Source organism: Zingiber officinale, chromosome 7B, assembly GCF_018446385.1.
Source record: "Zingiber officinale cultivar Zhangliang chromosome 7B, Zo_v1.1, whole genome shotgun sequence".
Lineage (NCBI taxonomy): Eukaryota > Viridiplantae > Streptophyta > Magnoliopsida > Zingiberales > Zingiberaceae > Zingiber > Zingiber officinale.
This window is the reverse complement of record NC_055999.1, coordinates 30,032,563-30,104,651: the sequence shown is the minus strand read 5'-3', so window position 1 is coordinate 30,104,651 and position 72,089 is coordinate 30,032,563. Positions and strand designations below refer to the sequence as shown.

General features: G+C 37.2%; 1 protein-coding gene across 7 annotated transcripts; it reads left to right on the top strand.

The window, feature by feature from the left end:
- The first annotated feature begins 24,248 nt into the window (after window positions 1–24,248).
- On the top strand, window positions 24,249–58,936 carry LOC122005631 (light-mediated development protein DET1-like). Of its 7 annotated transcripts, none has more exons than XM_042560745.1 (11): window positions 24,249–24,664; window positions 25,255–25,685; window positions 25,785–26,013; window positions 28,362–28,457; window positions 48,396–48,464; window positions 48,733–48,831; window positions 48,946–49,023; window positions 49,092–49,256; window positions 52,222–52,317; window positions 54,108–54,207; window positions 58,496–58,936. In XM_042560745.1, exons 1-11 carry the CDS (start codon window positions 24,593–24,595, stop codon window positions 58,627–58,629), a joined length of 1,569 nt encoding a protein of 522 aa, XP_042416679.1. In that variant the 5' UTR covers window positions 24,249–24,592; the 3' UTR covers window positions 58,630–58,936. The 7 variants fall into 7 exon arrangements, 5 of the variants coding, with proteins under 5 accessions (XP_042416679.1, XP_042416681.1, XP_042416677.1 ...); XR_006118445.1 differs by having other exon boundaries at window positions 24,250–24,664; window positions 28,287–28,457; window positions 54,124–54,207; window positions 58,496–58,633; XR_006118446.1 differs by having other exon boundaries at window positions 24,250–24,664; window positions 28,287–28,457; window positions 52,412–54,207; window positions 58,496–58,545.
- The last annotated feature ends 13,153 nt before the right edge of the window (window positions 58,937–72,089 follow it).

Sequence of the window (72,089 nt, the reverse complement as noted above, 5' to 3'; positions counted from 1 at the left end):
TTCTTTTCTTCACAGACCAGTGTAGGAGGTTTCTTCGTGATAGCGTTCACCTCCAAGCGAGGGTTCTTCCGAGTGGCCCTTGCTTCAGATTTGACCATCTTGACGTAATATCGTCAAGCGGCCAACTGGTCGTCTTTTACTTCATCTACCTTATTGTCCACCAAAAATTTAATCTTCTGGCAGAAGGTGAACACCACCTCTCAGAACTCATTGAGTGATGGTCAACCCAATATGACGTTGTAGGCCGACGACACGTCCACCATAATAAAGTTTGTGATCCTTATCCTCTTCAACGGCTCCTCCCCAAGCAAGATGGCCAGGCAAGCTTCGTCGATCGACAACACTTTGTTGCTTGTGAATCCGTAGAGTGGGGTCATCATTGGGAGTAACTCGCTCTGGTCGATTTGCAACTGATTGAACACCTTCTTGAATATGATATTCACCGAGCTCCCTGTATCAACAAAGGTTCGGTGAATAACGTAGTTAGCGATTACCGCTCGAATGATTAGCACGTCGTCATGAGGGATCTCCACTCCTTCTAAGTCTTTCGGGCCGAAATTGATCTCGGGTCCTTCGGCCTTCTCCTTGCTACAACCAACAGCGTGGATCTCGAGTCCCCGAGTGTGTGACTTCCTCTCTTGCTTGGAATCACTGTCGGTCGGCCCACCAGGGATCATTCCTATTTCTCCATGAGCAGCGTTGTTTCTATTCTCCTCCTCTCGAGTCAAAGGTTTGCTCCGCTCGGCAGAGGCTCGAGCAAGACTCTGGTTGTTCCTTCTCTGAGATTGATGAGGACATAGTTTGGTCGTCATCCTTTCTTCCTCCCTTCTCCTAGCTGACCAGTGCTTGTTAGTTAGAGCCCTAGAGCCAATCATTTGATGATTGTATGGACTCATGTATATCATATTCTTATATATATATTAAGGCATTTGGTTTTTGGTTATTATGCTTATTTGTATTAGTGCCAGATAAAATAAGTATAGTAGTGTCCTTGAGTAGAAGGTTCATACCTATATCAATCGATTAGTTGAATTGATAGTGAGATGATATAGGGAACACTACTCTAATTTATTCCTAGTCGAGTATTAACATTCAGGGACAATGTTAATACAATAAGACTAGCATGTAGGTCAGCTCGATGACTTGATCTCACAAGTCATGGATATAGAGATATCAAGCTGACACATGGGTATGCATTAGAGAATGTATACTGAATGACCCGCCATGAGAAAGTATCATGGATCGTTATATGAGTGTCATATACTTTCTCATGTGGCTATTAGTATGACTATTAGTCCTTAGACCTGAAGTCACCATGGATCCCTACATAAGGAGTTATGTACTTTGGTTTCGTCAAACGTCACCCGTAACAGGGTGGACTATAAAGGCGATTACTGGGTATGTAACAAATTATGCAGAGGGATGTGAGTGATGTAGATGGGATCTATCCCTCCCATATGACGGGAGCGACATCAATATTCTTGATAGAGTGAGACCACTAAGTGCATGACCATGCCCAAATGAGTCAACATTAGATGTTGAGCTCATTTGATCGAGTGAGTCTACTTGGAGTTCAAGATTTAGATTGATTAGAGGATGACACGGTCTATGCCTCATATTGATCAATCTAGATGTCTAGGATAGAAGGACAATGTCACATATTGTGAGGAGTCACAATTAGTAGTCACAAGGTAATGTTGGATCTCGACATTTCTTGTAACTTGGGTAGCAATGATGTATTGCTAGATGCCGCTCATTGCTTATGTATCTAAAGGAGTTTAGAAACATTGCCAACGTTACAAGAACCTATTGGGTCACACACAAAGAACAAGTGGATGGAGATTAGGTTCATATGATGAACCAATTTGATTAGGTTCATATGATGCACCAAAGATTGGATTCGGATTAGACTTATTGAGTTAGACTCAATTAGATTCAATTGTTGAATGAGTCTAATTTAAATTTGATTCATTGAGTCAATTTATATTAATGAATTGAGATTCATTAAATTGAAATTGACTTGAATCAAAGATTGGATTTAACTCAACAAGGAAGAAATTGGTCAATTTTGACTTGACCAAATGGAAGTTGAAACATCAAGTTTGACTTGATGTATTGCCATTGCCACATCATAAGGATGACTCATCCTTGCCACATCACCTCCACCTCATGAGGTATGCCACCTCGTGGGGGTTACACTCTCCCCTTGGTTTTAATGTGGTCGGCCACATTAATGAAGGGGGTTACATTGTGTGGCCGGCCACACTAATGTTGTGAGGTGTTTTGATTTTGTGTATTGATGTGTGCATTAATTCTATTATCTTCTTCCTTGCTTCTTCCCTCTCTTGGCTGGTTGTTGCCGTGACTTCCTTGGTGAGGAGAAGGTGGTTGAGTGAATCCAAGAGCAAAGGTAGAGTGAAGGTCACAAAGGAAGGATACTACTAGTGAGTGTATAAGATTTCTTTTGTACCTTCTTCTTTTTCTTCCTTTTCAATCCCATTCGAGAGCTCTAGAAAGTGCTAGCACACTTGGGGCTTTCTTCTCCATCCTTTGAGTGTGGGAGACACTCCTTGTTCGTGTGGATATCACTAGAGAAGTATCTACCTTGATACTTTGGAGATCCGACAAGTACCTTGGACGAGCGGGATTTTGCAAGGGCACGCATCGAAGGTAAAATGGTTTTTCCTTTGTAGATCTACTGTAGATCGTAGTATAAAACTCGTATTTGTGTTTTCGAAATTTTTCTTTGCACGGATCTAAGGCTTTGGGTGATTCGGGGTTTCCGCGACGCGAAAAGCGGTTTTCGCGGCCCGAAAAATCCAACAGTGCTTGTGTTGCCGATCAGGAGATGGTGATCGACGGCAATATCCCTGCGGAGTCAACCTACTAGTTATCGGTATCAGGTCGTAGCAGTCTCGTGTGTTGTACATCACCGAATGATGGAAGGAGCAGAAAAGTGGCATCCACACCTTGCCTTTTGCAGTCTTTGGGCAACTAGCTGCCACACGCTGCACGACATACATCCTGGGCTCGTGGTGTGGCTATGCTCCCCCTGATCGAGGCCCCTTGGGAGGTTGATGGTTGCTCGTCGGACGTCGTTCAGGCGCTGTTGCAAGTTCGGTTGGTACCTCCCTTCTTCTGGACGCTTGGGCTTCCTCCACCTTTATGCATTTTGTTGCCTTACTTTGCAAGTGGTCAAAGTCTCTCAGCGACTTCCGAATGAGCGATCGGAAGAACTCCCCCTCGGTGAACCCCTGGGTGAAGGCGTTCATCAATACATCTGAGGAGACTACTGTGATGTCCATGTCCATCTGGTTGAAGTGCTGTATGTAGATCCTCAATGCTTCCCTGGGCCCTTGCTTCAAGGAGAATAAGTTGACGCTTGTCTTCTGGTGGCGGTGGCTATTGCGAAGTGGTGCAAGAACGTCGCTTGGAAGTCCTTAAAACTGTGAATTATCCCGTGCAACAATCTCTTGAACTAATGTTATGTTGATCTGAAGAGGGTGGTAAGAAAGATCCGACACTTCACCTCGTTAGTGTACTGATGCAGTGTGGTCATGCTGTCAAATTTAGCCAAGTGGTCGTCCGAATCGGTTGTTCCGTTGTATCCTTCGATCGCCAATGGGGTGTAGTGTCTCGGTAGAGGGTCGTCCAAAATCTCATGTGAGAATTGTTAATTGATCCGCTCGGGCGAATCGTCGTCCCTGGGTGCCTTCTCTTTCCATGCATCCTGAACAGGCACGTCATCTAAGGAAGATCCCAGGTCCTTGTCCGCTCGGCCCTGTTCCTCTGATAGAGTCCTGAACAATGTTTGGTGGAAGGGGATTGGCGCATTGGACACCTCCCCATATGTGTCAGTCGGCTTATTGTTCTTTCCTCGAGCGGATATTTGATCCGCTCGATCTGCTCAGTCTCTGGGTTCAGCCTGACGACCCGCGGCTGATGCTGCTGGCTCCTGCATTTGGCATTCGACCAACGTCTGTTGTTGTTGTTGCTCTACTATTTTTGCTGCTCGGACTTGTATCAACATGCCAAGCTTCTCTTGCGTCAGCGTCACCATGGTGAATCGTCCAACGTCCTTCATCTTCTCATTCGGATGCAGGCTACGTTCCCACAGATGACACCAAAATGATCATGTTTGAAAGCGAGAAAGTTGAAAGTTGGGGATGTGGCAGCTTCGTTGACCAGCTGTAGACCTCGCTCTGCTCTGCAAAACAAGTAACGTCAGTGCCGAGCCAGGGAAGGGGTCCCCGGCGTTGACCCTCCGACGCTCAAGTCAGTCACCGGAATAGTGGAAGAAAGTGGAGCAATAGTAACCCTAGGGTAAACAGTGAATAACACGTACCTCCGCCAGTGATGGACCCCCCTTTATATAGAGCCCTAGTGGGCGACGTGCACGCTCCTCGAAGCATCAGCACGTTCTTCAATATGCCCTATGAAGGGACCTGTCAGGAAAGTACCTCTGATATCATACCTTAACAGGGCATGCATATCCCTGACAAGACAGTAGAAGCTTCCGCCGTACGATCCGCCTATCAACCATGCCTCGTGTCAGTGGTACTATCTCCCAAAAGGATATCAAGAGATACGACCATAGTCCTGCTGCTTGGCCGAGTGAGGTAGCCACTCGACCGGGACTCCTCCGCTCTGTCGGCCTCAGTTGCTCTTCCCTGCAGTGACTGTGTAGTACCGTGACCTCCCCGTTCGAACAAGCTCTCCGGTCTCCTTGGCATATTGTTGCTCCACATTGAGTGTTCAATTATCTTATCAAATTATCCCGAGCTGGACGGGCGGTCTGCTCGGATATGTCACCCGTCGGTCGGGCACTGACTGTCTCGACCGACTGTTGCGACCGACTGTTGCAATCATCCTCCGTTTGATCCTTTGACACTCTGACGTTAATCATATTGACTTTGACTTCTACCTTGATAGTTGACTCCGTATCAGATGGACCTCCCTATATCACCTCATCATATACTAATCATTTGAATTAAAGTCTATATGCATATGACAAAAAGATTATGTAGTATTTGCAATGCAATGACTTGCACAGTTGATCGTACAATATTTTGAGACATTCCAAATGCTGCTCCGCATATGCAAGAACCTAGAAGTTGCTGGCCCAAACAAGGACTGCATACACAAGAAAACACAGTGCATGATTACTTTGTTGAACAATGTTATATATATATATATATATAAAAGAAGCTAGAAGTTGCTGGCCCAAACCTAGAAGTTGCTGGCCCAAACAAGGACTGCATACACAAGCAACACAGTGCATGATTACTTTGTTGAACAATGTAATATATATATAACATAAAATGCATCTATAATAATGTCTTACAGACTTGTTCCCTTGCATCATTTTGAAACTTCACAATCCTTTCCTGAACAATGTCATATGTATATTAACCATTTCGAATAATTTTCTACATTCACATGACATCAGATGCCTTAGTAAGTATAGAGCAATATTTTAAATACTTGTTCCCTTCCAGCAGATTAAAACTTCACAAAAAACCTTTCATGATGAACCTCGGAGCAAATTAAAGAACCAAGAAGGTGTTGGCCTAAAGGACTGCATTTACAAGAAAACTTTATGCATGAATGCTTTCTCTAACCTTAACATAACTTGTTAGATTGCTAAAAATACCTTACTCAAATAAGATATAGGCTCATCAAAGAAACAATCAACAATACCCCTTGCACATGTGCGCCGGTAACTCCAAATGACTCACTCACAATGGATACACCTACAATTATTCCAATATCACCTTTCTGTAAGTTGACACATCCAACTATAGTGGAGAAATGTATATATGGATATCAAAAACTACAATGCTATTGAAAATACAAAAATTCATTTGATACTTACCACAATGAGGCCTAATGAATACAAGAAAAGAGAGTACCCCTTTCTCATGATAATCTTTGCATCATAAGTTAGAGCTACACATTAGTGAAGTTAAAGTATAGAAAAGCTACAAATTGCATCAGTTATTAGAGAATCAAACCAAAACAACAAATCATAGAATCTACTAAGAACTAATTGATACCTCCCTTCATATCTGTGGGATCGGTACTAGGGAGACCGCTAAGATAACGGATCTACGTTTTTTACTAAGAACTAATTGATGTTCTATGTTTTTATATGTGTGTATGTCAAAGAATTTAGGCATGTCACAAACATGTAAAATTATAAAATCTAGTGAATAGAAGTATAGAATAATGAATGTACAAAATACAATCATCTAATAAATCAAACAATATAAATCTCATTGGATATAACTAAAAATGATACTTGTTACGCAACATACTATTGCCCATTCGCAGCAGGATGAGCGATCAAAGATTCAATTTGCAGAAAAGATAATTAGAACCATGAATCAATCAAGGAAACTTACACAGAGAAATAACTACTTCAATTGCTAAATTGTTTATACGATCCTTTGAAACTATAGGTTACTAGCAAAATCAAAAGTCTAATTAGTGGCTGAATATTGGTCTATTGCTGAAAAACTTGAGTCACTTGTTCACAACTTATTTTATCCAATTCAAAACAAAACATATATGGTGAGAAGAATATAAATGCTATCACAAAATAGAAATTAACTGTTGGAAAAACTTGAATGAAAATGTGACGTGTGGGCTGTAGTCTTACAACGATTGAAAGCAAGACTTTTCGACTGATTCAGAACAAAGGGGGTTGGAAATCCAGGACCCGGAGGACATCAACCCATTGCTCGTAAAAATCAGTCAGGACACGGTATGTCTGCGTAAGACAACTTATTGATCAGTATGCAAGCCAAAACCAAGATCGCCAGCTTGCTTGCACGCCACGTTGCTGGCCACGTGGCAAGTGTGCAAGAGCTTGCAAACCACTTGGCAAGCATGCAAGCCACAACGTGACTTGCTGTGCTTGCAAGTCTTGCAAGCCTTGCACAGGCAAGGTATATAAAGAGACCTTAAGTGGAATGAAGAGAGCATAGCACAAGTGAAGAGAGCAAAGCAGAATAAATAGCTCAGTGAGCTTTGTGAGAGAAGTTCAAGTGAATTTTGTGTGCTCTTTCATTCCTTCTGAAATCCCCATGTTTCTTTCCCTTCTGTTGTGCACTTCTTTTGCTCAACAGAAATAGTGATAGTTTTCGGATCTAGTTCAGATCGTCACGACAACCAGTGCTCGGTTGTGCTCGTGATCCTGCCGTTTTATCCTGGGAAACAGACGTCCACTTAATCCTCTGAGCACCGCGGAGGGGCCGAATCTGTTTTAAGGAGACAGCGCTCTGCTGGACTCGGCATCCACTCTGAGTTCGTGTTGCAGCTCTCGACATCCTGTCAGCAACTCTTAGCACAACGTGGCGCCGCTCGACAACTCACGGTGTCCACGACTCATCTACTCGGCGCGTGGCTCGGCTCGCTAGAGTCGACAGTTTGAGATTATCTGCTCAAACCTACTTGATTGTAAGTTCTTGTGACTCTGGTACGCACTCAGAAGCGTGGAAAAGAGCTTCTGAGACGATCACACAGATTGTAACAGGTTTACACCCAACAAAACTTAAAACAGATTCGTTCTGTTACCATGGCGGCAGAAAATGTTGAGATGCAACAGGCTCAACATGTGCCGGTCTCCTCCACCCCGATTGGGAATGTGCCAATCAATCAAGGGGAAAAACCAGAAAAATTCACAGGAGTGAATTTCAAGCGGTGGCAGCAGAAGATGTTCTTCTACTTAACCACGCTAAGTCTGACACGTATCTTGACCGAGGAAATTCCCAAGGTTGTTAAGGGTGTAGATGAGGTGAAAACCCTCCTTCTGCTCGACAAATGGAACGAGTCTGAGTTCCTCTGTCGAAACTACATCCTTAACAATCTTGCCAACTCACTCTATCTTGTGTATTGTGAGATAAAAACGGCAAAGGAACTGTGGGAATCTCTGGACAAGAAATATAAATCGGAGGATGCTAGGGCCAAAAAGTTTATTATTGGTCGTTTCCTGGACTATAAGATGAGTGATTCGAAGTCTGTAATCAGTCAAGTCCAGGAGCTTCAAGTACTCTTATAAGAAATTCACTCAGAAGGTATGACTCTGAGCGAAACCTTCCAAGTGGCAGCTATCATCGAAAAGCTACCAACTGGCTGGAAGGACTTTAAGAATTATCTGAAGCACAAGCGGAAGGAAATGAACCTGGAGGAACTTGTTGTTCGCCTTCGTATAGAAGAAGACAACAAGAATTCAGAGAGAAAACTGTTCTCTCAGGCTACTGTAAAAGCCAATGTTGTTGAGCACGGACAAAGCTCAAAACGGAAGCATCCAAAATCTTCCACGACGCAACCCAAAGGACAAAACATGAAAAAGAAGTTCTTAGGGAAATGCTACAATTGTGATTGTATGGGTCACAAGGCTTCAAACTATAAAAGGCCAAAGAAGAAAAAGCCTGAGGCCAACCTGGCAGGAGAACAGGATATGGATCTCTGCGCCGTGATCTCTGAGGTGAACCTAATAGGTTCCAATCCTCGGCAATGGTGGATCGATACTGGAGCCACCAAACATGTGTGCTGCAACAAGGAGCTGCTCCACAACTTCGAAGAAGTCACTGGAGACAAACTGTTCATGGGGAACTCAGCAACCTCGGACGTCATAGGCCAAGGAAAAGTGGTGCTGAAAATGACCTCGGGCAAGGATCTCACCCTAAACAATGTGTTGTATGTTCCGGAGATTCGAAAGAATCTAGTATCCGGCTCACTGTTGAGCAAGCATGGCTTTCGCATTGTTTTTGAGTCGGACAGAGTTGTATTGTCCAAAAATGGAGTGTTTATAGGAAGAGGCTATGTATCTGATGGGCTGTTTAAGCTCAATGTAATGGTCATTAGGCCCAAGATAAATAAAAATGAAAGCTCTTCCACTTATATGCTTGAGTCTTCGTGTTTGTGGCATGGTAGACTAGGACATGTTAACTACGATATATTGCATAGATTAATAAACATGCAAAGCATACCTACATTCCACCTTGACCCAAAGCACAAGTGTGAGATTTGTGTTGAAGCAAAAATGACAAGGTCATTTCAACATATTGAAAGAAGTAATGAACCACTTGACCTAATCTACACTGATGTGTGCGACCTAAAAGGTACGACAACACGTGGTGGTAATAAATATTTCATCACTTTTGTAGATGATAACACAAAATACTGTTATGTGTATCTTCTCAAAAGTAAGGATGAAGCTATAGAGAAATTCGCTCTCTATAAAATTGAGGTTGAAAACCAGCGTAATAAAAAGATTAAGGTGGTTCGAAGTGACCGAGGCGGTGAATATGTGTCACTGTTTGCTGAGTTGTGTGCTGAACATGGGATCAGACACGAAACAACAGCTCCATATACTCCTCAGCAAAACGGAGTTGCTGAGCGAAAGAATCGAACGCTTAAGGAGATGATGAATGCTCTTCTCTTAAGCTCTAGATTGCCAGAGTCCATGTGGGGGGAAGCTGTGTTAACAGCTAATTACCTTTTAAATAAGGTGCCCCGGAAGAAAATAGATAAGAGCCCTTATGAGTTGTGGAATGGAAGACAATCGTCCTACAAATATTTACGAATGTGGGGGTGTCTTGCCAAAGTGTTGGTACCTGATCCGAAACGGATTAAGATAGGACCAAAGACTGTTGATTGCATATTTATTGGATATGCACAAAACAGCGCTGCGTATAAATTTTGTGTGGTTGAGTCACACATACCGGAGATACACAAGAACTCGATAATCGAATCGAGAAATGTCTCGTTCTTCGAGCATGTGTTTCCATATAAGACCCGGGAGGATGCTAGCTCCTCAAAACGGGCAATCGAAAAACCAGGCGAAGAAGAAGATGATGATGACGAGGAAATCGTGGAGGTTGAGCCTAGACGGAGTAAAAGAGTTCGGGTAGAAAAATCCTATGGATCGGATTTTATCACATTCATGTTGGAAAGTGAGCCCTGAAGTTACTCAGAAGCTGTAGGCTCTTTTGATGGCCCTCACTGGAAAGAGGCAATTGCATCTGAGATAGAATCTATCTTGCAAAATCACACTTGGGAACTCGTGGATCTTCCTCCGGGAAGTAAACCATTAGGTTGCAAGTGGATCTTCAAGAAGAAAATGAAATCAGATGGCACAATCGATAAATACAAGGCCAGATTGGTAATCAAAGGATATCAACAACGAGAAGGCCTTGATTACTTCGATACATACTCTCCGGTATCGAGAATAACTTCCATTAGAGTATTGTTAGCTATCGCCGCTCTATGGAATCTCAAAATACATCAAATGGATGTAAAGACATCATTTCTAAACGGGAATTTAGAAGAGGAAATCTATATGGACCAACCTGAAGGATTTTCTGTACCAAGACAGAAAAACAAGGTCTGTAGATTAGTGAAGTCATTATATGGCTTGAAACAAGCACCAAAGCAGTGGCATGAAAAATTTGATAATGCCATGAAGGAATGTGAATTCAAGATCAATGAATGTGATAAATGTGTCTACATGAGAGCCACAGAGAATGCCTATGTCATCTTGTGCCTCTATGTAGATGACATACTTATCATTGGGAGTAATGATAAGATAATCAAATCCACTAAAGACATGTTGAACTCAAGATTTGACATGAAAGACATGGGCCTAGCTGTTGTGATTCTAGGAATCAAAATTCTTAGAACGACAGAAGGACTTGTTCTTAATCAGTCCCATTACATGGACAAGATTCTTGAGAAATTCACCAAGGGTGATACTGCGTTGGCACGAACGCCGATAGATACGAGTCAACATCTATCGAAAAATCGAGGTGAAAGTATCTCGCAGATAGAATACTCTCGAGTGATTGGAAGTCTGATGTACTTGATGAGTTGTACACGACCAGACTTAGCCTACGCAATAAGCAGACTGAGCAGATACACGAGCAATCCCAGTATTGAGCACTGGAAAGGGATAACAAGAGTACTGAGGTACTTAAGGTACACTCGTGAATATGGACTGTACTATACAAGATATCCTGCTGTGATCGAAGGATACAACGATGCAAGTTGGATATCTGATATACAAGACTCTAAGTCTACGAGTTGATATGTCTTCACTCTAGCTGGTGCAGCCATTTCCTGGAAATCTTCTAAGCAAACCGTAATAACTAGATCCACAATGGAATCTGAGTTTGTAGCTCTTGACAAATGTGGTGAAGAGACTGAATGGCTACGATAATTCTTAGAAGATATTTCACGTTAGCTAAAACCTGTGCCGGCGATTTGCATACATTGCGATAGTCAATCAACAATTGGTCGGGCACAGAGCCATCTGTATAATGGTAAGTCGAGACATATACGTCGTAGACATAATACCATTAGACAACTACTCTCAACTGGAGTTATCACTGTTGACTATGTGAAGTCAAAAGATAACCTAGCAGATCCGCTAACCAAGGGGTTAAATCGAGAGTTAGTTGCAAGCTCATCACAGGGAATGGGCTTGATGTCATTGTCAGCGATCAGTGCAGAGGACACCCAACCTATGCTGACTGGAGATCCCAAGAACTAGGTTCAAAGGGACAACTAATCTGCACTGACTAGACACACTGTAGGGGAAGTCCCATGAAACAGTGACTAGACCAGGATAAGCCGATGGACTTTTAATGATCAAAAAAAGAGTAGATGGTAACTCTTGAGAGATCACCTATGTGAGAAAGAAGTGGGGCCGCTTCGAAGAGAATTGGAGGCACAATTCTGAGAGCTTCTCACAGAACCAGGCGTGTTCATGGCCAAGAACGAACACACTCATAAGACCTGAGCTATATCAGGGAGAGTCTTGGGTAAGATCTGTCCTGCTTACATCAACGGCCAAACAGTTCAAAGATATCACGTCTACTAATCAGCTAGTGAGCAAACAGAGTTTACAAGGGAAGGTTCAAAGGGTAACATCTACCTATCCTATACTCGGCTCAATTGTCAAAGACTATCACACATCCTTGTTTCCATTCATGTGGGGGATTGTTGGAAAAACTTGAATGGAAATGCGACGTGTGGGTAGTCCCACAACGATTGAAAGCAAGGCTTTCCGACTGATTCAGAACAAAGGGGGTTGGAAATCCAGGGCCCGGAGGACATCAACCCATTGCTCGTAAAAATCAGTCAGAACACGGTATGTCTGCGTAAGACAACTTATTGGTCAGTATGCAAGCCAAAACCAAGATCGCCAGCTTGCTTGCACGCCACGTGGCAGGCCACGTGGCAGGCCACGTGGCAAGTGTGCAAGAGCTTGCAAACCACTTGGCAAGCATGCAAGCCACAACGTGGCTTGCTGTGCTTGTAAGTCTTGCAAGCCTTGCACAGGCAAGGTCTATAAAGAGACCTTAAGTGGAATGAAGAGAGCAGAGCACAAGTGAAGAGAGCAGAGCAGAATAAATAGCTCAGTGAGCTTTGTGAGAGAAGTTCAAGTGAATTTTGTGTGTTCTTTCATTCCTTCTGAAATCCCCATGTTTCTTTCCCTTCTATTGTGCACTTCTTTTGCTCAACAGAAATAGTAATAGTTTTCGGATTTAGTTCAGATCGTCACGACAACCAGTGCTCGGTTGTGCTCGTGATCCTGCCGTTTTATCTTGGGAAACAGACGTCCACTTAATCCTCTGAGCATCGCGGAGGGGCCGAATCTGTTTTAAGGAGACAGCGCTCTGCTGGACTCGGCATCCACTCTGAGTTCGTGTTGCAGCTCTCGACATCCTGTCAGCAACTCTTAGCACAACGTGGCGCCACTCGACAACTCACGGTGTCCACGACTCATCTACTCGGCGCGTGGCTCAGCTCGCTAGAGTCGACAGTTTGAGATTATCTGCTCAAACCTACTTGATTGTAAGTTCTTGTGACTCTGGTACGCACTCAGAAGTGTGGAAAAGAGCTTCTGAGACGATCACACAGATTGTAACAGGTTTACACCCAACATTAACACCCTTTATTTGCCCACTCCTCATGATTGTATAAATGTTGGGGATATTCTTCATTGTATATTCTCAGTTGTCCACGAATATTAGTCATAAAACTTTTAAGGCACCATACTTGAATTATTATCATGGATGCTTAAAGCAATTGGAATTAAGATGTATTGTACCTTTATAGAAATTACTAAAGAATAGTGAATCTTCATATGATGAAACAACACACCCATACTCTTTGCGTAGACCTGAAATGGGAAAAAAAAGAGAAAATAAGAGTATAGAACCGGCAACCAAAACAATGTAAATACTTGGATCCTTTCTAGGGATGATTGTTACATCAGCCATCCACATAAAATTTTTGCAGAAACTACCATAAGAAAAGTAGGTCAGAATAATAGATAATCTGAACAATCTACAAAAGAGAACAAAACAAATAGAAAAAATCACAAAAGTCAAAGATTACAACAAATAATGGTAGGTGAAGAACCATAAACATGAAAACTATGAGTGCATCGACAATTGAACGAAGAAGCTAAGATAGACAATATGAGGCATGAAATCTTGTTGCAAAAGTAGGGAAGGTGAGAAGCCAACGAAATTCACTATTTGAGATAGGAACAATATATACAAAAGATAATCATAAAAGCATTACCACAGTAGCAGGCAAAGGGAACAAGGAGCAATAGAAATGTGCAACAAAGGTAAAACATATAATGCACAAAGGCAACCAACATAGAGAGAAGCCATAAAAACAAGATCTATGCAATAATGATGACTCCATCTGCATGTGAATCACAACTATATCCATAGCAAACTAACCATAGTAGAGATACTACTAAGAATAACCTAAAAAAAACAAAAAACACACACTAAATTATATGCACAGAAACTAAGGAATGAACTCAAAAGGGGAAAAAAAAGGCATACAAAAGAAATTATATTGTGCCATCAACCCACATAGACATGCAAAAAATGAGCTAAAGGCAATTGCAGAAAGCCAGTGGGGAAGCACAAGGGAGGGCATTTGTAAGATAGGTATCTAAAACAATCATGAACACCAAATAATAATACAAGCCATTGGATACCCTAGCTTCGATCCCATAATTGAGACTGTGTTAAGCAAGGGATACGCTAGTTTGTTCTAAAGGATAAAGTGTTTCTGCCCACATTGTCTGAAAGAGAGTTGACTTTGATTTCCCTTTCATGCATAAATGAATATCTACTGTTTTATTTGTTAGTCCCCCGAGTCCAGGTTTGCAAAATCCTTATTCCATTAACATTTATATAGACTTATTCAAATAGTGGAAATATAATATACCAAACTTTCTAAAATAAGAAGAAAAAAAAAATTAGTCAACCAATCTTGACAAGTCATAAAATATTAATTAAAAATTTACAGGGAGTGAAGGTCCCCCACGACGACGTTTTAATCATCTAAGTAGTAATCGCTAACTATCATATTCATCATACTTTTATAGATACAAGTAGTTTGGTAAATATCATCTTCAAAAATACATTCGATCAATTGCAAATCGACCGAAGCGAGTTGCAGCCAATGAAGAATCCCTTATATGAGTTCACTAGCAATGAAGTATTGTCGATCAGGCATGCTCGGCTGACCATATCTTTCGGAGAAAAGCCGCTCAAGAGGACAAGGATGACGAATTTCATTGTGCTGGATGCTCCGTCCGCCTATAATGTCATACTGGGTCTGCTGGCATTGAATGAATTTCAGACGGTCGTCTCTACCTTTCGCTAGAAGATCAAGTTCCCCTTTAAAAACTCGGTCGGTGAAGTGAAGGGTGATTAGTTGGCCTCTCGGCGATGCTACGTCGAGATGGTCAAGACTCGGTTGAAAGCCGCTTGGAAGGCCCAGTGACTTGAGGTAAATGCAATCATGGAGAAACCTCCCGCACCGGTGTATAATGAGAAGGAAGAAGTCCAAATTCATCCTGCCCGACTGGAGGCTACCCCTTTCATAGCCACTGACCTAACTGCCGAAAAGAAGAAGGAGCCAGTCGCCTGTCTAAGGCAAAATCATGATGTGTTCACATGGACAACACATGAGCTCTCAAGCATCTCACCGACCATTGCACAACATGAGTTACACGTCCGACTGAATGTCAGGCCAGTTAAATAAAAGAAAAGAGACTTCTGCTCGAAGCAAAATCAGATCATTCGAGCAAAAGTAGACAAACTACTGGAGGCTAGTCACATATGCGAGGTGCAATTCCCAAGCTGACTAGCTAATGTGGTGCTAGTCTTCAAGCCGAGAAATAAGTGACGGGTCTACATCGACTTTCAAAATTTAAACAAGGTCTGTCTAAAGGATTACTACCCACTGTCGTACATTGATTAGATGGTAGACTCGATGGTGGGTTGTGAGCTGATCTGCATGCTGGATGCATACTAGGGATACCACCAAGTGTCACTCGCCCAAGAAAATCAAGAGAAGGTCAGCTTTATAACGACCAACGGAACCTTCTACCATAATGTGATGTTGTTCGGACTGAAAAAAAGTAGAGCCACTTATCAGAGACTGATGAACAAGGTGTTCTGATGGTAGATCGACAGAAACATGGAGTATATGTCGATGATATTTTGATAAAATCCCCCAGAGCCATTGATCTCTGTGCAGATATTGAGAAGACTTGTTGAACACTTAAGAAGGTATATAATCAAAGCTCAATCCAAACAAGTACTTGCTCGGAATAAGAAGTGGGTGTTTCCTCGGTTATATAGTGACCGAGCGGGGGATCGAAGAAAATCCTAATAAAGTAAAAGCACTTCAAGACATGCCGCCACCACGCAACCTGAAAGAAGCTCAATGGCTGATCGGGCGGATCACGACGTTATCCAGGTTCATCTCCAGATCCTCTGACTGAAGCCATCAATTCTTCAAGGTTCTACGCTGGGCTACAAAATTTTAATGGGACATTGAATGCGACAAAACGTTGAAGGAGATCAAGACTTATATGTCTTCTTTACCCGTATTGGTGAAGCCCATCACTTGCGAGCCGCTCTGGATAAACTTGTCATCAACAGAGCAAGCGGTTGGCTCAGAGATGGTGCAGCAAAAATGCACTGAACAACACTCGATGTATTTTTTAAGTCATATATTGAAAAATGTTGAATGTCACTACACCTGTCTTGCGAAACTGGCATACGGGTTGGTCCTAGCCGCTCGGAGGTTACACCCCTACTTTTTGTCACATCCGATCATCGTGTTGACTAACAACACTCTAGGGCGAGTCCTCCTCAACCCGGAAGCATCCGTGCGACTGATTAAGTGGACTATATAATTGAGCGAATTTTGTTGGGGATCTTGTATGGCCGAGTAGAAGGGGGTTGAATAGTCAGTGCCTTCAAATCAATAGCTTCCTACACTTGTTAGTTTGCGCAGCAGAAATACAAACTAATATAAATACAAAAAAAGCTAAAGACAAAGAAAAACAAGCAAACCGTTAACACAACGATTTACGTGGTTCAGAGATAAGGCTCCTACACCACAGCTGTCCTTGAGATAGATTATCCCTATCTGTCGGTGAATTAGTCCCCAGAAACTCCAGCTAGCATAATCCTCTTTGTCGGTGGAGAAAGCTCGCCACAACTCAATCAAGATCACATGGATTGCTAGGGCACTAGTTGACTACTAATTAGGGTTAACCACCACTAATTTCGTCAACTTTAACCAAGCTTCCAAGCTTTAGTTATATAGGCCATGGGTTGAAAAACCCCGCATACCAGTCGATTGGTGAAAGTGTTAGTCGACTGCCCTCTATGGAGATTTGACTATTACAACCCAACGACTCGATACTGGTCGACTGGTGAAAGTACCAGTCGACTGCTCCACACTGGCCTAGCGAACAGAAACATTCTGTTCGCTCCAGTTAACTGATGAAACCACTAGTCGACTGGTACTCGAGTACAATCTCTCAGTGCTCGGACCCTCACCCTTACGACTCACTTGACTTTTCATTGCATCCTTGACCTCTTGCCTTCAAGTCTACTTCCTTTGACTCTCATCCCACGGCTTGTCCCCAATGTCATCCTTCACGTATGCCTCGAAGTCGTTTCCCTCGACCCTTAGTCTTGCTGCCTTGTCTACAGTCCCTCGGATGCTCCATCCTTCACCGGGCCTGAAACCATCAAGTTAAGTCATATGTGTATCCTACAAACCTGAACACTCACATACACATATCTAATACAAGGGTGAACCTAACTTAAACTCTTTGCCCAAACACCAAAACACATGGTCGCACGAACCATTGAGATTGCTCCAATAATGTTTCCCTTTTTGATGTTTGACAATACGTTTAAGTTAGGGTAAAACATATTAGCAAATACACATGCTAAAACAAATGAACTTCTGTTGTCAAAGCTACACACTTGGACTTACACCGCCGCATGGACTTACGTTGCTAAGGCTACACACTTGGACTTACACCGCCGCATGGACTTACGTTGCCAACGCTACACACTTGGACTTACACCACCGAATTGACTTATATTGCCAAGGATACACACTTGGACATACACTGCCGAATGGACTTACGTAGCCAAGGCTACATGTTTAGACTTACATCGCTGAATGGACTTACATTGCCAAGGCTACACACTTAGACTTACACCGCCGAATAGACTTACGTTGCCAAGGTTACACATTTGGACTTACATCGCCGAATCAAAAATATAAACATGCATTGGAACCTATCACAAGGCTCCCCCTACACCTATGCTCCCCATTAAGCTAGGAATTTTATTATAAGGCTATTTAAGAACCTATCACAAGGCCCCCCTACACCTATGCTCCCCATTGAGTTAGGAATTTCATGCAAGACTGGTATCAGTCGACTGCCAAAATCACCAGTCGACTACACTATTGATTTCAACACACAGAACCATTCTGTGGTCGAAAAATATTGTTACCGATCTACTTGTAACTGCACTAGTCGGCTGGTACTCTTTTCTAACTCATTTCAGCATTCTAAACCCAGTTTTAGAAATGCACAAAAAGACATCCAAAAATCTCCAAATTTTATGGAGAGGTCTATATTACCCATGTCTATTTGGAAAAAATACATTAAAAAATGTATCTAGCACCAATCCCAAGATTGATACAAAACCCAAAATTAGCTAAATGGTTCAATTGAACTTTGATCAAAAGTCCTAATTTTGGCTTTCTCTTGATGTATTTGCTCATACTAAACTACAATGTATCCCTAACATTGGTTTATATGACATCTATACATCTAAAATCAATTATCATGCAATATGACCCAATGTCATATTTCTTTGCATGAAACATAACCTAATTGTGCTAATTCCCTAAGGTTGAGACTTAAATCCGTCTCCAACCCTTTTGACACATTTCATAACCCAATCTAGACTCCCAAGTAAAACATGTTGGATCGTAGAGTTCGCTAGAGGGGGGGGGGGGGGGGGGAAAATAGCGATTGTCGAGAATTCAAAAATCAAATCGAGTACGCAGCGGAAATAACAAGCACAACGCTACAAGACCAATTTTACTTGGTTCGGAGCCTTCGTCGACTCCTACTCCAAGGCTCGCACATGAGAGTGCTTTCGTTGGGCAATCACTAGTAGTTCACAAGAGGATTATATATTAAGTACAAGAACTTGTAAAATGAAATTACCGACAACAAGAAAATAAGGACTGAATCGTTGGTTGTCGGAGAAGCTTCGCAGAGTAGCAAGTGCATCTTGGAAGCAATGCGCACAAGAGCAATCGCAGAGAGAAGGTGTACTTTGAAGCTCTGGTGGAAGGCTCCTTTTATAGGAGTGCTCTGGGTGCTTGGATCCCTTCCGGGCGCTTGGATCATGATGTCGGCCAACCAATCAGCGCACTCCAAGTTGTCGATATAGAATTTACCTTCCGCGCACCCTGGACCACTTCCGGGCACCCGAACCTTCTTTTCCAATAGGTTGCTTTCCTACAAGATAAAGTTAGTCCAAGACAAATAAAACTTATACTACCCTGCAAAACAAAGTGTTAGCATAATTATAGTTAATTAGAGTAGTAATTAGATTACGTGTCATCGAGATCAGAATCTAGTCACGATCTCAACTTAAATTCTCGAAATAGTTCTAAGTTGGATCGACGCCTACTGTTCCCTCGAACGGGGAATGCGCCCTCACTAAGTCACTCCCCTTATCTTAACTTACCTGCCAGATATCTGGTCAACCTTTCGACCTGTCTGGACTTCGTGCCAGCTATCCGGTCGGCCCGTCGACCTAGCTGGGCTTCGTGCTAGCTATCCGGTCGGCCCGTCGACCTAGATGGGCTTCGTGTTAGATATCTAGTCAGTCCGTCGACCTATCTAGACTTTGCACCAGCTATTTGGTAGACCGTCGACCTAGCTGAATTTCTCTTGCCCACTTAGTCAAAGTACCTCGAAGTCACTTCCCTCGGCCATTGTCCTTACTGTCTTGTCCACGGTGTCTTTGATGCTCCATCCTTCACCGGGCCTGAAGCCATCAAGCTGAGTCATATGTGTATCCTGCAAATATGCACACTCACATACACATATCAAATACAAGGATGAACCTAACTTAAACCCTTTGGCCAAACACCAAAATACATGGTCTCACGGACCATTGGGATTGCTCCAACAAATTCAACATCCAGTTAGCCCCGAATGACGATCAAGGCGCAAATGTTGGCCGATTTCATGACAGAAGTGTAGAACACCAAATCGGAAGCCACTTTGAGGATCTATGTGGGCGAGTGGTGGATCTATGTGGGCGGGTCGTCCACTCGGCAAGGTAGTGGCGTGGGAATACTTTTGATATCATCACATGAAGATCGAATGTAATTGTTCGTTAAACAACGAGGCAAAATATGAAGTGTTGATAGCCAATCTGTAAGCAACAAGGTATGTGGGAGCTACGCGAGTGCTGCTCTACTCCGACTCTCAATTGGTAGTGCAACGACTCTCAAGGACTTTTGAAATAAATAATACCAAGCTAAAGCTATATGTGAAAGTATTTGAGAAATTGAAGATTGGATTTCAAAGGAACTCCTTACAACTTATAAATTCAGACTAATTGTTTATTTTTTAAAATTATAGTATTAAATATTACGATTGAGAATTTCTGTAAAAGAACTTCTGACAATGTTTGCTTAGTCTCTTTCTCTTGTTCTTCTCTAATATGTTTGATTTTTTTTCTTTTAATTTATCGGTCTTTTTCATCCTTTATTTTAATTATTTTTGTGTTTTTTTTATAATTTTCTTTTTATATATTTTTTATCTTTTACCTTTTTTAATGTTTTACCTAGTCCTCTATTTTTTACTTGTTTAGGTTTATTTTTAATTTCATTCTTATTTACTTTATCGTTTTTCTATCATTTGTCTTATTCTAATGTTTCTTTATTGGTATTTGTAATTTTTCTTCTCATGTTCCACTCATGTGCAGTGTACAACTTAAGTTTTGTTTTTAGTTAAAACATGAGCTGTGCATTCCATCTACTTCTCATCTTTTTCCACAACGCCCTTTTATCTTCCAGTTTGTTGCTATATTGCTCTCTTCTCATCAATTGAAACTGTATTATTGTATGTCTGTTGCACACTTTTAAGTTTTTGCTTCTTCTAGTGTATTTTCAGATTCCAAATACCAAATGCATGCTGAAAATAAAGCTCACATTACCATCAGTATGTTGCATCCATCTTACTTTCCACTATGCTTGAATGTGATTCATTGATTCCTTATCTCTTAATTAGCCTATTGGCTTTTATTAGAGTTTTATTTATTTGCTCACTATATTGTTTAAGCTAGCAGTATATGTTGGTTGCTACTCGGAAAACCTAGAGGTTCCACTGTATAAAAATTTTGTACAAAGATTTGAACATTTTCCTAGCTACCATGTGTTATTTTAAATTAAATTTTGGATCGCCTGCGGAACTTAACACGTTTGATCCAAAACTTAATTTATTTGTTCTTTTAGGTTTTGACTTGGATCTCCTGCGGAACTTAACACGTTCGACCCAAATCACCTTAAGTTATTAAATCCATTAAATATTAATTTCCATAATTGGTTCCCAGTACTGACGTGGCGAGGCACACGACCTTTTTGGATATGGGAGCAGCCACCACCGACTATACAAAACTTTTTATAGAAATCTAATATTTAATTTCCTAAAATAACTTTAGGTTAACCGAAAAGAACAATCAAATCACAAGGAAAAATAAAACAAAAAAACACAACTTCGAAAATCATATTCGAAATACTAGAACGTAAGCCTATTGTATTTGGTATTATTTCCATAAATAACTAGTATGATGCGGAAAAGGAAAAACTACTAGTTATACCTTCTAGAAAGACCTCTTGATCTTCTACCGTATTCCTCTTCTAACCTCGGACGTTGTGTGGGCAACGATCTTCCAAGATGAGAAACCACCAACCACCTTCTTCTCCTCCTAGCTAGGTTCGGCCACAAAGAAGCTTTACTAAGGATGAAGAACGAAACACCAACCAAGCTCCAAGAGATGCAAGCTTTCTCTCCTTCTTCTTCTTCTTCTCCAAGTAGTATCCGGCCACCGCAAGAGCTCCAAGGGGAGAGAGAGGTTCGGCCACAACAAGAGGAAGAGAGGGAGAGGATGATGATGGCCGACCACACCAAGGAACAAAAGAGGGAGAGAAATAATAGAGGTTGTATCTCATGAAGGCACCCTCACCCCTTCTTTTATATTCCTTGGCCTAGGCAAATTAGGAAATTTAATTACAATAAAATTTCCTTAATTTTCTTGACATGATTTAATTGAGAAAAATAAAATAAAATTTCCCCAATTAAATTCTAATGGCCGGCCACATCATGAAATCAAATTAGACAAGTTTCAATCAACAATTAAAACTTCCTAATTTGTTTCCGAAAATTTTAAAATTAAAATTTCTCTTCAAAATCTCTTCATGGTTGATAAAATGAAATTTCCATAATTTTAATTTTACAATATGTGAATAATTTTTAAAGAGAAAATAAAATATCTCACCAATCTACAAATAAGGAAAGAGATCTAATCTCTTTTTCTTTTAATCTTTTGTAGATCTTTTACAAGAAAGATAATTTAATTTTAATTCTCTTTAATAAATTATATCTTCCACATAATAAAAATTAAAATTAAAATTCTTTTTTAATTTAATTTGGCCGACCCCTCTAGCTTGGGTTCAAGCTAGGGCCGGCTACCCCAATTTATACCTAGGCCAGCCCTAGCTTGGTTCCAAGCTAGCTTGGTCGGCCCCCTTTAGGTGGGTATAGAAGGTGGGTATAGGTGGATATAGTACTCTATAAATAAGAGGCTACGATAGGGACCGAGAGGAGGAATTGGTTTTGGTCTCCCGATAAAATTAAGCATCCCGTGTTCGCCCCGAACACACAACTTAATTTTATCAATAATAATTCATTCCACTAGAGAACTATTATTGAACTACCGCACCAATCCCAAATTACATTTTTGGGCTCCTTCTTATTATGAGTGTGTTAGTCTCCCTGTGTTTAAGATATCGAATGTCCACTAATTAAGTGAGTTACTGACAACTCATTTAATTAATATCTAAGTCCAAGAGTAGTACCACTCAACCTTATTGTCATGTCGGACTAAGTCCACCTGCATGGTTTAACATGACAATCCTTATGAGCTCCTCTTGGGGACATTATCAACCTAGTATCTCTAGGACACAGTTTCCTTCTATAATCAACAACACACACTATAAGTGATATTATTTCCCAACTTATCGGGTTTATTGATTCATCGAACTAAATCTCACCCATTGATAAATTAAAGAAATAAATATAAAATATATGTGCTTGTTATTATATTAGGATTAAGAGCACACACTTCCATAATAACCGAGGTCTTTGTTCCTTTATAAAGTCAGTATAAAAGAAACGACCTCAATACACTCTAAGTGTACTAGTGTAATTATATAGTCAAGATAAACTAATACCTAATTACACTACGACCTTCTAATGGTTTGTTCCTTTCCATTTTGGTCGTGAGCTACTGTTTATAATTTATAAGGTACTGATAACATCATCTTCTACATGTGACACCACATACTATGTTATCTACAATATAAATTAATTGAACAACTACAAACAAATGTAGATAATTTGACCAAATGTGATTCTTTATTCATAATGAATGTTTACAAAGCTTAGGCTTTCAGTATACACTCCAACAGTATATATACATGATCACATTAAATTGTTTTCCACATTACCTATTTTGCACTAAATTTGGTAATTGGGTCTTGATTCAACTTTATCTCGTGTTATAAAATTTGGATGGTTTGATGATGATAAATTCAGGGAGGCAAATGCAATTATGTATAATCATAAAAGTTTAAATAACAATCCACCGGTGAGAGTTTGTTATTTAGGCGGACAAGCTGGACAAGCTTTACATGGTCGTTCACATCCCTAGTGTTTTTCTTTCTTGCTCTTTTACTTTCCCTCCTATGACTTCACATTGTTGGCGGTATATCATGATCTTCTTAGTATAATGTCATAGTTAAATATACAAAATAAAAAATATATATATTATAGTTTTTTACAATTTTTTCCCAAACCAACTAAAGATAAATAAAATATTATATTTATAAATTTTTTAATATCTGTCATCTGCCCTTTTCAGATGATAAAAACTGTTTATTTTTTGAGGTGATAGTTTTTGATCCATGAATACTTCTCATCTGACTATTAAGATAAATTTAAAAATATAAATAGTTTGTCATTTCACATTCAACCTTCCAAGATTATGAGAAAATTAATTTGCATTGCGCTGTAATTAGAAATCAACTCGTAAATACCTAATTAATTATGAAAGCGTACCGTTGCATCTTAATTAGTTGGATTTTTTTTTTATTGAACTTTACCAACACTTATTATTTGGTCGATTGTTGGAAAAATTAGATCAGAAGGAATTTTCATAATGATATTTTTAATGAATTGTAACTTCGTCTTTTGCTCAATAATTTTAGTGGTGAAATGTGACTCATAAATTTGTGGTAAAGAAACAAAAAAAAAACCAATTTTGAATCAAATAACAGTGCACTCGCTTTATATTATTTTTTTTTAAAATTTAAAAATATTAGACACCTTTACAATATAAAATAATGTGCATATTATAATGAAAGCTTTATGTTTATGGTATAGAATCATATATTAATATATTTATTATTTCAAAACGAAGACCTATTTAGACTTTTTGGAAAATAAAGAGCGTTTTGGCTTTTATCGAGAAACCTACTTCCTTCATTTTCCCGACTCATTTCGCCTATAAATTGTCCAGCACTGACCGCCCTCCATCTAAAAAGCTCGATCCTATTCGAGTAAACCCTCGTCAGTCCAATCAACTCTCTTTCTCGATTTTTCACCGTGTAACGCCGCCGTCCTCACAATCATTCCCTGGCGAGCAGACATCCAAGCTAGCCACGGTACCGCGTCGCCCACCGCAGTGTTAAGGGCTCTCAGTCGCCCTCTACTTCGGTCCTTCGTTGGCGTCAAGTTCCAATCGATCTAGCGAGCGCGATTTCGTGGAGGAATGCGCGTTTGCTACAGCCGGGCCTTCCCTCTCTCGAATCAGGCGACGTCATCTTCCAATCTTCCTCATCCTCCCACCTAGTTCTGATGTTTAAGAGCCCCAACGTCGCAGCTAGGGTCTTCAAACGCCAAATCCTCGCTCCTCGTCCTGGTGCCAGTGTATGCTTTCATGCCATTCTATACATAACGTTTGAGGATGATTAGTACCTTTGTGCGCCATTGTCGGAAGTTGACACTTTCATTTTTTTTTTTGAAAATTTTTTGGCATCAAAAGTGGAGCTTTAATCGCCTCATAGAATTGCCATTTAATGCTAAACGGACTTTTGTTCTTTGATGGTCTCTGTCACCTTTAGCAATTTTATTTTGCTTTGTTTTGGATTTCCCATTTTAGTATTTTAAGCATCAAGCATAATTTCTGGTAACTGCTGATTTTGTAGCTTTGTCATTGAGATCTTTTTTATTGAATTTGTCTTCATGATGGATATTCTTTGCGGTCTGTTTTTCCAAGTTAAATTCAGATTGTAGAAGTTATTTCCTTTTCATAATCACACTTACATATGTTATGCTATGCTGATTACCAACGAAGGGACAAAATGAACATTTGTTATTTTGAGAGAAATAAATAAAATCTTGGCTAGCTTTTTTCTGTCAGTATTGCTCATATGAACTACTAGATTCAACAGACTTATATGCTGGTTTGATGTTTTTAGATTAACAAAGTTTCTGTACAAATTTCACACTTTTTGCAGATTAATTTTGTTAGACAATTTTACGAGAATCTTGTTCCTGGCTGTACTATATGTGATATTGATTGTCCAGATCATTCATTTCGGAAGTTCACAGATGATGGGCAGTACCTTGTCAGTTTCAGCATGAACATGCAGGATATCATAGTTTTCAGACCCAAATGGCTTTCATATTCATTCAAGGGAGAAAATTGTGATCACCAAACTTTGGCCCAAAAAGCGAAGAAGTTTGACAGCTTCTTTACCCATCTATACAGTATATCACTAGGATCCAGTAATGAATCCATTTGCAAGGATTTTTTTCTTTATTTGGAGAACCATCAGTTTGGCTTGTTTGCAACAACCACTCAAACTCAAATTCATGAGCTTGCTTCTATTGATGGGACAGTTCTTGGATTTCCTTCAATAGAGAAAATAACTTTTCACCTTGTAAGGTTAGCTACTCAGGGAATACTTTCTCTTTGCAATGCTCATCTCTTAGTTTCTCAAGCGGCTCAATATCTGATCTTTTAGTTTGATAATATTCTTGACAGACTGAATGATGGGGTGGTAATGGATGAGAAGTCTTTTCGTAATGACTATGTCAGCTTAATTCACAACATGGGGGTTTTCTTGCATGACAATTTGTTGTGTGTATTCTCCCTGAGATACCAGACAATTCATATCCTCCAAGTTCGAGAATCAGGAAATCTAGTTGATGTACGAAGTATTGGCCCATTCTGCCTAGAGGATGATGAGCTATTTCTTAAATCTCATTCTCAGGTGTGTTGTCTTTTTTTTTTCTACATCTTTAAAATCAGTGTGCTTGGCTTTGCAAGAGTTTGGCATCTCGTGTTCATTAAAATGAACATGGTTATATTCTTTGTAGATTCTTTTAAAATATTTACTTTGAAGTTATATAATCTAGGAATAATTGCATTAGTTAGGACTATATCATGTTTGTATCTGCTTTTAAGAATACCCAAATGGCGTTCATTCTTTTTTTAGTTAATTAATCACTTAGTTTTTTATTAGATTAGGTCTTGCCTTATAGTGACCCGTATAGGCATATATTCTTATATCATTTTATACTGAAATTAGTATGTGGATGTCTTGATCTACCCATTGCTTAATTGTAGACTTCAGTGATTATTGCCTGTTTATCCTTTTCATAACCTCGAAGACACATTTTTTAATGTTAAAATTGCTTTGTACATTGTTAAGCCTAGCTAACCCCAAATAGTTGGAACAAACATGGCTTGATGACGGTTACAACATTTTAAAGCTGGCCTATCATTTTATTAAAGAAAGGAAGCGAAAAATGAATATACACACCTAAGCCAGTGTAGTGAATCTAACCACAAAGAACAATGCAACAAGCAAACATTTGGCTTTCAAGTTAACCTTGCACATACTACATACACCTGTCAACTAGCCAATGCTCTTAGAGTGATGCCTTCAAAGTAAACACCCACGTACTTTGAAGAATGTGAATTCTGCAGATTTCTAGGAAGAGGAACAGAAGTCAATACCGTTGGCTATAGTTGTTGTGCTTGAAGAAGATCTGCAGATTAGATTCCATGCTCACCGTGCTCAGGTCTAAGTCTATCTGCATTATCATTGTGTTGGACATGGCTCTGTGCTGGGAATCATTGAGGCAGAAGCTCACTAGTGTAGGATGTAGCATCGGCAGGAAAAACAAAAACAGAAGAATAAAAATTTATAAAGGCAATAACTTAGGAACAGTCAATGAAGGGAGAGGAGGTCTTGAAATTGGCAGCTCTGATAGCATGACATTTCAGAAAAATTATTAGGGCTATTTGTCATTTGAACATACACCTTTGCAATTTGTATGTTAAAACCTATACCTCACTCCTATCTATCTACATTTTGGTCCTTAACAATTATATTTCCGATTTGGTGCAATATCGTTTTAGACCCAATGCATAATGATTTGGGTCTGATGCAAAACTGATTTTTAAAGATAAATAATAAGGGAGCCTCATCGGTACAACTTCTCACCAATTTTTAATAATTTGGAAGTGTGACAATTTTAGTATATAGACATCTGGGCAGCCTTACTCTCAGTTCGGTTTGCATCACCGTACAGGCACTTGTTCATTCATAGTACTAACACCCTCATTTTAGCACTATCATTTCTGATTGCTGCAGGCATAGTTGAGATGCAAACAAAGTTTTCACTTGAAATGTTTCTTCATTAATTGAAAAGGAAACCTCAAAGAAGATGATAAAGCTAATGTTTGGTTCCTTGAAGACTATAAAAGAAGACGACAATATAATTATTCTTTACCCATTATAAGGGATGACCAGTAGATGACAACAACTTGCCGTTAGTTTGTGTTCTCAGTGGAGGGAGAATGAAGCCAAAATATAAAGTTAATTTTTCTTGCTATTTTAAAAATATCAGTGTGACAAAATAAATTGGTATATGGTCTGGACTATGAAACTATAATAGTTTTGCTTTTTAGTTCTATTATTTCTAGAAATTTAGTTTCTTTTACACTGAATCTGAGCACCAGGGAATGGCCATCTGATGCAAACTGATTTATCCCTTTTACCAACTATGTGAGATTATTGACGGACACGTGTTCCCTGCTTCTGTTGTAGAGATGTTTCTTGAATATAAAGTTCCTAGAAATAAGAACTATGAAGCATGGTTTCTATTAGGATGGGAAGTTATCACTACGCATTTTCTTCAGACCCTGAAAATCAGGCCTCAAGTTTCATCAATTCCCAATCTATTATTATCCACTAAGGTGGCTTATGTTGTATATATTCGTCCAAGGCTTGCCTGACTACGAGAATGCCAACTCATGTGACTTGCCTATGAGTATGGGGAAGACTCTTTGGAATCATTTACACCTTTAGCATACTTGCAGTCATGGAAACCCATATGTCCTTTTTCATTCCACAGCTGATAACATCATAATAAGTTGGTGATAGACATTAAAAATTTAACTCCAAGTATCATTGGTTTCTTCTATTTTGATGTTATTCTGGCATGTAGTGATGCTAGTGTCATATATTTTCTTCAGTGCAGTGAAGTTGTCAATAAAAGCAGGTCTGAGGAATCTGTTCATCTGTCAACTAATAACATTCATCACCAGCAGGTTACACAAGCAAACTCATTTCTTTCTGGTATCAAGCAACGTCTTCTTTCCTTTATTTTTCGAAAAGCATGGAATGAAGAATCAGATCCATCCTTGGTACAATTGAAACCCCTGTTAAACTTCACTGTCATTTTGTGGGAATCTATCAATTTTGTTTATATTGCAATTGCTTGCTATGATTAGACTTGCTAACATTTACTTGTTCTCACTGATCAAAACCAGCATATTACTTGTAAATTCAAAATAGAATGATGCAAAAGAGATCTTGACTTATCCAAATGATAAAATTGAAGAACGTTCCATGCCATTGTAAGTAGTGATCAACGACCACGCATTAATGCACATGAGCTGCAATTGTTCAATCAGCACTACATTCCAGTCAAATTAAGAGGCAAGCTGCATAATGAATTTAGCTGTCTCAAGCTCATCTCAAATCTATATTGTTTCTTCACTTCAATCCTATTTTAAGTCACTTATGGTCAAGGTTCAAAATCTCGAACCGTGTTGAAGTTTTGGTATTTGACATACTATTGTGGTATCATACCGATGTTTCGATGCATGATGTCGATAATGTATTGAAGTTGAAGAAGGAAAGAGACAACACATAGGAAGGAAACATTGTCCGTGCCAAATATAGTTTTAAATTTTGTATCATGTCCGGAGAAACAATCAAATATATCATTCCGCTAAATTACTAAAATTCAATACCACTCAACATGACAATGTCTCCTTCCTTTGCTTCATCTCCTTTATCTCTCAATCTCTAATCTGTCATCGACACCATGCATCAGAGTGTCAACACGATATTGGAACATTTTCTTTTGAGATTTTGAACCGACACGGTACTAGATTTCAAACCATGCTTATGGTTTAATATTAAATTGGCTCATCAAGGCCAAACCAATTTTACAAGTCTGAGCTAACTTAATATCTGCTGCAATGGAAGACATTTGAGCAAGACAATCTTTTGAATAAGAAGATAAAGCTACAAAAACCAGAAATGTTTAATAAAATAGTATTAATGGGCGAAAATACTAAAGTTAAGAAAGGAAAGGAAAAAAGGGAAAAAAGAATGCTTGTCCCATATACAACATATGTCACAACTCACGAAGCACGACTCAATACCCTACCTATAAAGACAATAAATAACTCAACATAAACAAGAAGTGTTTAACAAAAATATACATTTTTTCCTTTTGTTAAAATAAAGTTAAAGACATATATAGTAGCAAAATGTTAAATGAGAGGAACAAAAGGGAAATAATGTAAACAAAACTTGGTTTTCACTGTGTTGGAAAATCTTTGAGCAACTTTGTACACTAGTTGAAACCGACTAAGTCTTCAAAATCAGCCCTTGCTCACAAAACTTGAGGTCAAGAAAAATAGCGTAACGAAGTACTAATTGCTCCTTGGGCAAACAAAAATGATATGCATGATTTTTAATCTTAATAGTTTTAAGAATTCAAATGAGTCATAATTCTTATCACAACATTGGAGTTTCAAGTATGTGGTTTATTTTAACATAATAGATTGCATTGATCGAGCGCCCTCTTTCCTTCAAATATGATCATTGGTCTACTTGCTCAAACAACCATTCTCTACTGGTATTTGTCTCATCCAACTTGTTGGCTTGACTGCTGCATTTTTGACATTGTTGTATGTCTTGAGTGTGAATAGTGTTTAAACGACAATCCCTTTCTTGTGCATTCTAGGAAAGGGATTTTTTTTCATATATCTTCCACATGCAAAATAAACACACACTATGGGTGACCCATGTCTCCATGGGTGATCAAATTCTCTTATGAAAAGTTAGCTTGGTACTTTTCACTTTTTAGCATTGTCACCATTTATAATAAATGTTCTTTCCTTTTGGGACTTCACGCAATAATTATTTCTCTTTGGTTTTACAAATCATTAGTTGTATCATTCTCAAGTTATAGTAATTTTGAGGATCTCACGTTTAATAAATATTGAGCTAATTTACACTCTTCTCTATTTCAACCATACCTCTTACGTTAAGACATTTCTCTCAATCCCTCAATCGTTTTGCAAAAATGATCTTAAGTACTTAAAACTGCTATAGACAACTCGTCATCTTCTATCTTAATAATTGCCTCATCACGTCTAATATCACTAAACTTAAATTTCATATATCCTATCCAGTGTTCGAAATCTTGCCCGCCTAGGTGTTGTGCGGCGGCAGGCCGCGCCGGAAACCAGCGAGGCAGAAGACCTAGGCGGCTGGGCCACCTAGGTGTTCCTCGGCGGGCTTCGGCGGGCTAGGTATTTTAGGCATATTAAAACCGGTTTTTAGGTATTTGCCGAGGGTCCAAGGCGCTTCGTTTCTTTCATCGCCGACTCTTCGCCGACTCTTCGTCTTCTCTGATCGCGGCTTCCGATAAGTTTTTTTTTTTGTTTCTGTTAATTTATGTTTTTTGTTTCTCGATTCTTCGTCGCGGCAACGCCGGACGCATCGTAGGGCGTCAGACGCCGCTTGAAGCGTCGTCGGACGCACCGTACGCGCCCGGCGTTACTTCGAGCAACGGCGGTAGAGTCGCGATGCCTCTGGCTGCGCCAAAAGCTTTCCGCGACGCTACCACCGCCGCTGGAAGCAACGTCGGACTTCGTCGGACGCACCGGACTCGTCCGACGAAGCTTCCGGCGGCGCCGGTGGCGTCCGCGCCGTCGCGACAGAGAGACGGAGTTTTTTTAAATTTTTTTTAGATTTAATAAATTAAAACAATTTCTAAGGGGGATAATTTCAATGATAGGGTTGATTCATAAAGCCTAATAAAATTACAATCCCAATTAAATATATTTAAAATTTATTTTTTTTATAATAAATATTATTAATTTATATAAAACAAATTTAAATATATAAAATTATATATAGAATTTTAATAACCATTATTAATTTTCTAATTTATATAATTAGATTTAAATGTATAAATAATATATTTAATTTTTTTAAATAAATAATATTAAATATTAATTTATATATTAACAGATTTAAAAAATTATAATAAATATTATCATTTATCAGATTTAAAAATATAAAAAATATTTAAAATTTTAAAAAATATAATACATATTATTAATTTATATAAATCATATTTATAAATTTTATATATTATTAATTTATATTAATCGGATTTATAAATAGTAAAATTATATTAAAATTTTAAAAATTCTAATAAATATTATTAATTTATATAAATCAGTTTTAAAAATATGAAAAATTAAATTAAAATTTTAAAAATTTCAATAAATATTATTAATTTATATATAAAAGTATAAAACAGATTTTAAAAATATAAAAAATATATTTAAAAATTAATTTATTTAACCAAATATCTAATAAATTTTATTAATTAGTTTAAGATATATAAAAAATATTTTCAGACTTGTTAATGACTTAATGTTATATTTCATTATTTTGTATTGTATGCCTGTATGGTATAATTAAATTTTATTATCATGTTATGTCTTGTTATATATAATTTTTTCAGATTATCTGTTATCAATGGCAAGCAATCCATCTTCGACAGCATCTGTCACTCAACCCGAATCCGGGATTCTTAGAAGAAAGTTAAATGACATCAGATGGGAGTTTGGGATATTGATTGATCCTAAGAACCTCGACAAAATTAAATGTAAGTTATGTAGAAAAGCAATGTCAGGGGGAGTGTATAGGATAAAGGAGCACATTGGAAATATACCCGGAAATATATCTGGTTGTCGAAAAACATCTCAAGAAGACAAAAATAAGTGCAAACATGTTATTTTAGAAGGGAGGAACAGAAAGAACAAAATAATGGAAGAACAAAATTGTAGAGCAGAGGTGGCTATTTCTCTAGACGAAGGTCTTGAAATTGAAGGGATGGATGGAATTAAAAAACCTCTTCCACTTAACCCCATAGATAGATATGTATCGGCAATTGCTCCAGAAAATGTAGGCTCCAGTGGAAGTAAAGTGCTTCGCCAAAAAAATATAAATGAGGCTCTTTTCAAAGAGAGAACTCAACAAGTTCAACAATATGTTGGGAGATGGGTTTATGAAAATGGAATCTCATTCAATGCTGTTGATAATGATGGCTTCAAGCAACTAATGGAGGCAGTGGGTCAATTTGGACCAGGATTCAAGCCTCCAACTCAATATCAACTTAGGGAGCCACTATTGGAAGCCGAAGTTGAAAGAACAAAACAATTGCTGAAGAAACATGAAGAAGAATGGGCAATGAATGGATGCTCGATCATGACAGATGCATGTAGTGATAAAAAAAGAAGAAACATCTTAAATTTGTGTGTTAATTGCAAGGAGGGTACTACATTTTTAGAGTCTAAGGAGTCTTCAGATGAGGCGCATATAGCTAAACTTATTTTTGAGTATGTTGACAAGCGTGTTGAACAAGTAGGAGCTCAGAATATTGTTCAGATTGTAACAGACAATGCCACCAACAATATGGCTGCAGCTAAATTGATGAGAGAAAAGCGACCTGGGATTTTTTAGAGTTCATGTGCAACTCACACGGTTAATCTCATGCTTGAAAATATTGGCAAACTTCCACGATATAAAAAGGTTATTGAGCAATCCAAGTCTTTTACCATTTTCATCTATGCTCACCATAAGACTTTGTTATTGATGAGAAGTTTCACAAAGAAAAGAGACATATTCCGACCAGGAGTTACCAGATTTGCATCAAATTTCCTCACATTGCAAAGTTTGATTGAAAAAAAAACTAGTTTAAGAGCCATGTTTACAAGTGATATGTGGGAGAAATGTAAATGGTCAAAAACAAACAAAGGAAAATTGGCTTACTCTACGGTGATGAGCATGAGTTTTTGGAATGGTGTGATACTTTGTTTGAAAATATTTGCTCCTTTGGTAAGAGTTCTTCGATTGATAGATGGAGATAGAAAGCCATCGATGGGGTTTCTATATGGGGAGCTTCTTCAAGCTAAAGAAGATATCAAGGTGGCTCTGAACAACGTGGAATCAAATTATCAACCTATCATAGCCATTATTGAGTGAAAAATGAAGGATAGACTTGATACATCATTGCATACTACTGTTTTTTTTGTTGAATCCTTATGTTTACTATAAAGATAGTTCTATTGCTCTTTATGAGGAGGTCGCGACGGGGATTTTTGAATGCATGGAAACTTTGCATGCCAATGAGTTAGATCTACAAGATACAATTATTAACAAAGAATTTCCAAAATATAGAGATAAGATAAGGTTATTTGGAAAAACATTGGCAGCAAAAACATGTGAAAAAAATGATGATACACTTGATCCATGTGCATGGTGGAGTACATACGGTGCTCACACACTTAACTTGCTAAGGGTGGCATTGAGGATACTTTCATTAACTACAAGTTCATCTGGGTGTGAAAGAAATTGGAGTACATTTGAAGGGGTAAGTTTTAAACTTTCAGTCTTTAATTAAATTAGCTATAATTTTTAACGTCTATATTCTATATTCAAGTACTAACTATAATATTTACTTTATCTGTTTTTTTAGATTCATACGAAGAAAAGAAATATATTGGACGCCAACAGGTTGAACAATCTAGTATTTGTCCAATTTAATGCTAGATTGTTGAACAAACAAAAAAGAGAAAAAGAAAGGAATGTCGATGTCCTTCTTGCAAAAGATGCTTCAAATGCACAAGGTTGGATTGTGGATGGTGGGGAAGATGATGAAGTTGAACTAGGTTTCGGGCTCACTTGGCAAATGGTTGATGAAGCAAGTGGAGCAGATGAAAATCTACAACCCCGAAGAAGCTCTAGAGTGAGAGAACTTCATAAAGATGATTTTGAATCCGAAGAAGAAGACGAGGATCACAATAATGATATTGAGTTTGTGTCTGATGAAGAACAAGTTATTGAAAATTATGGAGAAGAAGAAGGAGAATAAATATGAGTTTATGAGATATTATTAGTTGTGTAATTTTGAACTCATTTTGTTAAGACATGATTTATGTTATTCAACAATTATATTTTGCTTAGTGGTTACTGGTTCACAATGCAATGTAATCTTGAATTGAACTATTGCTACTATTTTCTAATGTTTTCCACCACTAAAGTTGTTTTAGCTTATAGCAAGGTTTTAAAATTCGAGTTGGATATATGTTCTACTACATGATTATGATAACATACTCCATGTTCTACAGTTCAACTATTTTTTTTTACTCATATTGACTGAGTCTAGTATATTTCCTTTGCACAAAACTATTAGTTTTCTTTTATAGTTGTTCATTTTTTGGTATTGGAAAGTATGCAGTTATTTCAGCATACATAGTTAGATCTCCATTGCTATGAAATTGTTTAAGACAACATTTAGATTTGCATATGACATTGTCCAGTTCACATGAAATAAGGGATACTGAGGAATCCGCCTAGCGGCGCCTAATCCCCGCCTAGTCGGCTTAGGCGCTAGGCGCTGGTCTGCTGCTCGACTAGCGCCTAGCGAATTTTAGAACCTTGATCCTATCTTACTTTACTATTTAAAACCTTTCACTTCTAGCATTTCCCGTCGAGATTCAAATTTAGCATTTATTTTTTTACGTGTCTCATCTACCAAAACAATATTATCTAAAAAAAAAGATCAATCAAGTCAGGTAACGTCGATCCTGGGTATCTACAAATAACATGGAATGTGGTATTGTATCTTTGATGTGTCCAATGAGTTCATCTATAATTAGTGCAAAAGATAGGGACTTAGAGTTGATCTTTGATGTAACCCTATCTTTATGAGAAACGCTTCGGTTAATCAGCTTAAAGTCTTCACTCTTGTCATTACGTCCTACATATCTTTAATTAGTTCAATATACGCTATGCAGACACTTCTCTTTTCTAAAATTCTTCATATAATTTCTTTTAAGACTTTATTTTTCTAGGTTGATGAATACCATGTGTAAGTCTTCTACTCTCGATATTTTTCAATTAATTGCCTCATAAGATGTATAACTTCTATTGTCGACTTTCTTGGCATAAATCTAAATTGATTTTCAGTAACTGTGGTTTCCTTCCTTAGTCTTTTTTTTTATTACTCTTTTCAAAGTTTCAAGGTATGACTCATTAGCATAATACTTCTATAGTTTGCACAATTTTATATGTTTCTTTATTCTTATATAAGGAATTAGAGTACTTATCCTCTTATCCGTCTTTTTTTTAGTTTTCAATATCAAGTTGAATAACTTTGTAAGTCATTAAATAACTTGTTTCCTAAGATACATCCATACCTTTATCTAAATATCATCTGGTCCAACTGCTTTTTCATTTTGCATCCTATTTAAAACTTGAAGTTTGAATTCTACGATAAAAATTTAACTTTCTATACTCATTTGACCTACTTAAATTACGTAAGTTAAATTGATCATTTAAACCTTTATTAAAAAGTTGATGAAAATACTTCTTCCATCGCTCTTTGATTTCCTCATTGTTTACTAGTACTCTATTATATTCATCTTAAATACATTTTATTTGGATAAGATCTTTTGTCTTCTTCTATCTCGCTTTAGTTATTCTATAAATGTCTCTTTCCTTTTCTTTTGTATCCAATTTTTGATATAAGTGTTCAAAAGTTTCATTCATAGTTTCATTCACTGCTTTCTTAGTCTCTTTCTTGGTTACTGTATATTTTTTAAAGTTTTTCTTGTTCTTACAAATATATAATTACTTACAGGCTGTTCGTTTTTTTCTTTCATTTTTTCATGTACTTTCTCATTCCATCACTAAGATTTTTTACTTAGTGATGCACGTCTTTTTGACTCACCGAATATACCCTTGGCTATGATTTTCAATTTTGATACCATCTTATCCCATATCGTATTTGAGTCATCGTATATTTCTCCTAATACTTGTACTCTTATTCTCTCCTTAAATATGTTTTGCTTCCCATCTTTTAACTTCCACCACTTAATTCTAGAAGTCGTGCATATTTTTTTTATTGATACTATGCTTGAGGCCTAATCCAACACTTAGGGATGACAATTGGTCGGATTTGGGTTAGATTTCATATCCTCCGTTTTCATCCCTATCCCCATCGGGTATTCAACTTTCTTCTATCCACATACTCATCGGAGGATTAGATATCCATCGGAGTATCAGATATCCTTTATTTGGGGTAAATTTCAGTTAAACCGAATTAATCGACTGAATTTAAAAATTGGATTCAGTTATTTTGGATAATTCAGTTCAATTTCGGTTTTAAAATTCTTAATTCGGTTAAATCGAAATTTAACCACCATAGTGGTGTCGCACCACTATAGTGTTAATTTTTAAAAATCAGCCATATATATATAGCTGACACACACACATAATTTAATAGGGTATTCAAGTCGGGTATTGGTAGGATTCTACTAGACCTGCCTCCATACCTGGATACCTGTTCAAAGCAAAACCTAAAATCTCGTGTCTTGAGAACCACGAGTTAGGCCTTTATATAGAAAAGAAGATATACACCAAAAGACAAAAATACCCCTTTACTTATTCTAACACTCCCCCTCAAGCTTGAGAATATAGATCATACACACCAAGCTTGTTACATATGTAGTCAATCCGGGGACCTCTAAGTGATTTAGTGAATATATCTGCTAGCTGATCATTTGAGTTGACAAAACTAGTAGATATTTCTCCAGATATGACTTTCTCTCTGACAAAGTGACAGTCAACTTCAATATGCTTTGTTCTCTCATGGAAGACTGGATTTGAGGCAATATGCATAGCGGCCTGGTTGTCACATATGAGTGACATTTGTGTAACCTCTCCAAACCTTAGTTCCTGAAGCAACTGTTTTAACCATATAAGTTCTTGACTAGCAATAGCCATAGCTCGATATTCTGCCTCTGCACTGGATCTTGCCACAACATTCTGTTTTTTACTTTTCCAAGAAATAAGGTTACCTCCGACAAATATACAAAATCCAGAAGTGGATCTTCTATCAGAGGGAGATCCTGCCCAATCTGCATCAGAATATCCTACGACTTGAGTATGTCCTTTGTCTTCATATAAAAGACCCTTTCCTGGTGCACCCCTGATATATCGAACAATGCGAGTCACTGCATCCCAATGTTCTTTGCATGGAGAGCTAAGAAACTGACTTACTACACTTAATGCAAATGAGATATCCGGACGAGTGACAGTAAGGTAGCTTAGTTTCCCTACCAATCGCCTGTACCGTTCAGGATCTGAAAGAGGCTCCCCCTGATTTGGTAGGAGCTTAACATTAGGATCCATGGGATTGTCGACTGTCTTCGAGCTTAACATTCCTGTTTCTTCCAGAATATCCATTGCATACTTCCTTTGGGATATAATGATTCCATCTTTAGACTGTGCCTCTTCTATCCCTAGAAAATATTTGAGTTTGCCGAGATCTTTTATCTGGAAATGTTTGAAGAGATGTTGTTTTACTTGTGAAATCCCAAGATGATCATTACCTGTGATGACAATATCATCAACATAAACCACTACATAGATGCAACCAGTAGATGAGTGACGATAAAAAACAGAATGATCAGTTTCGCTTCGAGTCATGCCAAACTGTTGAATTACGGTACTAAATCTACTGAACCATGCTCTGGGTAACTGCTTGAGACCATATAAAGATTTCCGCAAGCAACATACAAGACCAGAAGACTCCCCCTGAGCAACAAAACACAGAGGTTGCTCCATGTAGACTTCCTCGAGCAGGTCACCATGTAAGAATGCATTTTTGATGTCCAACTGATGAAGGGGCCAATGACGAATTGCAACAATAGACAGAAAAAGACGCACAGAAGACATTTTGGCAACAGGAGAAAATGTGTCTCCATAATCCAATCCAAATACCTGAGTATAGCCTTTAGCGACAAGACGAGCCTTAAGCCGATCAACCGTGCCGTCTACACTAACTTTCACCGTAAACACCCATCGACAACCAACCACCGACTTTCCAGGAGGTAGAGGAACGAGGTCCCAAGTCCTACTGCTCTGTAAGACACTCATTTCATCAAGCATAGCCTGTTTCCATCCTGGATGGGCAAAGACATCACCTGCAGTCTTTGGAAGAGAAACAGACGACAAGGAAGACAGACAATAATAATAGGATGGGGAAAGACGATGATAGCTTAAAGAAACATAGTGAGGAGAAGGATTACGAGTGGAACGCATACCCTTTCGAAGTGCAATAGGAACATCAGAGTCAGGAGATGGGACCGGAGGAAACGGCGAAGGACTCGGTCCAAAGATGTGCCCACAACAGTGTCAGTGTTGGTCGGCGGCAAAGCAGAACGAGGACGACGCTGATAAACCTGCAAAGGAGGAGACGAGGCTGGAGATGATAGAGGCACCTCCGGAGGATAAAAGATAGTCACTGGTGCAGGTGGAGAGGGAGAAACCTCGGCCTGTGGAGCGGAAGGACCAAAAAAAGAAACCGACTCAAAGAATGTGGCATCAGCAGAGATGAAGTACCGACGAAGAGTAGGGGAATAACACTTGTACCCTTTCTGAGACCGTGGGTACCCAAGGAAGACACACTTATGAGACTGGGGAGAGAGTTTATCAATACCGGGATCAAGAGCATGAGCAAAACATATAGAACCAAAGACCCAAGGTGGTAGAGGATGAAGGGACTGTTGTGGATAAAGTACCTGATGAGGTATTTTACCCTGGAGAGTGGAAAAAGACATGCGATTAATGAGATAACACGCAGTAAGTACGACATCACCCCAAAACTGATGAGGGACATGAGAATGGAGAAGAAGAGTCCGAGTGGTTTCAAGGAGATGACGATTCTTGCGTTCTGCAACCCCATTCTGTTGAGGGGTATGAGGGCAAGATGTGTGATGCAATACACCATGAGATGTTAAGAAGGTACGAAACTGAGTAGACAAATACTCGCGTGCATTATCACTTTGTAAAGTTCGAAGGGAAGTACCAAATTGAGTTTTTATTTCAAGGAAAAAGGATTCAAAAATAGAAAATAATTCTGAACGATCCTTCATCAGATATAACCATGTACAACGGGAAAAATCATCTATAAAAGTAACAAAATATCTTGACCTCATTGTAGAAGAAACACGACTCGGACCCCAAACATCAGAATGAACCAAAGCAAAAGGAGACATAGCCCGACTCTCAATACGAGGAGAAAAAGAACAACGAACATGCTTACCTAATTGACACGACTCACAAGATAAGGACTCTAAGTGAGAAACACTAGGATGTAATTGTTTCAACTTATTAAGACCTGGATGTCCCAACTGAGCATGAATAAGAAGTGGAGATGCCATCGCCGAACTAATAAAAGAGGGTTGTTGAAGCCGATATAGGCCATGAGATTCACATCCGAAGCCAATCATCCTCCCCGTACTTCAGTCCTATAAGGAAACAGACGTGTTAGTAAAAGAAATAACACAATTAAGAGATCGAGTAAGTTGACTTATTGACAACAAATTAAAGGGAGCTCCGGGAACATAAAGAACATTATGAATTGAAAGAGATGAAGAAGGGTGAACAATACCAATACCCTGGGATTGAGTTTGGGAACCATTGGCCATGGTGACCATTGGCAAATTACCAGAAGTAGTGAGAGAGGAAAAAAGGGATTTATTACCAGTGATATGATCGGTGGCCCCAGAATCAAGAACCCAAGGACCCGAAGAACGAGATATGCCAACAAAGGAAGTACCAGCGTCTGCAATGGTAGCAGTGGAACCCGAAGCCTGTCGATCCTCAAACCATTTCAGAAAGTCAGTATAGGAAGGTGTTGAAGTCGAATCAGGTGTTAACTGTGAAGTGGAAGCTGAAGGAGCAACAGAACTCTGAACAATCTGAGCAGCACGAGGAGGACGACCATGTAGACTCCAGCACTTATCAATCGAGTGTCCCGGTCGGTGGCAATGATCACACCAAGGACGTCCTTTGCCACCCTTGCGAGGTGGAGGTCCTTCGTGTCGAGAGACCAAAGCTGACGAGTCGACAGGAACAAAAGAAGGCATCGTCAAAACTTTGGCCGGGACACGAAGAAGAGTCACCCAGGTATTGTCCATGGTAGCTTCTGTGGGACTGCCCAGGATCTGATCACGGACATGAGAATATTCTGTGGGCAGACCATATAAAGCCAAAGACATAAAAAATTTCTTCCGATTTTCAAGCTCTTCAACAGGATTGGCCGCAGGTGGGAGCAGTTCATTAAAGTCACAAAGAAGGCTAGAGACTGAACCCAGATAAGTTGACATTGAATCTTTAATCTGATGGGTGCTGAGGATGGTCATGAGATCTTCACAAACTTGATAGAGGCGCCGAGAGGTGTTTGTAAAGAGTTGTTGAGCCTGTGTCCAAACAGCTTTGCAGGTTTTGTAAGTACGGAAGACATTTCTAAGAGATGGATGGATGGTGGCTCGGATAATACAACACAACTGAGCATCAACTTTCTTCCACAGAGGAAGATTGGCGACTTGAATATCTTCTTCAGTTTGAGTGAGATGTGTCTCATAACCCTGTCCAACAAGCCAAAGTTCAATGTGAGATGCCCAGGAAATATAATTTTTACCGTCCAACTGCTTAGAGGAAAGAGGTGCAGTAATATGGTTGGTAAAGATTGAGGTATTTGGTTTTGGTGCGCTGGACGTAGCCATGAATAGAGCTTGTGGGCTACTGGTGACAGGGCAGAAGAAAAACAACGACTGCTTGGAGAAAGGAAGCTCGGCGTCGCCAGAGGGAAGAGAGGCAACTGCTGATATGTGGAATAACAACCCTACTCTCCTGTGTAAGAGAAAGAAGGATGCGATGACGCCGGCTGCATCTAGGGCAGGGAAAGGTGGCGCGAGAGGAGAAGTCTTAGCTCATGGGCTTCTGTTGTCGAAGAGGGTGGCGCGACGTGCTTCACAGGCGAGAGAGGGAGCGCGACCTCTACTATGGCTCGGCGGCTAGCTTCTGTTGTTGAAGAGGGTGGCGCGACGTGCTTCACAGGCGAGTGAGGGAGCGCGACCTCTGCCATAGCTCGCGGCGCCTTCTGCTAGGGCTCGCGGCAGGAGATGGCGAGGAGAGGAGAGATTTCCGAACCAGTGAGAAGAAAGCAGAGCCGACACACACCGACGCTAGGAGATTGCAGCAGGAGATCGCGATGAGAGGGATGGCGTCGCGGCGGTCCTGTGGAGACGGACGTCGCATGGGGAGAAAAGGGAAAAGCTAGGAAAAGAAATTAGGGTTTTGGCTCTGATATCATGTTCAAAGCAAAACCTAAAATCTCGTGTCTTGAGAACCACGAGTTAGGCCTTTATATAGAAAAGAAGATATACACCAAAAGACAAAAATACCCCTTTACTTATTCTAACAATACCCATACTCGATTATCCAATTATTTAATTGGGTCCAAAAATCCCTCTATACACTTCTCCATTAGGGTTGGATATCGGATACTCCATCGGGTTAGGAAGAAATTGCTATTCCTACTAACACTCAGGGATTGAAATATCGTTTTGTGTTGGACGGCGTAGACGGTTTTTATCGTTCCGACTTCGGAGCGAAATTGGCACCGACAGATGAACGATTTTGCGTGCCCCACACGCGGGTGTTACGCGCCAGAAGACAGGTCGTTGGCATCCTGGAGGCATCGTAGGACGTCTCTAGCGCCACCGAAGGCGTTGCAAGATACCTTCGACGCTGTCGGAGGCATCGCGATATGCCTTCGGGGCCACCCGCAACGTCCCGCGATAAGTGATGCCGTCGGAGGGCGTCTCGCGAGCGCGATGCTTCTGGTTGTTGAAGAAAATTAAAATTAGATTTAATTAAATAAAACAATTCTCAACTTAAGTGTGATATTTTGAAGGGGCTTCCATAAACCCTAATTAAATTATCCCAATAAAATATATAAAAATATATTTATTTTTTAAAAAATAAATTTTATTAATTAATAATCTGATTGTTTTAAATTTTATTTAAAAATTCTAAAAAAATTTATTAAATCAAATTTATATTTTGATAATTTGTTAAATTTATTTTTTATTATTTAATTGATATTTTGATATTTTTTTACCATTTTAAATATATTATTTAAATTAATAATTAATTAAATGAATAAATAGTTAATTTATATAATTATTATTTATAAAATAGTATGTATATAATTTTTATTATTTATTATGGAAAACCAATGTTTCTATTAGATTCACACCATCTCGTTTGGTATAGTAAGATAATATATTATGTCGTGTCAATTTTATTTTGAGTTATTGATAGATTGATTTTCTTTAAAGAAAACTATATTTAATTATTTTTTTAACAATATTAAGTTATTCAATAATGGAGAATTTATATAAAATAAATATATAACTTATTTTTAAATTATACACCGGAAACATATTTATCTAATAATTAAATATATAAATAAAAAAATACCGAAATCGTATTGGCACGACATGATACTTAAACCATATTGTTCCGGTCTAGGATCGATACCTCGGCACGGGTCGAGATTTTAAATCTTGCCAACACTACTAACCTATGTTGGATAGTTAAATTTTCTAACCTTGCAATCTTTACAAATCTTTCTATCATTTTCATAATCATTAGAAAGTCTATTTGCGATTTTATATTCCCACTTTTGAACGTAACCAAATGTTTTTCTCTTTTCTTAAAAAACGTTTAGCTAATATAAGGTCATATGTTATTACAAAATTCATATAGTTTTCTCTTCTTCATTTCTTGTTCCTAACCCATAACCCCATGCACCCTATCATATTTCTCATTTTTCACTCCTACATGTCCACTTAAATCTTCTCCTATTCAAATTATTTTAGTTGGCTGAATGCTTTGTAATACCTTATCTAGGCCGCCCCAAATTCTAGATTTGGTGTGTTCATCTAATCCTATTTGAGGTGCATATATGCTAATTATATTAATAGTTTCTTTCGCCACCACTATCTTAAGAGATATAATCCTATCCTCCTTTCTAACTATTACTACTTCATCCTTTAGCAAACTATCGACAACAATACCCATTCTATTTCTTGTTTTACTCATTTCTGTGTACTATAATTTAAAACTCGATTTCTCTATCACCTTTGCCATATGCTCTACCTATTTTGTCTCTTGTACACACAAAATATTAATTTTTCTTCTAATCATCGTATCTACTACCTCCATTGTTTTACTAGTCAATATTCCTAGATTCTATATTCCAAATCTTAGACAATTAGTTTTCTTGAAGGGGAGTCTTGACGCAACGGTAAAGTTGTTGCTTTGTGACCAAAAGGTCATGGGTTCGAATCTTGGAAGCAGACCCTTGCAAAAAGCAGGGTAAGACTGCGTACAATGGATCCTTCTCGGTACCCTGCAGGGCGGGAGTTTCGTGCACCGGGCTGCCGACAATTAATTTTCTTATAATATTTGTTCTTACCCAACCTATGATGTGATAACTCTTGCATATTTAATACTATATCCAAGTTTTCATAGAGGTGCAGTAGTTCTTGCCATAGTGTTATAGTCGAACCCTGCAACGCGAATTCTTGCATATTTAACTCTACACCTGAATTCTTATGGAGTGATGGAATGTAGTGGTCCTTATTGTGCAACGTGTTCCTTAGAACATCCTAGCATTAACACATTAGTTTCATGGATCCATTTATTGAACATTTACTTTAAGTCCATGCTTGCTAACAACCTAACATGCAACTCTTGCCGTTTTTCAACCGGGCTTGGGACCGGCTTTAGCAGGTTTACTAAAATAATTTAAAGATAAGCATCAAATATGGAGTAACAAGAGTATCATTATTATATTTGAAAACAACCCTATATTAATTATACAAGATCACCCACATGCCCACATGGTAATATGGCAAGAAAATAATATTATTTATTTAACCCCCAAATCTATTTTTTTTAGAATTTATTTTGCTAGTTCAATGTCATTATATTCATAGTTATTAAAGACGCTCGTCTCGTTGTGCCTAGGCGCAAGGCGCAGCCAAGTCACCCTCTTGTGCATAGTTGCCTTAAGTGTGCGCTTTGTGATAGACAACAAGCCTATCTTGAGTCGCTTGGTCTTGAGGAAAGATTCAGCTATACAAATCTGAAACATGTGGTGATGATGATAATGATATGAGTGAGGAGAATGATGAAAATTTTGATGATTTAGATATTTGATTTTTTTTATTTAAATTATGTGTATAACGTATTTATTTACTAGTGAATTTTATATTTATATTATTGTTAATATTTTACTATCTATTGTTTTGTTAGTGAAATATTTCAGTAGAAATTTTCTATATATGTTTAAATTATAAAAATTTATACCTAGAGCATTTTACTTTGGAAAGGTTTGCGCCTCACCTTGTGCATTGTGCTTCAAACCCTATAACATCTATGCGCTTTTAGGCGCCTTACGCCTTAAATAACTATGATTTTATTCCACATTTCAAAACAAGCATGACAACATACACACACACTTAATTCATGCCAATGAATTGTATAAGTGAGTTTAAGAATACATTTACCCACCTCAAATATATAACAAGGGAAGAACCAAAAGCCCTATAAGATTAATGAGTATCTACAAATACAGATATATGAACAACTTAAAAAGACTTAAGAAAAATTAAATACCGGGAGCTAGGGGGTTGCGACAAGGAGATCCATTGTCACTATATCTATTTGGAATATGTTTAGAAATCTTTAAGAGACAAATCCAACAGTGCACAGTTGGTTCGGCCTTCAGATTTCACCCTGAGTGTGCGTCTCTGGGACTAACTCACCTAGCTTATGGTGATGATCTCTTTCTATTCAATAAAGGTGATGAGAATTCGGTTGTTGCATTAGGTGCCTATTTGCATGAATTTGGAGAAATAGCTAGTCTTTGGATTAACAGACTAAAATCTTGCATCTATTTGGCTGGAGTTGAGGATAGGGTCTGCATGAGGTTGCTGCCCATCGTAGACTTTTAGGAGGGAGCTATACTGTTTAGATATCTTGGACTATAGCCATCTCCTTGACTCCTTAGCCCGGTGTGTTAATGAATGGCTGAGGCACACTCATCTTATGTGGGCAAGGCACAGCTTATTTTCTCGGTAATTCAAGGTGTGGAATGTTTTTGGATGTCCATCTTCCTTAGGCCTCTGGGAGTCATAGATTGTATCTATAGAATTTGTAGTCTTTCATGTGGACATCTAAGCATCCTCCGATTTCTTGGGCTGATATGTGTAAACCGAAGGAGGAAGGAGGCTTGTGATTCCGAGAGTTAAAGAGTTGGAACTTAGCACTACTAGCTAAGGTATTTTAGTGGATTGAGGTGTGCAAATGTGTGGTCCCAAGAAGTAGCCTCTACAAACTCTCGCTTAATTAAAACGTTATTGCTAATATGGGACAGAATTCTTTCGGATGCGGGCTCGCCGACTGTTACTGGACAAAGACCGGCAGCTTGGTTCGCACAGGACGGCGGAGTGGCTTGGGCATATAACTTCTTTAGACATCCCGTTCAAAAAAGGTATGAACACGAATGGTGTGATTTTAGCCTAGTCATACTACCACTTGCTGCCTTGGGGTATCTTCACACTAAAGACATGTAGGAGTACTCGGAGGATAGCACTGTGCATTTTGGTGTTATTTTTTGGGTGCCCCCTATTGCGGAAGTTATGGAGGAGGGTCAGAAACTAGCTTTATATGTGGCGAGAGATGTCGACTTTCAGACGGGCTTTAAGGGTGTTTTGGGAGATATTACTGTGGGAATATTGTATTAATGAATGTTCGACACTTGACTTTGTCTTCGTTAATACAGTGTATGTAGAACTAAAATTAAATATATTTTTAAGAATGAGCAATTGAATGGAGCGGATATTCAGGAGTGTGAGTAGAGTATACGTATATACAGGTCTTTAGGGGTGTACTCTAATTTAATGTTGTATCAGACATAAGTATCCACTATAGATCATTTTCTATACTCTTGATCTATGATATGATATTTTTTTCTTATCCAAAGAAAAAAAAAGAAAAATTAAATGCTGTAATAATACATAAACTAAAATTAATTGAAACTCAAAAATCAATAGATCCAATTACGACAATTCAACCCAAATTAAAAAACTCAGCTTTCATTACTAACAAACAATCATTAATATCCCTTCCTAAACAAGATACACCAACATAAATATTAAAACATATCCAAATGAGAAATATAATAAGACCAAGTTCTTACCTCATAACTCCCTCAATCATGGACAAAGAATGGAACCTAGAGTACTCCAAACTAACCACAACCAAAAGAAGGTACAAAATCTAAATTTTAATGACCAAATAAGATCATAAACAAGGAAGAACAAAACCCTTTACCAATGCTTGATTCGTTCTAGTTGACCACTGATCATGAAATTCAAAGGAATAGACCATTAATGTGCCCAACAACTCAAGATGATTCAAAAGAGAGATATAATTGGAATTAAAAGTGACAAATAAACTAAAAGAGCTTATCGAAGGTTGATTGATGTCGACTATCCTCGCCCAACACAACCATCAATTTTAGAGAAGCAGATGCACAAAGGAGTGGGAGAGAGCTAGAGAGGATGGTAGCACCACTGTTTGTCAAAGAAAACTGGCCACATGGGGCCAATAGAAGCCAACCAATCTGCCTATGTAGGCACAGCTAAAGTGAAGGAAATGGAAGAGGAAGAAGAAGAATCATGAACGGGAAACACCTAGGCTAGGGTTTCACCTTATCAAAGGAGAATGAGGTCACCACTCGTTAGTATAGTAGCTCTGCACACAAATTTGAGCGGCAACGCAACATCAGGTGGCATGTGAGGGAGAGATAGGAGAGTTTCTGCAACCCGAATTGAGTTTCAGGAACCAAAGAGGTTGCAAATTCTGGATGCCCTCCCCTTTTTCACTGCTCATTGTAGCATGTGTAGCTACAGGTTTTCTGCTTGCATGCAGTGCCGCACGTGTGCAGCCTTGCATGCAGAATTTTTGTGATGCAACATGGTTCTCTCATGCAGCAGATTGGTGGCGGATAAAAATGTCATCAGTTTTGGGCCTACAAAACCTAGTGGTTTGCATCTTCCATATTATAGGAACATTGGTGCAATCAGTAACTAATGCCAGAAAAGCATCAGCTTGAAATCTTTTCTTGAGGTAGCTGAATAGGAACATTAGTTTAGAAGTGCCCATAATATATTTAATTGATTGTTTGGTGCAGGATCTTTTACTGCAGTGCAGTTTAATTGTATAGCTTAGGAGTGAAGGTTGAGTGTTCGTAAAGGAAGAAGAGTGAAGGAGAGAAAAAGAGAACCTAGGCAATCACAGCTGGAGTTTCCTAAACAATCATAATTAAGAGAACATAAGCTGAAAAACTTGGCAACACCGTGCATTGAATGAAAGTTTGGTAGAAGCTCAATATATAGCATCCTTAGTGGAAAAATCTGTTTAGGAACTTGGTAAACTTGGAGGTTGTAAAACTTAAGAGCTAAAAGACTAAATAACTAAGAAATTACAAGCTTGCAATTTGGCTACTATTAACTAAGTTACTGTTGCTAATCTATTGCATAATTCAGTATCCAAAATACTTAAACCTAAAACACAGAAAAGAATCGTGTTTAAACTTTAAGCTAGATGAAAATGGGAATTTTGTTAAATTATACTATTATTGGCCTTCATAATTTGGTTTTCTTTTCTGATAATATTTTCCAGATCTTGAGATATAATTTGCATCAGTCATAAACCACTATAGTATGCTAAAGTCTGAGAAGTCTTATAAAGATGAATCTTGAGAAGCATTGTTTTAACGAAGTCTCCATATAGTGTTCTTTATATAAAAAGAAAAATTGACACTGGTTAATATGTCATGAATGGTAGCTTATCAATTTGTATTGGCTTTACTGATTGAAAGTAACATAATGCAGTATGGTTTGATTTTCTAACTCTTTTACTTGCATTTTTTGTTCTGATTAAGATATTTTTGAAATCTCAAATCCTTGCCTTTTGATCTGTAATTTATTCGGGCATGTATTTTATACTGAAATTCTCGTGAAAAGAAACTAAAATGTGAATTTTTTTCTCAGAGGGTTCAACATCTTAAGAAGAAATTCTATTATCACTTCCAAGATTATCTAGATCTCATGATGTCGAAGGTGACCCACTTTAAGTCTTCTTTAAATTTTCTATGGATCTTTCATTTGAGCACTGTCATGTTTAGACCTTTCATCTGAATGCCACCATGTATGGAGATTCTGGATCTTTCATCTGAATGCTACTTCTTTTGGCCTTTCATCAGACTTCTATGACATCAAGCAAAATATTTAGTCTGTGCATTACCTGCTTATCTTTCTCGTTCCAACTTCTGGATACTAACAAGTTCCAATCTTCTCCCCTCCCTCACCTTCATCCTACTTTCCTCAGTCATTCTATTTACAGTCTGTAACATCTTCGGATAGTCAGCAGGTTCAATTTTTGGATCGCCAGCATCTTCTATTGAAGTTTGGCAGCGTTGATGGTGGGGTACGCACTTATATCTTGTTATATACTTTGAGCAAAATTTTTAGTTCTTTCTCATTCTACTTTTTTTCTCATGGAATCTGTGGTCAACAATTGCTCTAATTATCTAATAATTAGGTTCGGATGGCTGATCATCATCTAGCTTTCTTTGCTGTCTATAACATGGAAACTACTGAGATTGTTGCATTTTATCAGGTAATGACCTCTTTTATTGTCATTGTTAGATATCATTCTCAATAACTTAACTATTTTATTTTCTGCAGAATCCATCTGAAGAATTATATTCCTTGTTTGAGCGATTCTATGACTATTTTCATGCAAAATCGAGAGAGCCTTTGCATGCTAATTTCATTTCTTCACACTCCAATAACATCTATGCTCTTGAGCATCTACAAATCATGAAGAGCAAAGCAAGCAGCCTCTCACAGGTGAATTTCATCCCATGAAGTTTTGTTGTAAGTCTTCACAATCAAAATATTGGTTTCTATATGGGTTGTCTGAAGTTCTAATATGAGAAGTAGAAAACACAAATTTATTGTTTTTAGCAATCCGGACTTAACATAATGTAAGATAATTTCTAAGTTTTCTTATTCTTCGATCCATTGATTGGGCATCGAGAGGAGTTGAAAGGGCTGCACTACTCAAGACCTTGTTTTTCTCGAATGTGCATAACTCTATCAATTAAAAAATATCTAGACTAGCTGCTTGTTCCCCAAAGAGGGAGGGGAGATTATGGTTGAAGTAAGGCTAAGTAGGCATGCAAATGGAACCCCACTTCTCAACACAAACTTAAAGGCCTAAGTTTTCAACGAACCAGTTCCGGTCCAGTTCAAATGAGTTAGCGATTCATAGCTGAGTCAACTAGTTCAACATAAATTTTGGCCTAAATTGAGCTTGTATCAAGCTAAAATTAAATCCAATAGACTTGATTAGCACCTTATAATCTTTAATTAGAGCTTCAAATATCTAGATCAATTGATCTATTGTTTAGGTTTTAATTAATGCTGGGCATAACATTCTTCCATCCTCAAAGCTACTATAAAGAAGAGTGATCCTCAGAATCTAACTCATATTTATTCAGTCATTTCTCCAATTATGTTCATTCTGTATAGGCGTGTGGTTTGAAGAGTCATTTCATGTCAATCAACATGGGTGAAACATTATTTTACCTATGGATCAACACACAAAACTGTGGGACAACGACGCCATGGCCACCAATCTTCTATGAAGGAGAGGCTTTCCTAGGCTTGCAATAACGAGTCTTTGCGAGATAAATTTACAGCAGTGAAGATTCTGTAGGCTTCATGAGACAGTCTTGACATGATACAACTTTGTGAGACTTTCATGAGGCTTCTCAAGGCAATCCTGATGCAGCAAGGCTTCAGTGAATTCCATGTTCCCTTCCACCTAGGGTTGGTGCCGAACACAATCATAGACACTTGACGCAACCAACATCTCGTTTTGATTGGAACTAAAACCCCAACTCAAAATGAGATTTCAAACTTTATATAGAGCAACACGTACAATCTCCACTTTTGGTGCATGATTTGAATTAAATATACATCACATTAACACCAAGTGTATAATATCATATCAATATCATCCTACACACTACTTTGTCAATCAAAATGATATACTCATTAGTCCACTAGTTAATAAAATTAACTATCTATAGATTTTAAATCAACAAAATTTGCACACAAAGATAAAAAATCATTGAGATTCATATTCTCTATCAAAATAGAGATTATAGAATCATAAGTCAAAGTGCAATCAAATACATATTGTTGATTATCCTCCAGATCTAATACCTTGGGTGATCACAATTCAAACTAATTAGCAATCCACTGCTCATCTCAAATCTAGGATTGACAAAATTAAACCACAAAGCACTTTTATAATCATTAATTAATAGGGTTGTGATCCTAGAAACATGTGGGTCAAACAATTGATGATCAAGTTGGGATATACTCCCTGAGTGATTATATTGTGGCAACAAAACAACCATATACATAGCAACCTAATGTTCCACAAGAGGATAAAGTACATAGATGAGTACTTGAATCTAATGTTTTTTAACAAGTTAAGGTCATTATAATATCTTTGAATCAACTTGAGTATACATTTCTAGTAATGAATATTAAATATAGTAGAAAGAAATTCCTAGGAAAATGTAACCTAGTTTTCCCCTTAACAAGTGATAACTCTAGTTTGTTGGCAAATGAGAAGATGTAGTATAAACATCACAGTTTAATCTTTGAGTTGTGGGCTTACAGACGAGCTCTATAAGTTTTGATGAGTTAGTGATTTAAGCATTTTGGATCAGCTGTTGGACTTGATAAATTAATGAGTTAGATCTCTCATCTAAGCAAGGTGCAATAATTGGAATTAGAATGAAACTAATCATAGGCATGGTGAGCTATTTAAAAGGGTTGTTTGTGTGAAGGTGTAGCTACTACTGGGTCTCATATGTCACCAATTGTGGGGGATTTCAGGCTATGAGTTAGGGGTTTAGGTCTTGACAAGGATATCAAGCTTTAAGTGGGGAAATTGTAACCCTCGATTTAGTCCCACATTGTGGGATGTAGCCTAATAAAAGAGCTTTATAAGTTTCGATAAGTTACCTACTTTAAGAGTCCACAAGTTAGTGGGTTGGTTCACTTATATACATGTGACAAAAGACGATTCGCTCACCCAGCACCGCCGCCAACCCGTCCTTAGGCCAATACGGAGGAGGTAAATCATGGGTGACTACTAGCCATTAGTGCAGGTGGCCAAGGCATGGGGAATGCATGCTCGAACGCGCCTAGTTTCGACCCCAAGACCTCATGTGGCAACATCCCATGTCTCAACCACCGCACCGCCCCGAGGGGACGGTTCGCTCATATACATGATATCCTAGGAGGATGTGTAATTGAGATATTACGAATTATCTAACCAAATCTTTTATCTTTTTTTTTTTTTTCAGATAAAAGGTTGCATCCATTGTGAACATGCGACTTGTTTAGATCATTGCACATTCTTTATTTATTTCATATATTCTATCTTTTTTTTAATTTTTTTTCTTAATTTGCGGCATTATGGCTTTCATCATTATATTAATTCATTATAGTAATCTTTATTACTCGCCTAGACAATTATCACAAGAAGCTACATATTCCTGCATGAATATTGATTGATTTCTAAGTCATGATGTTCATTAGAGGCCATTTTGGCATGGTTCTATAAATCTATTTTTTTTTTCTTTCTCAAACTTCTTAATCTGATATTTTTGCTTAAGTTGTAACCGAAGAAAAGATTTATTCTGTGTACTGATATGCTGGGCAGAAACATGGTACTGTTAATGGTTGAAGAGTTTAACTCTCGTAATCCATTTTACTTATTTTCTTGCAGTACATGAAGAAGATGCTGAGCTCATTACCATACACTTGTCAATCGCAAAGCCCTTCACCATATTTTGATCTCTCACTCTTTCGATATGATGAAAAGGTTTGACCTCTTAGTGTATGTTATATTCATAAGTTATGCTAAAATTTGGCTAAGAGTGACATTGCTTGTTATTTTGGTTTTATTTTCTTCACAGTAGCTATATTCTTTAAGAAAAATTGACTTTCTGTATAAAGTACCAACTCTCTGAGTCCAGTAGATGGCAGAGCAAGGTATATTTTCTACTGAAGTTATGTGTGTGTTTTACTTTCTATTATTTGTGAGGATTTACTTGCAACTGGCTAGACGATGTGTATTTGCACTGAAAACTAACAGAAGAACCATGGTATCTACCAAGTAATCTGTAGTTTTGAACCTAAGGTTCTGATTGAAGATTGAAACTATCCTAGATATAGCTACTCAAGAAAGAATAATTTTAAGATGGCTTAGCCATCTTGATATTGATTTTGAGTGCTTTGACCACACTCTCTTTTCAATCCTTTCTAAGTTTTTGTGGATCTCTTCTAGATTCTATTCTAGAATGGCTAATTTAGCTGTCACATTCCTTTGGCCTATATGAAGTTTCTGATGCGGAAGTCCTCCTTTATTGAGATGCTTGGCAGTATATGCTCTTCAAAAGGAACATATACAGATTTTGTTCTCATCACAAAGCCTACTCTTGAGTCTTGACTAATTAAAACAACCTCAAGTTACATGTACTTTCTCCATTCAGATTCCATGTGAGATGTTCATGTTGCACACGTTCCTGGAATTGACCATCTTTATTTTGCATGAGTCATGCTCTACAATTTCTTATTTAAAATAGAGAAACATTGAATGCACAATAAATGAAGTGAAATTTTGTACCACGTAGCCACATATACATGTGCTGGGCTTTCCTACAAGCATTATGTAGTCAGACTCAATATTGAGTCATAATACAGACATAGTATATGCTTTTGCATGTGGCTATAATCTTTAATCGACTCATTCAAATCCAGCCAGAGTTTCTGGTTTGAATTAAATTAATATCTACAATAATGTGACACTATCATTGATTTTGTTATGTTTAATTTAATGCAAAATTATAAGTTTCTGATTTATGCTTAAATGAATCTGAAAATTGAAAAAATGAGGTGTTAAAAATGTCCAGCATTTGAGTGTTTGATTATTGGTGTTGCATATCTAAAGTTTATGCTTCTTTATAAGCATTACTTGTCTTTCTGCAATTTGGCAAATGTTAGAGGCTTAAGTTTCGATTGCATTTTTAATTAAGTGGGTGGTAGATGTAATCCATCTATATAATGGTTGTTCATATTGATGATTGTTTTAATTGGAGTTTTTACAAATAATTAAGAAAATAATTTTACATGGACTGATTATACGTGTCTGTATGCCATGCACATTAGGATGATGTCATACCTTAAGTGACATTCTGATTTTGTCCTGCCTGATTGTGAATTGGGTTTCACTTTGATTTTATTGGTTTCACAAACCTGGTAGTTTGCAGATGAGCTGATCTCTTTGCTAATGCCCTCCATGATCTTCTGAACCCAGATCCTGATCATACTGGCAATTTGTTTGTAGTGATACTTTACATTTCTATGATTTTTCTTCTATTCTGAATCCATGGTTTAAGTTCCTTTGCTACTGCATGCACCTTCATTTACTTGAAAGATTTTTCGATATAACAGCTAGCAATTCATTTTGGTTGACCCGCAGAATCTAATTTTTATTTATTTCATGTTATTTTTCTATTGTATCTTTGTTTTCTCACAATTTATATCTTTCAGTTTATTCATTGTCATTTTGATATGCTTCTTACATACATGGCATTTCAATTCCATTGGTAGTTAATTTCTGCCACAGATCGACATAGGCACTCTACTGATCATCCATTAAAGTTTATTTCAAGAAGGCAACCAAATGTTCTGAAATTCAAGATAAAGACAGGTAAACTATGTTCTAGTACATTATTTACAGATCAACTTTTAAATAATGTGATGTTTGATGCAGAATAATCTGATATAAATCAATAACCTAGGTAGCCAATATTAGATGCTTTTACTGATAGGTCATTGTACATTTACTTATTTACAAGTAGGTTAATTTTTTGACTGATATCGGATGCCCCCATCTTATTACTAATCTACTTTAGAAAGGACTAACTTTACCTCTCAAAAACTTAGCAAATTCAAAGACTAACTTTGAAACCAACAGTATGTGTAATGATCTTAAGAAATTGTATCTTTTTGAAACAAGGTGGCAATCCTATTTCGACATAGTTTATCCTTCTAGGAAGATTAGAAAGGAGAAAATGTGCAGGTAGTTTATCATAATGTTTCCTTTTTGGTTCAGTAGGAGCATCACCTCATCAAGTCATTAATTTTTTCAGCTGAACAAGTTCAGTGTGGCAAGATCCATGGTCTTGTATTTTACCTCTAATTGTTTCACCTTTAATTATACTTTTTTATACTTCCAATATATTAATTGTAGAAAAAAAATATAATAACTTGATGTGGATTATAAATTTATCAGGAGACATGCTCAATTTGCATCACTGTAATATTTAATTTGAGAGATGGCGTCAATCACAATAAAAGTTATTATGTAGAGGATTAGAGGACTCTCAAAGGCACCTTCTAGGAAAAAAAAGAGTATATCCGCTACCTTAATGACCCCCCTAGTGTCGGTCCCATTCATATGGAGAGAGATAAATGTAGGTACACAGACGTTAGACGCATGGTGGGGGTAATCAAAGACAACTTCTAGGCTCCTTGACAAGGTGCTCAAGTAATTGACTTTCTATACTCTCCACAAAAGAGAAGTTTAGGTTTAATAGCTATATAAGATAGTTCAACAACTAATCAATGATATATTCCTGATCCAAATGGTGTCTCATCCTTTCCTGGTATTAATATGATATTTGGATCCGTTCAAGTGTTAATAAATCTAGTTACCTAACATACTCAAGTATATCAAGTGTATATTTTCGTTGTTATATGCTATAACGAATATAAATTCAAAGTAAAAAAGGAGCTCTCGACTTTGTCAAATTGGGGGAACATGAAACACTGAATAACTTGATACATTCTTGACCATGTCAAGAATAACCACAGAAGTAGAACAAACATTAAATATGATGCAATAAAATGAGAAAATGGTTGTATCGGATGATATTCCAACAAAGGTATGAAAGTACTTAGGGAAATAAGGTATTGAATGACTTATGAAGTTATTCAACCTGATATTGAAAATGAAGAACATGTATGATTAGTGAAGGGTAAGTACTCTAGTTCCTTGTATAAAAACAAAGGAGACATATAAAATTATGCTAATTTAGGGGCATTAAGTTAATGAGTCATACTATGAGATTTTGGGAAAGAGCGATAGAAACAATATTAAGGAGACCGAGACCCTAGGAAAATTATGTGGAGAATTCTAAAAAAGAAAAGTATTAATGTAGCATATATTGAAACAATTAAGGATATGTATGAAGATGTAATGACAAAAGTGAAGATTTTAAATGGATTAATTGAATCATTTCTTATAAAGATACGAGTACATAAGGATTAACTCTAAGGCTATAATCTTTTACACTAGTCATGATGAACTTATTGGACACATCCAAAACACATTACTATGGTGTATGTTATTTGCAGATGATATTCATTTGGTCTATGAGACACATGAAGAAGTAAATGCTAAACTCGAGTTTTGACGGAAAATGCTAGAAATAAAAAGGTTTTTAGGTTTAGTAGAGTAAAGACATAATATATGAAATTTAAATTTAGTAGTATTAGATCAGATTATTAAGCTTAGAGGGCAGGCAATATGTAGGAGATGAGTCGATTTCAAAGGATGTTGATAGAGATTTATATAGATACAATTGTTAATAGGACATTAGATGTGTTTTATAATTGTTCTTAAAGTTTAAAGAGAAATTTTACAAAATGGTGGTTAAACATATAATATTTTATGAAGTTGAATGTTAAGTTATGAAGCAAACATACAAGAAAAAGATGAGAGTTATAGAAATAAGGGTGATAGTGGATGTGTGAACATTTCATGATGGATAGGATAAGAAACCAGTAGTAAAAAAATGATTAACCATGTTAGGTAACGTTGAACCTGGGGTGATTGGCCCAGCTCCACGGAAGTTTTCCATCGGCCGCTAGGGTAAATCGGGAAGGGCTCGCGGCGGGTGGCTCAAAAGCCCAACATCCCTTGGTTGTGAGTCTTATTTGGAGGAAAAATCTCTGCAAATGCGCCGTAGCTGGGAATCAAATCATGGGTACTTGGATGACAACTGGGCGTTCTTCCATTGCACCATAGCCTCGGGGGCTAAAATGCTAATAAGAAACCAGTAGTAGAGAGAAAGTTAGGTTCTTATTGAGAAAAAAACTTTAATAGACACATTTAAGATGATATATACATGCACTTAGGTATCTGATAAATGTCCTAGTTAGATAATGTGAGACTATATCAAATACACACATTAATAGAGGAAGAGAGACTAAAGAAAGACTTAATTATCAATGATAAAATAAGATAATTTTTATTTAAATATAGATGAAGATATTGTAGGGGATTGAATCCAATAGTGTATGAGCATCCATATAGCTAACCCCACTTGAGGCTCAGTTGTTATTTTTGTTGTATTCTTGATCATGCCAAACTTAATAAGCACATAACTGAATTTGTCAAGTCTAAATATTTCAATCCATATTCCATGCAAAAACTTGTTAAATTTGCATTTAAGTTCCTACTTCCTTTTGAGCAACAAATCCAAAAGATTTGCCATACTCACCTTGTTAACATCAACATGGAAGAAAGTGTTCTTGGTATCCAAATGATGTAACAAGTAGCAATATTACATCTAGTTTTAGAAAGAAAAAAATATGAAAGCAATCTTAGCTATAAGAGAGAATTTATACCTACTGTAAACACCATATATTATATGCATCCTTCTACCATCAGTCAATTTTTGAGCCTGTTAACTTAACCATCAGAGGATAATTTTAACAGTCAACACCCATTTGCATCCAACTAGTTCTTGTATATCATTTGAGTGCAACATTACCATTTTATCCATCAGGTCATCTCCAACTTGATTAAAATAATCTTTGATATAGTATGGAGAACTTTAAATAAAGCCGAAGAAAAAGTGGTAGTAGAATATTGTGGTGAAAAAGAAGAGATGGTTCATTGAAGAGTATTTTTTTTCTTCTGGCAATTAGAATGCCAAAATTGGAGGTAGTATCTAGTGTTACATAGGGTTCTGATAATGCAATGAAATTCTAAGGAGCAGTTATAACAGGCTTGAGTTATGGCAGGAGAGTGGCAAAAAATATACAATAGAAGATGCTGGGGTAGATTCACGGAAGACGGATAAAATACCTCGGTTATAAACACCAGCGTGTTAGCCAGGTAGGTGACATGGAGAAGAAATCGGCTAAAAACTGTCACATTAATTAAAAACGGTTTGATGTAACTCAGCAATAGCAATATTACCCTTACTGCAAAAGATAATAACCTCAAAAGGCACTTGAAAGACAATATGGTGGTAACTTCTTTTTGCTTAGGATTAAGATATAGACAAAATAAATACATCTAAATGGACATAGTGAGAGGTAGCATATAGCATCACAAGGATGCAGAGTACTCAAAGAACTTAACCATGAAGAATAAAAGAGAGCATACAATTTATACACGGGAACTCCAATATGGACTAATAATGTTTGTGCATACTTAACTAAGTGTTTGTTTTCTAGTTCCATAGTACGTTTTGTTAAAGTATATTAAAACACATGATTGATGTATAATTTCTTGATTCAATTTCTGCATATTTACCTATATACATATGTTGGTCTTCGGAATTTAGAGTAATATATGATTTACAGTGTTAGAACTGTGTTACAGTGTCTCTGGTACAAGCGTACAACTCTTCATGATACTGATAAGCTTTTTCTGCAAAACTTGTTAGTTCTTAGGATTTATGCTATTTCAAACTATGTTATACATATATAGGAATGCGATATATCTTATGTATCCTTTGATATATCTGGTTATTTGTTTTCAACAAATTACTCCATGAAACTGCTCTGAGAATATTTCTGTGCAACAAAGTGATCATTCATGTCTTGGCGTGATAAACCATAGTCCATTGTACGGATCCTGCAAAACTGAATCAACGTGATCATTCTAACATGGGCTTACTCCCCAAAATCTTTTTATGTAGGAGTCGATTCCATCAATGCAGACGGCAGGGCTAAGCGGTCTTCTTTTCTTTTCCATCCCTATTTGCCTCTCGTGCTTTCGATCCAACAAACTTACATGCAACCAACAGTGGTGAACATTCATGTGAGGCTGTGAACTACATGATCGCTTACCTCCCACAAACTCACTGGAACTCCACAGTGCTTTCAAAGCCGAAAAGGTGAAATCTCTGCCCACATACGAATACGCTTTATTATTTAAAAGAGGGGAAGCAGTAGCCATTCATACGATTCACAAATTGTACGATATCTGGATCACGTCCATTGTGTAATTTCTAATAAACTTTTGTTTTGATTGAAAGTTAGAAAGAAATAGCTTCATCTCATGATTTGCATGTAAACATACCAACTTGATTTTGTACTTCTGTTTTTTTTTTTTGGATGGGCCAGCCACTTTATCTTTAGTTATTCTACTGTAACCTTTATTTTTGTGTGGGTTAATTTCTAAATTATATATATATATATATATATATAGAGAGAGAGAGAGAGAGAGAGAGAGATAGGTTAAGCGACGTTTTGTGCACGACCGTGAGCGAAATCCAATGTGTGATATCTGACGCGACTCAAATTTAATTTTTTTAATCCTTCTTTTATTTGTATATAACAACTTTTCTCTCTTTTTTCTTAAATTAAAATAAACGTTTCTTTTTCATATGATTGCATGTAATAATCATTGTAGTGCTGATTTTTAAAAGTTGTAGTAGCTACTATACAATAATTGTTATATGTCGTATCAGCTACTACACAATAATTGTTACATGTTGTAGCAGTTATTGTATAGTTATTGTGTTGTAGCTGCAACGTGTAACAGTTATTGTGTAGATATTATGTTGTAGTAGTTAGTACATCGTTGTAGTAGCTGCTGCATCGTTGTAGCAGTTACTGCACAGTTGTAGCAGCTATTGTACAATTGTATTATCCACTGTATAGTAACTATTATAAGTTGTAGCAGCTACTACATAGTTGTAGCAGTTGTTGTACAATTGTAGCAGCTACTGCACAGTTATAGCAATTACTACATAGTAATTGGTACAAGTTGTAACAGTTACTATATAGTTGTAGTAGTTACTACATAGTAACTGCTACAAGTTGTAGCAGCTACTACATAGTAGTTGCTACAACGTTGTAACATCAGTATTACAATTATTGTTACATGTAATAATAAGAGAGAAGATAGAATTTTATTTTAATTTAAGAGGAAAGAAAGAAAAATTATTGCATGCAGATGAAATTGAGATTAAAAAAAAAAAGAATTTTAGCTACGTCAGATCACCTACGTTGGATGCCGCTTATGGTCACGTACATAGCGTCACTTAACATATCAATTATCTCTCTCTATATGTATGCATGTATATTAAATGGGTTAATTTTAAATTTTCAGACAGCATTTATTATTAATTATTTATTTTAAAATAATTTTAATTAATCAATCAACGGTAATTTAAATTATTCTTTAATATTAAATGGGGTTACTAAACTAACTATTCTTTTCTTGCAACGACTAATCCAGTTAAAGATAACACATTTCATAATATTATATATGTTAATTGAAATGTATGTTATACATCATTCGTTCAAGAAACAAAAATTCAGAATTGATCTTCTTTTCTTATTTGATGTCAATAGAGTGATTATGAAAAAAAAGCCCTCCAAATTTTACAAATCAAATTCTTGTTCTTGGATGTTCTTCCTTCGAAGAGAATTTGAGCCTTCCTCTCTTATATTCTCTCTTGTACTTGGACGAACCAATTCCTACACTGTTCTCTTCATATTGCTTATAAAAAAAAAGAGGACAGGGAAAGAGTGGGGCAACGTGTGCGACAATTGCACACGCCCACTCCCACGATAACGTGTGCTGCCACTGCACACGTTATCCACTACCTACATCTTCCCAGGGGCGGATCCAGAATTTTAAATTGGGGGGGGGGCCGCATGATAAGTGACAAAAATAATTATCGTCAGAAATTTGTACACCCTTGAACAACCTCCGAATTCTCAATTTACGACTGAAATCGAAATCAAAATTTACCTAGAAATCACCGTCCTAGGTTACCGTGGTTGACAAGATAACAATAGCGAACAAGCTCAAATGTAGTTCTGACACAAACAAGGGCCAACGACCCTTCTCAAGTTGTGATATTACTTCAAGATTTTGATATCAAACTACCAATAGAAAATTTAGATTGCGGACTTTCTAAATATGTAATCAATTTTGAATTCTGACGATCAACGATGTTACAATTGACAATGAAAGCAACAACAATGATTTTGGAGTGAATTGGAAAAGATCAAGATGTCTAGCCATAGGAAAGAAAATGCCTATATCATAAATTAGAAAAGATTTCTATACAGTAATAAACTAATAATATTATTACTAATAATATTTGTATATAATTAATGATTTGTAGTTTCCTTTTGTTAAATTTAATTTTTTTTTTCAATATAATTCTTATTAGGTAAATTAAAAAACTCCCAAAAGAAATATTTTTCTCTTAAATTATATAGCATATTTAATAAGTATATCATTCGTCAATTATATTAAAATATATTCAAAAGGAAGATTAATTTCATCATCTTGTACTCCTTCACCATTCTAATTAATACTATATATATATATCCTAGTATATATAATACAACCATGTATATATAGGAAGGATTTACATGGAGATTGCGAGGGGGGGGGGGGGCCGTGGCCCCCCCAAGCCCCCTTGTAAATCCGCCTCTGCATCTTCCATTCGCAAGTCAAATTATCAAGACTAATTAATCAAAAAATTAAATAAGAATTAAATCATAAAGACAATATAAGAATCAAGTTACAAAAATTATACAAGAACATTTATTTTATATATTAGGGAAAATAGTTAATGTGATAACAAGTATACCGAATGATTGATGTTAAGAAGATTATTATATCTTACATAGTCACTTAGAGCGATCAATGCTAATCAAATTGTTACACTTTACTTTGCCACTCTACCAAATGAATCAAAGACATTCATATCTTATCTTTATTCCAGATTAAATTATATACATTAGTATGAAGATCTCTAGTCCCTCATAGTAATAATTATGTCGAGAGCAAGTTCCATATCTTCAAATAATACAATTATTTACAATCATATTTTATATACTGAACAAAAAATATAACTGGTTCATCAGCGAATAAATGTTAAAGATATAAATATATCTTAATCTTTTTAGCTTGAATCTATTCATTCTAATCAGTTGCTTTCCTAGTTATGTTCCATACACCGAATCATCCATAGCCATAGGATACATGCTAAAGTAGCAGTCATTGATTAGACCTTGAAGTAAACAGCTAAATAGTCACTTAGGTTAAAACTGAGATTAACTTAAATCTCAAGGGTCTCACAAAGTAAAAAAGCACGGATCCATTCTTCTACTACCTTTATTGTCGCAGTAACATATGTAGTATGAATCACATGCTACAATGATATTCTTTACTAAAAAGAGTGCATGCTGTTCTCAAATTTAACATCCTATAGATTTTGATCTAGACATACCTAATGGCTAATCCTGAATTCAACTCATGAATTTAAATTTAGCTTCCAATAGGTTTAGTAAATGGTAGATACATTTACTTCAATCATTATTAATTCATAAATGATTTCATCTTGACACAATTATCAAGACGACTTTAATTTATGAGTATGCCTCTAACTGTCTCACTTCTATTTATACTTAACAAATAGAGACGATTGTTTACGTGAGTGGACCAATCTCAACCTGCCACATGCTTACCAAGACTTTTATCCAAATGTAACAAAGATATTTACACTGAGTAGTTCATTACATTTTATATATCCAATTGTCTTTACAAAGTGTTACATTTTACGAAGTCTCAAAGACTTCACATATCCTTGAAATGATGACTCTTAAGTCAATAACTTAGTAAAAAGATCTGCAAACATAGCATGTGTAGGGACATACTCAAGAATTACTTTCCTTTTAGCCATAACATCCCTCACATAGTTATATTTTATAGCTATATGCTTACCTTTATTGTGATATTTGGGATCCTTCGAGAAAGCTACTTTAGCTCGATTAGGGGTGTAATCGAGCCGAGCCGAACTCTTGGATGTTTAAGTTGTTGGAGTGTATACTGAAAGCCTAAGCTTTGTAAACATTCATTATGAATAAAGAATCATATTTGGTCAAATTGTCTACATTTAGTTGTAGTTGTTCAATTAATTTATATTGTAGATAACATAGTATGTGGTGCCACATGCAGAAGATGATGTTATCAGTACCTTATAAATTATAAACAGTAGCTCACGACCAAAATGGAAAGGAACAAACCATTAGAAGGTCGTAGTGTAATTAGGTATCAGTTTATCTTGACTGTATAATTACACTAGTACACTTAGAGTGTATTGAGTAGGACCATTTGAGGTCGTTTCTTTTATACTGACTTTATAAAGAAACAAAGACCTCGGTTATTATGGAAGTGTGTGCTCTTAATCCTAATATAATAACAAGCACATATATTTGATATTTATTTCTTTAATTTATCAATGGGTGAGATTTAGTTCGATGAATCAATAAACCCGATAAGTTGGGAAATGATATCACTTATAGTGTGTGTTGTTGATTATAGAAGGAAACTGTGTCCTAGAGATACTAGGTTGATAATGTCCCCAAGAGGAGCTCATAAGGATTGTCATGTTAAACCCTGCAGGTGGACTTAGTCCGACATGACGATAAGGTTGAGTGGTACTACTGGACTAAGATATTAATTAAATGAGTTGTCAGTAACTCACTTAATTAGTGGACATTCGATATCTTAAACACAGGGAGACTAACACACTCATAATAAGAAGGAGCCCAAAAATATAATTTGGGATTGGTGCGGTATTTCAATAATAGTTCTCTAGTGGAATGAATTATTATTGATAAAATTAAGTTGTGTGTTCGGGGCGAACACGAGATGCTTAATTTTATCGGGAGACCAAAACCAATTCCTCCTCTCGCACCCTATCATAACCTCTTATTTATAGAGCACTATGCCCACCTATACCCACCTTCTATACCATGCTAAGGGGGCCGGCCATGCTAGCTCGGGAACCAAACTAGGGCCGGGCTAAGCATGAATTGGGGTTGGCGGCCCTAGCTTGAACCCAAGCTAGAGGGGGCTGGCCCAAATTATTTAAAAAGAACTCTTAATTTTATTTTTTATTATGTCAAAGACATAATTTATTAAAGAGAAATTAAATTAAAATATCTCTCTTTAAAAGGATCTACAAAAGAATTAAACGAAAGAGATTAGATCTCTTTCCTTATTTGTAGATTGGTGAGATATTTTATTTTCTCTTTAAAAATTATTCACATATTGTAAAATTAAAATTATGAAAAAAAAATTTTATCAACCATGAAAAGATTTTGAAGAGAAATTTTAATTTTAAAATTTCCGGAAACAAATTAGGAAGTTTTAATTGTTGATTGAAACTTGTCTAATTTGATTTCATGATGTGGCCGACCATTAGAATTTAATTGGGGAAATTTTATTTTATTTTTATCAATTAAATTATGTCAAGGAAATTAAGGAAATTTTATTGTAATTAAATTTCCTAATTTGCCTAGGCCAAGGAATATAAAAGAAGGGGTGAGGGTGCCTTCATGAGATACAACCTCTATTATTTCTCTCCCTCTTTTGTTCCTTGGTGTGGCCGACCATCATCATCATCCTCTCCCTCTCTTCCTCTTGTGGTGGCCGAACCTCTCTCTCCCCTTGGAGCTCTTGCGGTGGCCGGATACTACTTGGAGAAGAAGAAGAAGAAGGAGAGAAAGCTTGCATCTCTTGGAGTTTGGTTGATGTTTTGTTCTTCATCCTTGGTAAAGTTTTTTTGTGGCCGAACCTAGCTAGGAGGAGAAGAAGGTGGTTGGTGGTTTCTAATCTCGGAAGATCGTTGCCCACACAACGTCCGAGGTTAGAAGAGGAATACGGTAGAAGATCAAGAGTTTTTTTTTCTAAAAGGTATAACTAGTAATTTTTCTTTCCGCATCATACTAGTTATTTTTGGAAATAATACCAAATACAAGAGGCTTACGATTATAGTATTTCGAATATGATATTCGATGTTGTGTTCTTTTGTTTTATTTTTCCTTGTGATTTGATTGTTCTTTTCGGTTAACCTAAAGTTATTTTAGGAAATTAAATATTAGTTTTCTATAAAAGGTTTTGTCTAGTCGGTGGTGGTTGCTCCCATATCCAAGAAGGCCATGTGCCTCACCACGTCAGTACTGGAAACCAATTATGGAAATTAATATTTAATGGAATTAATAACTTAAGGTGACTTGGGTCGAACGTGTTAAGTTCCGCAGGAGATCCAAGTCAAAATCTAAAAGAACAAATAGATTAAGTTTTGGATCAAACGTGTTAAGTTCCGCAGGCGATCCAAAATTTAATTTAAAAGAACACATGGTAGCTAGGAAAAGGTTCAGACCTTTGTACAAAATTTTTGTACAATGGAACCTATAGGTTTTCCGAGTAGCAACCAACATGAGTTTGACTCGTTTATAATCGAACCGAGCTCGAGCTTTATTTAACGAATATATTCATGGCTCACAAGCTTATTCGAACTTTTATCGAGCCTAAACGAGCTTAATAAATATAAATTATAAATTTAAATATTCATTAAAAACTAAATTATATATTTTAAAAAAATTATAATATTCTTGTTAAAATTTATAATTTTATTCTAATAAATAAATTTAATATATTTGTCTATGTTTTTCATAGTAGAGTGTAAAATTTATAAATTCAATATCAAAACTATTATTATTTTTATTTAAAAGTTGATTTATGAGTTTAACGAACATGTTCGCGAGCTAATGAGCCGAATATTGTGAAGCTTGAGTTTGGTTTGTTTATCTTAACGAGCCTCATTAAACGAGCTCAAACGAGCTTTTATCGAATCGAGTTTCGAATAGCTCACGAGCGGCTTGACTCATTTACACCCCTAAGCTTGACTGTCACAGTAGAAAGTTATTGGACTCCCACTATTCTTAGCAACCTTTAGATGTTTCAGGAACCTTCTTAGTAAGACTTTTTCTTGCACAACCGTTGAATATGCCACATATTCAGCTTCCATAATTGACAAAGTTATACAAGCATGTTTCTTGTTGTTCTATGAGATGACGCTATCATTCAACAAGAACGCATAGCCTGATGTAGATTTTCTATCATCCAGGTCTTCAACCCAATTTACATTTGAATAACCTTTCAAACTCATATATAATTGTCACGCCGCGGGGGAGTCCCTGCCAGAAGAAATTTCAGCAGTATCTCCCCTGTACGGGTGACAATCTGAAACTTCCTACAACATACTCATACTCGGCCAACATGGCCGGAACAATATATATATGATAACATACCACGCAGTTTAATAGTAGACTAAACTAATGCATCGATAAGGAAAACCATCTCAAAAAATCCTACTCGACTACACCCATAAAACTCAAAACTTATATCCTACTCAACTACACCCATAAAACACAAATCATAACGACGCAAATAAAATCAACTCACCTCTTCTGCCGTCCAGGCAGGCATGTAGCACAACATATCCAAATAAATATAAAAAGAAAACCCATCGACAAATAAAAGACCATACAGTAATCCATAGAACAAAACTAGTACAAGTCTAAAACGTAGTCTATATAGCATCATAAGAAAAACCAAATGACCAAATAAATATCCTCGCGATCTGCAGGGGGACTAGCGATTGGAACTCTCCTGACAACATCAACCTGAAAATAGTGATAACAACGGGATGAGTCAACTACTCAGCGGGTAACTACTGACATACATAGTAAGAAATAACCAATAACAATAATTATGCGTACAGTTTCCTGATATAGGAATCATAAATGCACATTGAAAGGAATAAAGAGTATCTATACTAACCAGGACATGGTAAATATGGATAATAGATCGAGAGGTATAGAAATCCTGTATACATTGTCAAACATATGCATCCACCAAATATGCAGCATATAAGTGCAGCAAACATAAGCAATAAATGCATCAATGCGTACGATGCCAATGACATGTCCTAGTCACCTCTACTGCCAGTCAACCGTCTCACACACGATGATGAGACCGAGTGGATAAAGCTGTGACAACCGTACACTCTGCCATCACTGCTCCTAAGTAACCGAGTGGACGACATGCTGTCGGAGTACATCTATCCTCCTTACCCCCAAATCATAAGTGGGGGAGCACAATGCTCTCATCTCCCTGAGCCAGTCCAGAGGAGGGATCCCGATCCTGCTACTACGCTGCATCACACTACCCATGAGTGGACCAACGGAGCCCTTGACAGAGCAACCTGCTGCAACACACCTTGTCTGATAAAAACCATTAGCCCATGAGTGGTTGTGTGTGACGATCCATGTAACTGGCGATGTGCTCAACAATAATGGAGCCGACTATCACACAGCATGTAATCATGCGAGATGGTGCATGACACTAAGCATACAAATCCTGACCATATCTACCTCCATAAAATATGTACCGAATATAATACAAAGGTCAGATAAGGTATAAAAACTAGGTCCTGCACATAATAAGGCATGGTTATGTCACTACTTCTATAAGCATATAAAATCAGGTGGGTACTAACATGGAATGCATAACAAGTAAGAAAAACAAGCATGTAACAAGTATCCGGTAGTGACAAACTGATGCAGATAAGGAACATAATTATTACTACTTGTTAAAAATTACTATGCATATTAAATGACATATCTAAAAAGATAAGTCAAAGTACCCGCCTCCAATAGAAAGGTCCAATCCGGTCCAAATCCGACGTCGAGATACTCGTCTCGCGTCAAAGTCCTGTGTCACCAATATATATACATTTTTATTTAGCTATAACTCAAACGAATAGCTAAATAAAAATCCTTAAGAACAATTTAGGGAAAAACCCTAAACTATAAACCTCAACCTACCTAAATTAAATCCAACGGTTAATTAGGGTTAGTTACCTAATCCCTAATCAACCCATTAGATTAATAATCCGAACCTAAATCAATTCTAGTACAATTTATTCTTCACTTCACTGTACAACATTCTTACCTTAAGATACAGCCGAGATACAAAGCTTACAACCTTATAAGCCTCTGCTGACAGCTACCAAGAATACCTTACTGATTCCCAACACCTCTTATCCGAGACTCCAATCAACTGAAAGAAAGAGAAGCCAAGAATCTGATCAGGGGAAGAACCAGCAATAGGATGATCCGACACCTCCCCGCCGCATCTACAGATCTACAAATCCAGATCGTGCTGAACCAGTGACAAGCTGTGGCAGGGGTTAACAGGAAGGATAACAGGACAACTACACATCCTACCTTCTTGTAGCCGGAAAAGTGGCAACTGTCGGCTACACCTTGGCTGGCGTCGGCGATCAAGTGGACCCAATCTAGGGCACGGGGTGGCAATGCACAGTGAAGTCGGCGTTGGCTGTGGTAGCTGGTGGAAACACAGGGGGAAGAAGGGAGAGTGGCACTATTGCTTCTGGTTCACGAGGGCATCACCGGTTGAGAAGAACTACTCCGACACTGAAGAGGAATCGGGTGGAGCGGCTCGCAGAGAAGATGGACTGAACTGCCGGCGTTAGGGCAGAGGGAAATCTTGGTCGACGGTGGCTCGAGCCCTAGGGCAGAGGAGAGAGGCTTCTGTGGGCGTCGGCACCGTCGTGTGGAGAAGGCGACGAGGGCACGACGGTCGACATCGATGCACAAATCAGAAGAGGGGAAGAAGTTCGGGAGAAGAAGAAGAGGCGAGAAGTGATCGGGCACGGGTTTTGTACGCTCGGGAAGAAGAAACCACCGTGTGCGGTTAGGGTAGAGATCGACGTGAGAGGAGGCTCGGCGCGAGGAAGCACCGGGTTAGGGCTCAGGCACGTGGGGGGAGAAGGAAAAGAATAAAAGAAAAAGGAAAGAAAAAGGAAAAATTCAACTTTTCCTCGTTTAAATGGGGTAGCTTAAACATGCTTTCCCGGAGCCCAATATTTGTCCCCGTAACCTACACCATACGGTCTCCGAAAAATTTCCAGAAAATTTCTAAAAATTTCAGAAAATTCCCTTATGGTTATTAGCCTTTTTTTTTTGGTATTTTACAATAATCTTTGAAAACAAATACAATAATTTGTTGTCGTCTTTAGATATTTGAATATCCTTTTTACCACCTTCTAGTGTCTTGGTCCTGGGTTTGACTGGAAGCGACTGGCTAAGCCAACAACATAGCTGATGTCAAGATGTGTACACAATATAGTGTACATCAAACTACCAATAATACTGACATATAATTTTTTATTCATCTTGTCTATTTCCTTAGGAGTTTTGGGACTCATACTCTTGCTTAAAGCAATATCTTTTACAATAAGCATATGTTCTACATTGCAATTAGACATGCTGAAATGATGTAATATATTATTTATATAAGACTTTTGTGACAGATCCAAAAGTCTTTTAGAACGATCTTTAATGATCTTCACCCATAAGATGTACTCAGCTTCTCCTATATCAGCTATATCAAATTGTGACGATAACCACTCTTGACATACCCTATGACATTTCCAACTATTAGCATATCATCAACATATAATGGTAAAATAACTTACTTTTCTTTTTTTCTTTTCAGGAAAACACAATGATGCTCATTAATCATCTTGAAACTATAAGATAAAATAATTTTATTAAATCTTATGTTCCATTATCTTGACGTTTGTTTTAGCCCACGTATAATAGACTTTTTAAGTCTACATACTTTTTCCTCTTGGCATTCAGTAATGAAATCTCCTGGTTGAACCATATAGATTTCTTCGTTAGACATACTATTAAGGAAAGCGGTTTTTACATCCATCTGATGTAATTCCAAGTCATAATGTGTTACAAAGACCAAAATAACTCATATTTTAATGAACATTGTATTGTAATGAGATAGATTTGAGTTATTTTGGTGAACTTCTTTTCTCTATCACTAGTAGCATGAAGTGAGCATTGTATTGTAATGAGATAGATTTGAGTGTTGGCTTGATCTTAAGAATCTTATTTTCACTTTGCTCGAGCTTTAATAGTAGATAACTCTGAAATAGTTATGATTCATCTTATGTATCTAATACTTAGGTTTTCTTGGTGATTTCTTAGACTACATTTTGGTTAGAGGATGATGCTCATATCATATAAGCTTGTTTGAAAAGAATCTAAATATCCCTATGGTCATTAGTGCTATATCTAAAGCACCAAAGAGGAAAAATATTCAAGTGTTGCACAAGCAATCACTTTGAGAAAAAAAAAATAAGGGATATAAAAAAATAGTTTCGCAAGTGGAAACTAACAAGTTACCCATTTGACATCGAGTTAGGTTACTAGGGAAATAAATGTTATGTTTCTCTTGATGTCGAGCACGTCTTTAAGACCTTGGGTAGACTAAGAAATATAAACCAAGTATGTGGCAGGTAAATGTCTATCGTTGGGAACATGAGGAAATCATTTGGGATGATGACTTGACTAGGACTAGGGATTGAAACTTGAAGAGTTTACGTCACTTATTACATTTTGTACAAGAACTCATGGTTAGACCACTCTTAGATTACTCTACAATTTTTTCTCATCAATAAAACTAGTAGATAGAATTTGATTGATTTACTAGAGATTATAATGCAATATATTAGCACATGTATCTAGATTGCGGTAGTTTGCTTGACGACGATTAAAAGTTTAAGTCTAGGGGATATGATGTGCGTAGAACATATCTATTTTTATACATGTTTTAATGCATATTCACTTGCTTTCCTTGTATTTGTTCAATGTATTGTTACTCTTATTTGTCATATTTTCAACATAATTACACTCTTTGTCGGAGATTTGTTTTTGTTTGGTTTTTTGTTAATAGGATGCACTTTTGGAGTGAAAACGGTGTGAAACGTGCTTCGGAGAGACGCAGAGCAGAGTTTCGGCCGTGTTATTTTACATGACCATGTCCCTTCTCCCATGAGCAAGCAACATAGGACCGTGCCAAAAGGCACGACCGTGCCATTCATCCAGAGAAGAGGAAGACTTTGGTCGTGTGTTTTCACACGGCCGCGCCATTCGTCTAGAGAAGAGAAAGACTCTATCCGTGTATTTTCATATGGCCATGTCAGGCAAGCAGAGCAGAGTAAAGCCATGGTCGTGCCAAAAGATATGATCGTACCTCCCAAATAAAATATTCATATTATTAATTAGAATTGAGTCGTGCCAAAAGACATGATCGCACCTCCCAAATAAAATATTCATATTATTAATTAGAATTGAGTGCCCTTTATCGAGAATAAACTAATTTGAAAATAATTTCCCAAATACAAATATTTTATATAAATAAGTTACCTTAAATTTCTATATTTATAAAATAGAATAAATTAATTTTTTTAATCAAATCATTCATCTTTTGTAATAAATTCAGTTAAAGTCAATTTAAATATTTACTTTATTCCTATCTTTTATTCTTAAGAAACAAATTATCTAAACCAATTGAGGCATTCAAATGATCCAAAATTTCATGTTTTTCCGTCATTTCATTTCATGATGTATAATCATTTTAAGTCTAAAAATCAATGGTACCATTAATAATAATAATAATAATAATAATAATTATTATTATTTTTAGATTAACACTCTTTTTTAACAAACTATTGAATTAGGTTGGAGGCCAACTGTCGTAACATATTAGAGCTACAAAAGATAGTTAAATGGAACTATTTAAAAAAGGGCAAATTCTGAATGGGGCATATGAAATTTCAGAAATTTCAAAAGGCACACCAATATTTCATTATTTCCAAAATGCCCACCAAATTATAATTTTACCCTTGTATGAAGATTTTTTTTCTCTCTTTCTGTATGCATTCAACTTCTCTTTCTTATTTTCTTTTTCCTCCTAAATTACATTAATTTAAACACTATTTAAACTTTAATAATAACCCTCTAAATTTATTTATTTTTAATTTTATAAATTTAATAAAAAATTGAAATATATAAAAAAAGGTTAATAAAATATTAAAATATTTTTTCTTGATTTTTAATATCTTCAATTTTTAATATGTAATTATAAAAGAGTAAAAAAAAATAACAAGCATTGATTTTACTAATAAAAATAAATAAATTTAAAGGATTAATGGGGCGTGAGGCAATAATCATGGGGAAAGTACGCGACAGAGATATAGGATATGGGATGAAAGGGAGCGCGATTATGGTTGGGGGTGTAAGTCGGAGGCCGCACTTGCATACGACCGTGCCTTCCGCATCCATGATGCCCGAGCGGTCCTCAACTTCCCGTTGCGAATTTGCGGCACTGCGACAATAGAGATAGAGGAGGTGACGAAAAGAGTAAGAGCATTAATGTAACCCAAGACAGAGCCAACTAGGCTGATCTTATAACCGAGCTGATCTCTTCTTTCTCCCGTCACTATGACCTTCTTCTCAATATGATCAACTACGTCGTTTGCCCAGAGTTAAGCCCTGGTACACTATAATGTGGCTCCGTCATATTAA

What these genes read in the sequence shown, in the direction of transcription:
- LOC122005631 (XM_042560743.1), top strand. Translation starts at nt 24,593, where the DNA reads ATGTTTAAGAGCCCCAACGTCGCAGCTAGGGTCTTCAAACGCCAAATC. An exon ending in AAGCAAGCAGCCTCTCACAG is followed by an intron (nt 49,257 to 52,221) that starts GTGAATTTCATC and finishes ATTTTCTTGCAG; the next exon opens with TACATGAAGAAGATGCTGAG. An exon ending in GAAATTCAAGATAAAGACAG is followed by an intron (nt 54,208 to 58,495) that starts GTAAACTATGTT and finishes CTTTTTATGTAG; the next exon opens with GAGTCGATTCCATCAATGCA.